The sequence below is a fragment of the Falco cherrug genome, chromosome Z (assembly GCF_023634085.1).
Source record: "Falco cherrug isolate bFalChe1 chromosome Z, bFalChe1.pri, whole genome shotgun sequence".
In the NCBI taxonomy this organism is placed as follows: domain Eukaryota; kingdom Metazoa; phylum Chordata; class Aves; order Falconiformes; family Falconidae; genus Falco; species Falco cherrug.
The window spans coordinates 19969179-20041267 of NC_073720.1; the positions used below are offsets into that span (position 1 = coordinate 19969179).

Consider the following 72089-nt stretch of genomic DNA (forward strand, 5'->3'; position numbering starts at 1 on the left):
TCTGTGTGAGAATGGCTGCATCTCTCCTATGTGGATAACAATCATTGTTCAGTGACTGTAGGTATTATAGGATGACTGTAGGAAAAACATGCTGTAGGTATTATAGGATGAGTTCAGTTAGAATTCACAAAACCTGTCAGGAGAGCAGCTGGAACATGGTCTTTATATAGTAGCTTGTTTCATCTTTTCTGTTATTTGGGATGACTGAGTGGTACTGTGACTCCAAAATCTCTGCCTGTTCTCCTCCATCCTTGAAGAAGATTGAGGAGATCAGAGGACAAGGAATCAAGAAGACAAGGGAAGAGCTAATCGCAGCTGGCAGATAATTTATCCAATGTAGCTTTATGCCTTTCCTAGCCCAGACAGTAGTCACACAAGGTAATTGCCATGAAGAACTTTGCCACTTATCATTCCTGAAGATAAAGGGTCTTTCTCACTCTTGCACTACTGCTCTGGGGCTGTGGTTCCTGGCCAAGATCTCCAGCATCCTGTGTGAACTGTCCACAGCTGTGGGTAATGTTGGTTTTCAGACTATCAGTGATAGCACTGTGACTACTACACACTCTCCAGCAGTAGCTTTGCAGCTGAGCTGGCCAAGGTGGCTTTTGGCCAAGAATAAGCGTAGGCCAGTGGCCAGGATCTGCTGTCAGACTTTGAGTTTCTGTACAATGCCCTGAGGAGAGCCATTTATAATCTTTACTTTTCAGCCCTTCATTTGCTTTCTGCATTTCTCCACCAGATTTTCACACATACTGACCAGTCCACAAGCAAGTTCCTGTAAGGAGGGAAAACAGAAGCCAGATTTTGGAGGGTTAACACCTGAGCACTGAAGATAGCCCTCCAGCCCCCAGTTCTAAGAAGCCACTATTGAAAATATAGTGTCTAATCTTTCTGCCTTAGTTTCTTCATATGTGACATTGGGATAATATTATTTACTAGCCTACTGGGAAGGTTTCAGTGATGGAGCGATTACCTTTTGTTGAGTGCTAAATTTCATTAGAACATATAAAAATATCCTCCAGTTTGGTAGAAGATCTCCGTGGATTTTCGTAACCAGGTGCTGTCCTCACATAAAAGCTGAGAGGAGAATAAAACCTCTGTGAAAACAGACTATCTTCCTGTTTACCACCTTACCAGAGAGCCCAAGAAGTGTGCAAAAACAGGTGCTGGGTTTTTTCCATTTAGATAAAGAGCTTACCCTGGTTCTTGCCCAAAATTTACAATCTGTTTTTGGCACTTGTCTGACATTTTGACAACTTGCTGATCTTAGGTTTATAAAAATAACATTGAAAACTGATGTTGATAGATCTGACAGTATTGATGTAAAATGAAATTTTCTTTGTGAAAAGAATTTGGAAAAGTATTTTCTGCTGTTTTGAATCAAAAGAATTAGAACCTCATAATTACCACAGTTAAGAAGGTGGTGTCTGAATTCCTAATGACTGCTCTAAGGAAAGGAGTAATATAACTGAAAGTCCTCACACACTGATTTTTGCATTTCTGAAACTAAGTAGTACGAGCTCTGCATCAAGACTTTAAAGTGCCTGTAAATGCAGCATTTGATTAACTGTATGGTAGGCATGTATGTAAGAGTGAAAACAATAAAATCCTGATGTAAATTCATTTGGCATGAAAAACCCAACAGAACAGGAGGAAGCAAAAGGACAGCAAGGGCACAAATTGCTCCTCATGGCCTATGCTGCTGGCAAGTCACTACATCTCTGAGTGGAGATTTCTATGCATATTAGTTGTCTTGAACCCTTTTAGTGGGCATGTTTTTAAGTTTCATGAAGAAATCTAAGCTATGGCAAATCAGAAGCAGCTTTCCCAAGATACATCTTGGAACCCACAATGAGAATAAGATGGCAAATTTATTTACAGGAAAACCAATCTTTTAAAAATATTTAGCTGAGAGAGAAAAACCTCAGGGACAATGAAAAACTTCAACTGGCTTCAGTCTGTAGTTTACAGGACATACTGAAAAAAAATGCCCAAATCAACAATTTGAGGAAAATCTCTGTAAGTTCACAACACAGTGAACTGTGGAAAAAGCACTAGACACTATAACAGGAGAGGCCAAAGCACAAAAATAGTTTGGGTTTCAAGTATTAGAATTTTCAAAAGCATCTGACCCCCCCTTTCTGATAAATTCCCTGCAGAGGATTGTCTCTGCATCAGCAGCTGAAGGGTGAATGAACCTTTAAGAACCTTCAGACCTCCAGATCAGAAAAAAATACCTCTCTGGTGCTTGGAGTTGAACAGAATGGTAGGCAGAGCCTCCCTCTGGGTTAACTTATCATTTAGCAGTTTGTTTTAGCTATTCTTAGTAATAAATCTCTGCCTTATTTCCAAGAGTCTACTAGAAACAGTCACTTCAGAAACAGGACAGGATTGGCAAATTTTAGAAACTGAAAATGCAGTCTTTACAATTGTGTATTTAGTATATCCTTTCTGGTTAGACCTTATATTTCTTCCTTGGATGATACTTACCATTAACTTCTGTGTATGAAAGGTACAGTCCCATTTCTTTTCAATCATTTTAGTGCAGCTAACTTATTCATGCACTGTGGGAAGGTCTTCATAGTTTTCAGTATATGTGCAAAGCTACTTTCAACTAAGTTGACAAGCTGAAATTATAGCGGAAGTTTGTGGCACTGTATGTAAGCAGGGGATCTGGCTCTCCTGTTTCTTGACCTCTTACCAAACTAATCTTCCTGATGTAATCTTGATAGGGAAGTCGGTGACTGTGGGGTTGATTGTAGTGGTGGTGATGGCTGCAGAGATACATTGGGAGGGCTGGACTGAGCTTTTTCTTAGTACATGGATGTATTCAGACAGTTTCAGTCTGCTCCTGTGAGTTACAAGGAACTCCACCACATCCTTCTTCCTAAGGATGGGATCCCACATGCTGAGCACAGAAACATGCACAAAGGTGCAGGAAGGCACATGTGCATAGACTCAAGTACTCCTCCTGGGGCAGGTATGAATACCCCCTTGACCCTGCAGGTTCTCCCTGGTGTTTGCAGAGCAGCCGAAGGTCACAGCGTGATGCCAAGTATCCTAGAGCACCACAAACAGTGAGATGGGAAATAGAAAGTTACTGCAGGAGGCTGTACCATGTTGCAGTCTGCAGACCTTAGTAGGCTCAGTAGCAGCTGCAGAAGGCAGGCCCTTGACAGTGTTGACTGGCAGGGAGGGAACACTTGCTTGGCTTTGTGTCAACTGCTTCACATCAATTATTACTCACTGCCCTTGGTGAGAGGTGGCTTTGGTGTGGACACCTGACAACCTCTGGTCTAAACTGCTTCTGTTGTAATGCTGAGATTTTCTACCAATAGGAACAGCAGAAGAAAATCTTTGCGTTTTGTGAAACTAAGAGGCATAGGAAACCCCCACGAAAATAATGAGAGAAAATTTCCACTTTTAAAACACAAAGGCAAATAGTGTATACTTTCAGTACCTCTGTTTTCTTCTAAATCGTTATTACAATGCAGATGCAGAGTAACAGGTCTGATAACTCATGATGACAGTACGATCAGATGAGCTCTGTTAGAATTGTTTGAAAAGTTGCTATGCTTTTATGTTCTGAAGTTTTAACTACAACACTTCTGGTGTTTTTTGCAATAGAAAAACATATGGATTATGCAGAGTCTTCTTTGGTGACGTAGAAGAATGCAGTGTATTTGGGGTGAAGGGTCAGAGAACTCCACCTTTGTTGGTGATAGGGATTTTAAAATTCTTTATTAGGACTGAATTTAAGAGGATATGTCTTCCTTTTTAGGTATTTATACAAAAGAATTAGCCAGCTCATCAATAAAATAGCTTTTGGAATATCCCTGTAATACTGGATGATACTTTGTTTTACAAATGAATATTTTTCTTTTAAATAATGGACTAATGTTAACCTCCTGCAGAGTTTACTGGAAGAGTGGATCACTCCAGTAACAATGTGTAAGTAAATGGTCCACTGGAATAAAAGCTACACTATTTTAAAAAGCATTTTCAAATTCTGTTCATAAGAATTATATATGGAATGTAGAGTGTGTTTCAGAGAGGAATTGTATTGTGTTTTGGTCAGAAAATGTATCCTGCATGTATATATATTGTCTTAGCTTTCTGTGCCAAGCCAAACTCCCCAGACACCTGAGTACTGCAACACTCTATGAGTTAACACTCAGCTGGTGCCACAGAAGAATGTGCCAGAGATATTTAACCACTAGACAGAGGAAAAAAAATAATCTCTGTCATGACCTACTGACCAGACATTTCTTGGCAATTGCTAATCAACTGTGCTAGCCTTTTATTGTCTCTCCTGCCATTATGTTCCAGGAAAGGTCTGAGCAAGAGGTCAGGGTACCTTAGGTAGGTATTGGTTCATTTGTTATCTTTCATGCGGAATGCTGCAGTCAGTAGTCTGTTCTCTGAAGGTGAAAGACTTCAACTTAACTTGGCTTATTTATTTGCTGTAGAATTTGGTTATCAAACCTGAAAGATAAGAACAGTTCCTGGTGGGAACATTTCTGAGAATAATTTTAGTGCCGTATGAGCATTAATTTTTTAAAGATCTATTTTTGATAAATTGTGAACTACTTCTTTATTGACAGTGTACAGAAGAAACACATTAGAAAAGTGACCTGGATCTTAGTTCAGACTACCATGCATTTAAGACTGTCTGTTCAGCTAAGTACTGTGTTCTGTTCTATCCTTACCTTTGAACAGGCAAGTAGATTTGCATTTCTTTCCTGAAAAAGTCTTATTTCCTGGGTTGAAGACCCAGGAAAATAAACATTCCTTCCTAGGAAAAGATGAGGAAAAAAGGGGGAAATGATAGGAAAATATCAGCTAGCTGATGTCGCCTGTTATGCAAACTGATTGTATAGAGAGGAGGCGGTGGTAATGTGTGTTTGTAGCTTCAAGTTATGGCACCTGAAATTCTGTGTTTTTGAAGGAATTTCTTCTGAAAGGCAGTGTTATCTTTGATCAAAAATTGTTCATTAATCAGCTTTGTCTGCCCTTGCTGCATTAACAAAGCAATGCTGAATAGGAAAACCAGAAAGCTGATTACTTCTGTTCTGGGAATGGAAGTGTATAGCTTAAGGCATGGGGGAATGTCTCTCCCTTTCTCTCTTGCTGTAATACTGGAAACAAATGTGTTCAAGCTTCTATGGCAAACCAGCACAGACTGCTCCTGTATCATGTCTTCAGCTTGGAATCACAGATGGCAAATGAATGAGCACCACCATAGGTCTTATATGATTGCCATTTAGGCAGCCCAGGACTCTCCTGGTCCCTGGACAGTCAGGGTAACAGAAGAGGTGAGAGAGATTCACCCCCTCTCTTAAAGCCAATAATAACAATGAGGATCCCCTTCTACTCAGGAAAAATGAGTTGCAACATGTGACCTGCCTCTTTTGAGGCATTGCAGTTAATAGCAAAAAGCTCATTTTTCTTACCCACTCAAAATTACTAGAGTGGTGAAAAAGTTACAAACATCTGAATTCATTGGGATTTCCTTGCTGTGCTGTTTGGTCTTCCTTCCACACACTGTACCCGTTCCCAAGCAGTGTGTTAAACTAAAGATAATTTCTGCCAGACCGGTTACTTTGGGCTCTCACTCTGCAAAGACAAATCTCATTCTCCAAATGTCTACTTAGGGTTAACATAGAGGTTATTTGCTGCCAGCCAGAGCTGTATGAATTAATTTTTCCTTCTCCTTTGTGCAGTCTGCACTAAAACCATCTGGTCTGTACTGTTTGATAGTGGCTTAGGGTCTGCAATGAAGCTTGAATGTTTCTAGGAACTGACTTATGAACCACTTGCCTCTTGTGTGAGGCCACAGGGAGACGTACAAAAAGGCTGGGGTCAGAACAGAGAATCTGGGGGTTGCAAGTGGTGGAGTTCTAGGGCAGAGAAGCTTAGGGGCTCTGGAAAGCAGAGCAGCTCAGTGACCCTGTAGAGCAAATGCCAATCTGCGGCACTGTAGGAGGGACTCTGGACTCTTCAGCGAGGCTGAACTAAACAAGACTGGTCAGGTGCAAAGTCAGCATGCCAGAATTGAGTTTTCCTTTAACAGAACATGCTTCTGTCATGCAGTATTTTTTCCATGTAGCCTTAGAAACTAGGTTGCCTGTCAGAGCCAAAGCACATGAACTTTTTACTCTCATGGATTTCAGCAAGAAGCTAGAGATTGACATCACTTGTTGAATTTGGACATTTGGATTTGATGTTTAAAAATAAAACATCCTTTTATTTGTGTGCAAAACTTTCCTCTTCCCTGTGTTGCATCAGAGCAGCTGTTGTGCTCTGCTTTTTTCTTTCTGGGACTGTCTGTGACAGCTACCAGCCATCCTTCTATTTACAGTCATTACCGCAAAGAAATTGGAAACTGCAGCAACTGGGACATGATTATCTTCTCTTTCATGTCAGGTTTGTCTTTTACTGTGACACAGCAAAAGAAATATTTGTACAGCTATCTAGAGATAACCAGAAATGCCATGTCCTAGTCGGAATGAGCTGCTGATGTAGAACTAATTAGGACAGGTTTACTATCAATAGTGACCAAAGGGGACTATCCCCCCCCACCCCTGCCCACAGTAATGCCCACAGCTCCTCTGTAATCAGAAGTGGGGAAGCCTCCAGAGTAATAGCAGCAAGATTTAGATAGGAATCTTTAAGCAAGCAGAGGCTGGCGTGTTTGTTGGCCTCTAGGAAACAGTCTTGTGAAATGTTTAGTTGGAGGCTTATAGCACTTGCCAAGGCTCTTGACTGAACAGCAGTCTGGCTAGATTTCCTTCTTCAGTTCAATGTTCAAAATGGTAAAATAATGTCTAATAACTCAGAACTGGGCAGTCCTTTTTTTAATGAAAATAACAATGCGCAATTACATTTTTGTCACTGAGGACTATGAAGAACTAAATGGAAGAGACTTAAATCTGTCAGTGCAATGAACAGTTTTGAATAGTGAGTGCTATAGCACTGCCTGTCCCACAGGGATTAGTGTTTCATTGTGCTTTTTTAGCTTGTTGAATTCACAAATGCCACAAACTTACAGTGTAGAAAGTATGTGAAAAACAAAGAGCCAAACCCCCTCATTTGCTAAAACTGCCTTTTATTTCGAACTTATCATTTTAATCTTAAAAAGATATTTTGGACGGCACACAGCCTCAGAATCAGCACCTTTGCATTTACAAACTACAGAGAATCCCTGTCAATTTATGTTTCCCTAACTGCAACTTTTAAATCACGCAGAAAATCTTACTCTTTGTTCCTGTTTTCTATGAAAGGCATAACAGCACATTGCTGCAACAAGATTGCATGTTATGAAGATTCCATTCACAAAATAGATTTAAAGCAAGTTAGATACTAATTTAGTAATTTCATCATAACTGCAAACTATAATGCAAATGCCTATATAAATACACAGTTCAGCTTTGGTGATATGCTACCTTTTCCTCTTTTTTGTTCATTTACACTCCAGTTCACAAGAGCATCATTAGTGCAAATTAATGAGGTTTTACTGTACAGTTATCTTGTAACAAGCTCTTAGATACATTTCAACTGATTGATGCAATTATTGAATTAATTTCCAGTGTCTGGTTTGGTGAGAGAGTTCTCAAGCTCTTCTGCAGGATTAGATTTCTTCTGGCTTGGGATAGCAGGTAGGACACGGCTTGGTTTCAGAGGCTCTCCTGATAGACCAGGCAAGAGAGAATAGAGCAAATGACTCTGAGAATGTCCCCTTTTCTGGGACCTGGAGGTTGGGGCTGGTGGGAGAATAACTGCACCAGTCCTTAGGGAATTTAAAGGCAGGGACTTAAACTTCTTAGCACCCTGAGATGGTAGCTGAACTAGAAGAAAAAAAAAAGACAAAAAGAGTGCACAGAAAGTGAAAAGCATGACATTTTTACAAATGAGTTTGCTACTTTCTTTGAACTGTTATTAGTTTGTCTTGTGTTGTGTGTACTCAAACCTGCATTTGGAAAATGTGATCAAAATTGAGTAAAAAGATCGCTAAAGCCTGGGAAGACTAATCTTCAGCTGAAGAAAACAACTCCAGTATTAAGCAATTTACATTGTGTTTGGTGATCAATAAGACCTGAGAAGTTCAAAAGTTTACTTTTGATAAGCAGAGAATCTATAATTTGTCTGAAGGAGACTTGTTCTGTTTGGAGAGATTTCCACAAGACATTTTTTCATCAAAAACCACAGGCTAAGTGAAATGGAAATGTTCCAAGGGATTGTATTATTTTTAACAAAACCTTTGGGGGAGGATGCTCTAGTACCCAGGGTAAATTCTCATCAAATTCTTAGGAAGATGAAATGGAAGAATGTGGAACACTGTGAGTTGCTCTAGGCACAGGCCATCATGAAGACAATTCAACTTGTGCTCTGCAAGTCACAGGCCACAAAAGTAGCCCGTTACCCTGGAGCGCACAGAGACCTGCACTGAAACACAAGAGCCACAGCTGTTGTATGTCTTGTGCATCAGCAGTCTTGTAAGAAACTGTGAATTTAGATCATCCTTAATCTCCTGTGCACACTCTGCAGTGTAACATGGTTTGTGCTTTAAAGTTAATGTAGTTTTATATCTTCTTTAGATTGAAATCCTCATGCTCCTTCATTCAGGCAACTCACTAAATCCTGATTTTTAAAAAAGAGAATTTGAAAACTTCATTGTAGACCTATTTTCCTCTACCTTGGAATTTAATGTGAATTGCATTAACTTTTTTTCATTTAGTTCTTCATTTCATTCACAAGCAATTTGTATGGAAACAGTTTGGGTTTTTTATCTTAATTATATGAAGAGTTCCTTACTGGAGCTAATACCGTCTGTGTTTTGGCTACAGAATCTTCCTTGCAATTTCTCACATTAATTTTTCCTTGCTTGCATCCTCATCCCATCTGTGATTTCCTTCCATGTGCATCTGTTGTGATGAATATATGAGAGGCTATTAATGTTTTCCTTTGAGAATTTATAGTTTGAGTTTCTTCTCTACTGTTCATGACAGCCTACAGAAGGTTATTTGGATTCTTTGTCTATTTGACTGTCTTCATCCTTTGAAACTAATCACAAATGCTTCCTTGTGATCAAGTATTAAAAACCCTTCTCACTCGTCTTCAGAATGGTATCATGCTTGTGTCCTGGTTCTTTACATATAGGAAGAACCCTGCTATAAAGCACTCTGCTCAAAAGGTGACCATCTCAGTCTGTCATTATCTTTCCATTTCCTAGTCAACTCCAATGAAAATATGAGTGTTTATGTTTGCATTTTTCCTGGCAGCTCCCTTGATTATTACCCTTTCATAATCTCTGACAGAAATTTTCCTGGTGCAGATTCAGTGAAATTCTACATAAATAAGAAATGGAGAATATTCTTTCTTAACCCAATGAAAATCTTTTGTAATTCCAGAGAAATATCCAAAGTTAATCTAGATTGGGACCATTTTAATAGAGGATAAATTGATAAGTGAACTGATTTCTTTTAGAAATAACAGACTACATAATCAATTTACATGAACACTTGTGATAAGCTGGACCTTACAAGTTAATGTTGACCATAAAAAAAATTGCCAAACCAAACTAAAAATTCAGCACACTTGAGGACCTCATAAATAGAATAATGGATGAAGTTTCTTGAGGGCTGAAGTGAGGAATTATGTAGTTTTCGTATAGAAGGATTACTAACTTTGTCACAATTTTTCATAAAAAATAAGGTAGATCCATTACTATAATGTGGACACACACCTGATGAAAAAAATGCACTCAAGATGTCATTTTCTGGAGGGCAGGTTTACAGTGCAAAATCTTAGAATCATAGAATGGTTTAGGTTGGAAGGGACCCTAAAGATCACCTTTCTATCCTTGCCATGGGCAGGGATGGCTTCCACTAGACCGGGTTGCTCAAAGTCCCATCCAACCTGGCCTTCAACACTTCCAGGGATGGGGCATCCACAGCTTCTCTGGACAACCTGTTCCAGTGTCTCGCCACCCTCACAGTAAAGAATTTCTTCCCAATATCTCATCTAAATCTATCCCATTTCAGTTTAAAGCCTTTACCCCCTGTTCTGTCACTATATGTCCTTGTAAAAAGTCCTTTTCTGGTTTTATTGTAGTCCCCCTTTAGGTACTTGTCCTAGTTGCTGGCTGGGGTTAAACCACAACAGTCCTGGAGGGCCGCTATAAGGTCTCCCTGGAGCCTTCTCTTCTCCAGGCTGAACAACCCCAGCCCTCTCAGCCTGTCTTTATAGCAGAAGTTCTCCATCCCTCTGATAATCAGTAAGAAATTCAGATAATAAAACTCAGTAAAGGCAAATGCAAACCACTACCCTTAGGGAATACAAACAGAGAAATCCCAAACCACCAAAAGTCCAAATGTAGGGTGGGTAGTAACTGGCTAGGCGAGTAACAGTCCTGCAGGTAACTGGGTTCACAGACTGTGCCTGAGTCAGACATACACTGAAGAAATTCAGGCAGAAACCCTGCAGCTTCTGTGCCTTGGCAAAGCAGAAGCACATCAGTCATGTCACGGAAGCCCTTCTGTGTCTGTAGATTCACTATTACATAATTAGTAAGTCAGAAATTTGCCCTGTTGAAAAAAATGTTACCTCTAACGTCTGCAGTGGGCACTGAAAAAACTTTGCAACTATGGGGTTTTTTTACTGTATACATTGCACAAAAGAGGCTAAAGTTTTTGCCATATTCCCCCGTACCATATGCCATATACTCACTTTATCTTTCATTATTTATTTATCAGGAGCATTAAATCTCTTAAGACTCACCAGGTATCTATTTGGGGCAAAGCAGAATCTTTATGGAGAGGATTTAAAAAATCGGTAATTTTTCTTTTCATGTAAATTTCAGTATAATTCAAATTGTGATGGCCTGAGCAGCCAGGGTTTACTACATCTGCCTCCCTTTTGGCAATGCAGTGTAATTCGTGGGTCACATTCAAGATCACTCATGTTCAGATGTTCAGGAAATTGCTTAGTTCTGCTTTCCATAAAAAAAATTATACCATTAATACTTTATTTTGTGTTGAACTTGTGTGAATCAGGCAGGGCTAAATACAATAAATGAGCCCATCTGTTTTCTGGCACATGACAAAATGCTCTGAGTTTATTGACATTTTGGTGTGTAAACAAATGCATATTGAGAGTCTCACTTGTTTCCCTTTCTGGAGCATAGGCATGTGTTCATGCATTCAAAGATCACACCGCTGTAAGGTAACTTGAGAACACTTTACATATTAGACAAGGCCTTAGCGATGGGTTTAAGTAGGGCAACAGCAGCCATAGTTTAACTTCACCGCCATGACTGGGTAGCTATCACAAACCCATGCTCATGGACCTGAAAGTTCTGGTGGACAGCAAGGTGCCCATGAGCCAGCAGTGTGCCCTTGTGGCCAAGGCGGCCAGTGAGATCCTGGGGGGCATTAGGAGGAACGTGGCCAGCAGGTCGAGGGAGGTGGTTGTCCCCCTTGGCTCTGACCCGGTGAGGCTGCATCTGGAGTGCTGTGTCCAGTTGTGGGCTTCCAGTTCAACAGAGGCAGAGGGTCCAGTAGCGGGCTACAAAGATGATGAGGGGATTGGATCATCTCCCTTCTGAGGAAAGGCTGAGAGAGCTGGGCCTTTTTAGCCTGGAGAAGACTGAGGGTATCTTATCAATGCATACAAATACCTTAAGGGTGGGTGTCAGGAGGACAGGGCCAGGCTCTTTTCAGCCATGCCAAGTGACAGGACAAGTTTGTGGCAACAGCCACAAACTGCAACACAGGAATTTCCATCTGAATAGGAGAAAAAAATCCTTTACTTTGAGAGTGACAGAGCACTGGAACAGGCTGCCCAGACAGGCTGTGGAATCTCCTTCTCTGGAGACGTTGAAACCTGCCTGGACACAGTTCTGTGCAACCTGCTCCAGGTGAACCTGCTTTAGCAGGGAGTTGGACTAGATGATCTCCAGAGGTCCCTTCCAACACCAATCATTCTGTCATTCAAAGAAGTAAAAAACAGCACCCAAACATCAGTGCTTTCCACCTAGTCCTACATACTGTACTCAGTTTCAGATATTTCATAAGGATTTTGGGACTGGTACATGTATGGTTGAAATAATACACATAATGAAATAATACATATAATGACTGGTATTAGTGTATGTATTGAAACACACAAGCCTGGACCCAGCACTGGGGTCTGTGAGAGACAGAACTCCAAAGGCTGGCTGCCATACATTCAGAAGCTATGTACAGCAAAAGCACCAGTAATTGTTCACATTCAGAGGGCAGAGTCAGCTACAGAAGACCTAGTGATACAATAAGAGCTACTAATTCAGGGAGCCTTTTCCACTCAGTAGTAACTTTCAAGTGGCTGCTATTACAAACTGCAGAGGCAAGAATAAGGCTGTCAGTGAGGCATTGCCCAAGGAGTACGTACTCCAGCAGAAGGGATGGCTCTTAGATTCTCTTCCTTTTGCAAGCATTGGATATAGTGGCCCTCTGCAGAGAGGAGAGTGCTTTGTGGAATCCTTTGCTGTTAACTTGGGAAAGAAGGAATTTCAAAACATGATGAATAACAGCAAAAACAACCACTGATCCACAGAAAATACTGTGAAATGACCTGCAGCCGTAGATAATTCCCACCCCCTCCAGCAAGTAATAACCTCACTATGGCTTCAGACCTTTTAAGCCACATGAAGAAGTGAGAGCAGTGGAGAGTTCTCTAGTAGTATTTGCTTGGGAAATTATTCTAGCACTGTGTGTGCAGTGTGTGATAGCTGTAAGCCTGTTTTCCAGGGCTCACTGGGAGAGTTGTGTGATGAGATAGAAAGGGTGTGCTAGGGGTAGAGCAACAGCATGCAGAATAACAGAGATGCCAGGCTGTGCTGAGGCTACAAAAGAAGCCATGTGAGGGACCTCTCTGGCACTGGAAATATCTGGAGGGTGGGAGTTTATAAACCATGGTTTAAAGTCACTCAAGTACTCTTTTCCTAGGCTACTGTTCCATTCCTATTATCCTCTTTCTAATCTGTATTTTTAAATATTTTTGCTTAGAGATTAAAGCATCTCTTCCTTTTTTTCATTGCCCTTCCTTTTTTGGGAAATTCTTCTTCTTTCTGTTAACCTCTGAGTAGTTTCAGTTCTCTTTCTAATTTATGCTTATTTTATTGTTCTAGCACCCTGGTTGCCTTCCCCCCCGGCTGCCCCGCACTGGCTTTGTGGCATGTTTTTAACACACATTTTGTGTAACAAAATTATTACACACAAATCTTTATATTCAAACTGTCGAGGAAGACATTTGCCTGGATAAAGGCTGTGTCCAGAACAGCAGTATTTTTAGGGCTGGATAGAGGATGAGTGAAATCTTTGCTCTGAATCAGTTACTTGGAAAGCTCTAGGGTCAAATTTGTATTAACAGAAGAAATGTGATCTGTTTAGCAAATAACTTCAGTTTTCTGTTCTTGGCTTGAAGCAAGAACAGAAAAATTCAAGCAGTAAAGGCACCTGGATAAATGTGCTGTGTTAGTTAATTAAACCATGACTATTAACTGTGATAATTGTATCTTATTTGTAAAACACAGGTTTTGGAATTAGACTAGAACGAAAACCCTGGCTGTTTGTCTCAATTACTGCAAAAACATCAGTGATGATGAAATCATTTTTTACGATTTTGCTTACAACTATGTTTATAAGACACTGAGAACATTAGTAGAAAGCTTAAAAACAGAAGACTTGGAGCTGGGGTTTTGAAAGCACTTTTCTTTCCTCTGAGAGCAGAGGAGACCACCTCAGTATTGCACATATCTCTGCTTTTCTTCTTCCTCTCTTCTTCCACTTAGCAGCAGTGCTGGATTCTGTATTCCCCCTACCTAACCTGATGTTCCCTATAAAGCTACCTCAGCTGTTTCGTTTTTAGTGATATTGTTATAGCTGCAGAATTGCTTCTGAAACTGAGATCATAAGAGGCAATTAATCTTAAATTTAGCTCTGAAATGTGAATGCTTTAGGACCTGGCTGACCTGCAGGATGACATATAGTAAGCTGCAAATCCTCATCCAAAATACACTGGGGGATTTGCACTTAGTGGAGCACAAGAATGTGAGGGCAGGACACTGCTGGGAGTAGGGCTAGTGTTTGGATGTGAAGAACATTTCCCAGCCACTGGCTGAATCCTGCCTGGACACTCACTAAGTCTTGAAATTCTGCTGGGGCTGTGGGAGCAGGGTGAGACTTTCCCTGCTCTTTGGGACCTTGCTTGTTACTGCTTTGGGAATGAGGAGCTGGCTGAAAGTGCAGAGGAAAAAAAGGCTGCTGCTTTCTCCAGCCTGTTCTTTTAGCTCCTATGTTATAGAAACTACCCAAACCAGTTGCTGTTAGAATGAGTGACACCCATCCTCATGTGAAATCTAGTCTATGTGCTGTGCTTAAGAGAGAGAGATAGGACATCTCTTCACCTATCTAACATTTAGAAAATTACAAAGTTTTTGGAAACCTGATGATTTTGTTCTAATCCTCTTCCCCCTAATTTTTGCTAGCAAAAGGACACAAAAATCAGTGTCATGGTATTTTTCGTGCTGTCTGCAGAAAAGTCATTCCTTATCCTGGCTTTCATCTCACATATCCAACCTTTCTCTGCCAGGCAGTCATTAGGGTGTAGTCATCCATCTCTTTACAACTTGTAAGTCACCATGTTATATCATGTCTTGCCCCCTGTGAAAAGCTGCTGGATCCTACAAGCATATGCAATCAAGAGTGAAACAGAGTGTGAAAAATCCTATGTCTATGAGAATTCCAGTCACCACTGCTCTGGGAAAGAAGTGTAGAACCAAACTCTCCTCTGTATTGATGTGCATTGCTTTTACTAGGCCAACTCTTTGGAACTCATTGGAGTAAACAGGTTGTGATCCATAGCACAGTCCAGCTGGAGGTGGGCCAGTCAGTAGTGTAATACCCCAGGAACTGGTAGAGGGCTAGTACTATTTAATGTCTTCATTAGTGACTTGGATGATGGGGCACAGTGCACCTTCTGCAAGTCTGCAAATTACATGAAACTGGGGCAGATGACTGATAGAGCAGATGGGTGTGTTGCCATTCAGAGAGACCTTGACAGGCTGGAGAAATGGACAGACGAGACTCTCACAAAGGGAAATGTAAAGTCCTGCACCTGGGGAGGAATAACTGCTTGCACCAATACATGCTGAGGATCAAACAGCTGAAAAGGAGCTTCTCAGAAAGGGACCTGGGACCCACCGACAGGCAGCAAGCTGAGCATGAGCCAGCAATGTGCCCATATAGCAAAGAGAGCCAACATCACCTGGGGCTGCATTAGGAAGAGCATTGCCAGTAGATTGTGGGAGGTGATCCTTCCCCTCTACTCACTACTGGTGAGACACATATGGAATACTGTGTCCAGTATTGGGGCCTCTAGTAAAAGAGAGACATGGTCATACTGGATAGGATTTAAGGGATTGGAGTGTCCAAACTTAAAGGGGAGGGTAAAAGAGCTGGGACTGTTCAGCCTTGAGAAGGCAACTCAGGGGATCTTGTTAATATGTATTGGGGGGAGTAATGAAGGAGTCAGACTTTTCTCCGTGGTGTCCTATGAAGGAAAAAAAGAGTCAATGGGCACAAATAGGATGAGGAAAAAGCCTGAGGTACTTAATGCTTTCTTTGCCTCAGTCTTTAATTGTAAGACCAGTTGTTTTCTGGTTACGCAGTCCCCTGAGCTGGAAGACAGAGACAGGGAGCAGAGTGAAAACCGCATAATCCAAGGGAAAATAGTCACCTATGTGCTATACCACTTAGACACACATGAATCTATGGAGCTGGATGGGATCCATCCAAGGGTACTGAGGGAGCTGGCAGAAGAGCTCGCCAAGCCACTTTCCATCATTTATTAGCAGTTCTGGCCAACCAGGAGACTAGAGGTCAGCCAGTGTGATGCCCACCTACAAGAAGGGCAGGAAGGAGGATCTGGGGAACTACAGGCCTGTCAGCCTGACCTCGGTGCTGGGGAAGGTCATGGAGCAGATCATCCTGAGTGCCATCACGTGGCATGTGTGGGACAGCCAGGGGATCAGGCCCAGCCAGCACGCGTTTAAGAAGGGTAGGCCCTGCTGGACCAGCCTCATCTCCTTCTATGACAAGGTGACCCCCCTAGGGGATGAGAGAAAAGCTGTGGATGTTGTGTACCTGGACCTTCGTAAAGCCTTTGACATTGTCTCCCACAGCATTCTCCCGGAGAAACGCTGCTCATGGCCTGGATGGGTGTGCTCTGTGCTGGGTGAACAGCTGGCTGGACGGCTGAGCCCAAAGAGTGGTGGTGAGTGGAGTTAAATTGAGTTGGCAGCCAGTAACACGTGGTGTTCCCCAGGGCTCAGTATGGGGCCAGTTTTGTTTCATATCTTTATTGATGATGTGGATGAAGGGATTGAGTGCATCCTCAGTAAGTTTGCAGACAACACCAAGACGGGGGGAGTGTTGATCTGCTGGAGGGCAGGAGGATCTGCAGAGGGGTCTGGGCAGGCAGGACTGACTGGCTGAGACCAGCTGGGTCACAACAACCCCTTGCAATGTTACAGGCCTGGGGAAAAGTGGCTGGAAAGCCGCTTGGTGGTAAAGAACCTGGGGATGCTGGCTGGTGGCTAGCTGAATGTGAGCCAGCAGTGTGCCCAGGTGGCCAAGAAGGCCAGCAGCATCCTGGCTTGTATCCAAAACAGCATGGCCAGCAGGACTAAGGAATTGATTGTCCCACTGTACTCACTGGGGTGAGGCCACACCTCGAATACTGTGTTCAGTTTTGAGCCCCTCACTACAAGAGGGACGTTGAGGTGCTGAAGTGTGTCCAAAGGGCAGCAAAGCTGGTGAAGGGCCTAGAGAACAAGTCCTGTGAGGAGCAGCTGAGGGTACTGGAGCTGTTTAGCCTGGAGAAAATTAGTTTCAGAGGAGACCTCATCACTCTCTATAGCTACCCGACAGGATGTTGTAGACAGGTGGAGGTAGTCTCTTCCCCCAGATAACAAGTGATAGGACAAGAGAGAATGGCCTCAAGTTGCACCAGGGGAGGTTTAGATTGGGTATTAGGAAAAAATGATTCACCAAAAGGGTGGTCAAGTATTGGTACAGGCTGCCCAGGAAGTGGTTGAGTTATCTATCTGGAGATATTTAAAAGACGTGTAGATGTAGCACCTGGGGACATGGTTTAGTGGTGGACTTGGTAGTGTTAGGTTAATGGTTGGACTTCCATCTCAAAGGTCTTTTCCAACCTAAATGATTCTATGGTTCTATGAAAGGGTTGTTAGACACTGGAACAGTTGCCCAGAGAAGTTGTATAATCCCCATCCTTAGAGACATTTAAAAACTAATTGGATATGATCCTGAGGAATCTTCTGTAGGTGACCCCTCTATGGGCAGGGGGATTATACTAGACAATCTCCAAAGGAGCATTCCAACATCAGCCTTTCTATGATGTTGTGAAAAAGGAACATGAAACCTCCCTCAAGCCCTCAGATGCAGTGGTGGTGGCACAGTTTGATCCTGTAACTGAGACTTGCCTGTACTTACTTTTGTGAACACAGTGGTTGGGTATGGGAGCTAGGCTGTTCCGTACAGGAGTAAGGTTTTTTGTTTTGGGTTGGTCTATGGGCATCTGTTGAAATTTTTTACCTGTGAAAGACAAAGATAATCTGTTACCCTAAGAAAATAATTGTAAATAATACAGTGCACTGTAGATCTCTGGCTTCTAGAAAAAAAGGAAAACATAGCAATTCTCAGAAATAAGTAATAACAACAGACTGACTATTGCTTTGTTCTCTTCATGTTCACTAAGAAGAGTGATTGATTTAATATAGCTTTCACATGTACCCTTATCACTTCCTCTCATATAATATAGTAACTGGTCTTAAAACAGGCACAGTCCAGTAACCAGGTCCATGTAAGAATATTTGGACAATAAATTTACAGAAAGATTCAACCAGATGGATTTGATTTCAGAATCAAAGCTTTAGTTTACAAGCTTTTCTAATAGGGTCTCAGCCCTTCTAAGTACTAGAACACAAACGGAGTTCAACTGCTGGCTGGAAAATGAGACTGGCAGAAGTCTATCAGGCAGAAAAGACGAGCTTTGAGAGTGTTTTGCTGCAGAGAAAACATAGCAGAACTGATATAAACTGATACTGATTCTTACTAAACTCTGTTCATGGCAATTTCGTTATTACCAAGAAGAATAGATACTGGAAAATGGCAGATTAATTGACTAACTGTGGCATTCCACTGGCTAAGATTAAAGTTAACTTTGGTCTAGTACTATTATAAAGATGGTATGTTCGAAGATGTAATGCAATTCACTACATAAATGACACACCAGAAATTATTAAAAAAGTAGAAACTCAAGCACAAAATCAACATTTTACTCAGATACTTTGCCTGAGTTGATCTTATTCTGTGATGTTTGAGTCCCTCAGATTTTCCTTTTTTGTTATTTGCAGCTCTGAGATGAGCCTTGTAAGGAGTCTTGAGTGGTCTTGCACTGTGGCATTGCAACATAGGTCATTGCAGAGCAGGCACAGGCTCTGTTGGCCCACAGAGACGAGGGGACACTCAGGCTGGATGTAGCAGGACATCTTAAGCAATAGGAAGAAACGGAATAGTATAAATTGCCTTTGTGGCTTTGTAGTTGGTACTTGAAAACACCGATGTTTTGCTGGGCTGTGCAAGATAAAGCTATAGGAAAACAGTTGTACGAAGTTTCCTAGAGGTGCACTGAAGCAGTTGTCAAGACTGCTGTGACTATGTTACTGACTAAATGGATTCTGTGTGAAAGGAGCCGAAGAGGTGTTTATCAGACAAACCCTCATGTTATAGTGCACCCTTCAGCTCAGTGTGGAGCAAGATTCTGGTCCAAAGACCACGGCAGTTGGTAGACAATGGACAAATTTACTGGATCCTGTGGGTAAAGCTGATGTGTATTGGGCTAAAGCAAGAAGAACATCTTATGCGTGAGTTGTGTCTAATAGAAATGGACTTTGGTTTCCTTTTCCCATATTTTACTCTTCATTTAGTCTTGAACACTTCTCCAGTGTGATCAAAGAGTGAGTGCAAAAGGTCGTGCATTTCTTCATAGATATTGCATCCACTGTGCAGAAAAAAAATAACTATTCCAAAATAGCAGAGTATCAAGCTTGCTGCTCCCAATAGTGCAATTTGAGTTACATTGGTTTCACTGATGCTTATACTGAGAACTAATGGCTTATTATGTATGTACCATTATGGCCATGATGATGGGAGATATGTTTTTCTATCAAGAGATATGTTTATTTTGTAAAGGGGAGTATCTGGTAGCAAAAACAACAGTACAAACATTTGTAAGACTGATATGAATGCTTTGGAAAAGAACCCTTGTCTAAAAGTTCTGGCATTGAGTGGAAGTATTTATTCTTCTGCTCTTCCTTTTTACCCGCACCATATAATATCAAAGAAGAAAAGTTTTTCTTTCTTAAAGATACTAACTTTGTCATCCTCAAGAGCATTTTTATGGTGGCATTTGTTTTTGAAAAGTGGAAAGAAGGCATTTTCATTATTGTAAAATGCAAGACTGTTCTGCATTTGTTTACTGACATTTTTTACAAGTTGTTCTTTGATTTTCCTTTGCATTTATGTAGGTGAACCACCACATTGTGGTGTGTTTTGTGGAAAGGTTGTAAATGTTATAATGAATGTCTGATGTAAATCAGTCCTTCAGTTTCAGAAAGAAACAGCCACACTGATCAGCTTTGCTCTGCTTTTTCCTGGCCAAGAAGTGCTTCATATTGGACTATACCATACTGCTAATGCCAACATAAGCTTAATAATATTTTCTACATTACTTGTTTAAGAAAATAGAAGGTACTGGGTTGCTGTAATAAAATCTTTAATAAAATACCACCTTAGACTTGGAATGATAGTAATCTAGAAGATGAGTGGGTCATAGGAGGAGGTTCCAGCTGATTAGAGGTTGCTAAGAGCTGCCTTATCTTTGAGACAGGCTTCCTTCTACCCAAACACTTGGATTTTCTCTGTTTACAAAATTTTCCCTGTGGAAAGTAGATGGCAGTACATTTTGCAAAAAGGAATGATTGCAAAGCTCATAAATACAAAATGCTTCAGATTGTGGATGCCAGCTCAGCACTGTGGCTGGCAAGCACTCTTACAATATTGACAGTAGTTTTTGGTATAGTTCTTTCTTCTCCCCAGTGGAGGGCAAGACAAAGTAGTTATTGTGTGAGAAACCAGTGGCATGATAGTAAAGTAAGTCTCACTGCTACCCACAGCAACCTCTCCACTTTCTGTAGGTGCTAAGGCTCAGCTAGTAAATTGACTCATCTTTCATTTCCAGAAGCACAGAAAACAGAACAAAAAACCTCCAAGAAAATCCCCACTTATATGCCAGCTGCCTTAGTAGCAGTAGGCACAAAAATTAGCTCTGACTTTAATAAAAGGCATGGTCATGCAAGACAATCAATACTGTGTGTCGGCTGAGAAAAAATTTTTTAAATTGAGCTCCACTGGATTATTGATACCTATAATCCTGCCCTGGGTATTCGGTGATTAGGAAATTATATGTAGCCCGCACAGTCATGACTTGAGAAATGAAGTATTAACACTTCAGTGCTCTTCAAAGACCAGATGTTGTTTCCCTCAGCTAGGCCTCCTGCAGAAAAAAAACCCTGAAATATCTTTCTTCAGAGACAGCTGCCTGCACGGCACTGCTGGCTGGGCTGGAGCCAGGCTTACTTTGCTTCTGATCCCTTTAAGTCCTGCAGGCACAGTGCACTGGAGACGTGGAAACCCTGGAGTCAAAGCGTAAACACCGTTCTAATTCACAGCAAGTCAGGTGGCTTTAATTACAGGGACAGACAGATTTAAACCACACATATAGGCATGAAGAGGGATAAGCAGATCTTTTTAGCGTGAAGAAATGTGAGACAGTATCTGGGTTGTGCAGTGTATTCCTGTCAGACACTCTCTGCCTCCTTACAAGCTTTTAATTCACATACTTCAGTGGAATCCCTTTTTGCTAGCTGCAGGAATCTTTTTATTGTTGGAGAGACTTGTTAAAGGGAGCTGGTACACAGAGAACTGGACTTAAAGCAGACTCAGGCTTTTTTTTCTTTGAGGGAGATAATAAATGGTCAGAGATAAACTTACTTAGTCTTCCTTTGGACATGTAAAGACAGCTCCCACTGTAACAATTGAATTTCCCATAATTGATGTGATTTTGCTCTCATTCTGCTTGTAGACTGCTGGTGCTATAGTGAGCTCTTGTGCAGATCATGGAGCACTGAATAGATGCACAGGGTCCATCCTGATTCAGCTAGTTGCAGCTTTTTGTCATAGGATGTTCATAGAAAACCACCTGTCCTTCTGTCCAGAGCAAACAAGGATTTAATGGTACAGTATTCTACAGTCTTAAGAAAAATCTGTAATCACATTTTAAATAACACGGTAGTTACTTCTACATCAAATGTATTAATAGTCTAGCTAATTCCCCTAAGAAATGTTTCTCCATAGTTGTTCTCAGGTTTGGTTTATCCAGTTTGAGTTCATTTCTCCTACTACTGTACAGCAACATGAATGATCTCAAATATCTCAGCCTCACTACCTTATTATATTTAGGTTGTAAAGAAGCCCTGCAAGTTTCCTTCTCTTCCACATGTGAGCACAATCTTGCAGAGTTTGTTATAGAAAGTGTTGTGCAGGAGCAATCTTTGCTAGCTGTGTGGAGTATGGGGTTTGTATGGTCGAGTGAATAGCTGAAGAGTGCATAGTAAATAAGTAGTGACAACTATAGGCGAGTCTATCAAGCTTTCAGAAACATGGCGTGATATTCAGGAAGCAGAACTTTTTGAATAGCTCCTTTTTTACCCTGAAAAACTGTTTCCAGCCTTTATTTGCACAATGTAGGATGACCTGTCATTCTGAAATTGCCATCTTTACCTTTACTATTAGAGATGTGAACAAAGATTTGCTATTTTATAGATCCCTTTGCTTAGAAGTCAGTACAGCTTGCACTATCATGCAAGCTCAGACAATGACCTGACCTAACAGAGTTCTTCTCAGGCAGGGTTTCTGTTCACTTCTCTTTCCACAGAAGGATAACAACTCATGTTTGTTGGGGTGAGGGTAGATTAACTTACTGTGTAATGTTTACTCCATGTAATGGTGTCCTGGTAAGTTTGGGGATTGCTTTTGCTTGCTTCATTTTCAGTTGGATATTGCAGTGGTTGAAAGGCATGCTAGATGTGTTTAATTTTGGCATGGGACTAATCCCAAAGGAGATGAACTTGGAGACACTGATATAGTGAAGTAAACTCCAGCATGCAGATTAGCCAGCCAGATTCATTTAAACATGGATGTGAGTCAGAGTACTAGATCCCATATCCTGCCAAACCCTGGTTTCAAGTTTACTTCAGAATTCTGATGCTCTGCTTCATTATTTTTGCACTGTAGTTTCCAAACCGCAGCATAAAAGCATTTACTCCATCTCTGTAAATTTAGCAACCTGTATTTAGCTGTGGAGAAACCATAAGAACAGCACATTAGACCAAAGAGCTGGCACTCAGGGTGAGAAAAGTGGGAAGGGGTCACAATACAGCCTGGAATCAGAGTATGTCTGTAAAGGGAAAGTGGCACCTTGTAGAGCTGTCCAGCATGGCACACATGGATTTACCTGGTTGGATCTGGAAGCAGCTCTCAGCACAGTTAGAGGTTTGAGTGCGGTACTGTCCCCTTGCACATCTAGTTCCAGGACTAAATGCAGACAGAAGGCAGTAGGCATGGCAGCGGGTGTTAATGTGCAATTCATAAAACTTACATAATCTGGATGCACTTACCTCAATCAGATACCTTACATGCTTCCTAACTACCTGCATTTTTGCTTGCTCATCAGAGCTATCTCAGTCTTTCATTTCCCACACCTAAGCACATTGCTTCAGCTGTCAGCTGATGCCCAGTCCATGTGCTAGTTGTGATTGCTACTACATACAGGGAGAAGAAATTGAAAAAGATATTAAAGAAATAGTAATGTCATGGGTCAGATTTACTACTTTTTCTGACTCAGCTTGCCACATCAGTAAAGATTACAGGAGTTGGAAGATAGAGAAGAAAGAAATTACCTGATTGAGAACTGGGAAGTGAGGGAAGGCGGGGAGGGCACAAAAGCACATGGTGAGATCTGTCAGAGTTGAAGCCATTTATCAGTTTGTCTGAAGGAGTCCTAGTACAGACTTTGTAGGAGAGTAAGTGATTAGAGTCTGTGTTCCAGGGATCATCCAACAACGCCTGGCAGCTGCTTCTGTGGTCCAGCAAGTTGTGTTCACTCCTACTCTTTTGAGACTTGTGTGCAAAATGGTGGGTGCTGGTGCTGGAGGAGAAGCTTGACATTGTGCTCTGCGAAGCAGTTAGGAAGGCATTGCCTGCAGTAATTGGAGGGAGGCTCTGGGTTCTGATGGGCAGAAGTTGACGCTCTGGTTGCTCCTTTTCTGGTATGAAGTACTTTGTGTCTTTGCTCTTTCTTTTAAAGTCACTGGTGGTTACACGCTCATCTGGAATGTCTTTGCAGTTTGTGTCCATAACGCAATCAAAAGTGGTGATAATGTCATCTACTTCTGAGGTCTCTTCTCTAGCATATCGGTCACTGCTCCTCTCCTTTTGATTGATTTTCTGATCATCTTTCTTCTTTTTGCAAGAGAAGATATGGTTCAGCATACTGAACCTTCCTTCCTTCTTTAGGAGTCTGTTGTTCTGGGAGGGAAACTGATGAACTGGCTCAGATCTACTGGAAGTAGAAATCAAAATATGATGGCATTATTGCCAAATAATGAAAAAACACTGCCTGTGTTAGCCCATGAAATGGGGTATATACTGTTCAGATACATTTGCAGGGGTGATTCAAGGAGGCAGAAAATTAGGACTCCAAATTTGTAATTAACAAAGACTGAAAGTGATACCGTGTTACTTCAGTCTTTCTTACGGGGTTCATTGCCTTACACTCATCTTAATGTAAGCTCAGTGCAGCTATCAGGAAAAAAAAAAAAAGCAACTTTTTCTGGCTTCAGTGTCTACCAGCTGCAGAATCATTATTCTTATTGGCGGGGCAAGAGCCAATAATAACAAGAAGAACATGTGAGATCTTTACAACCAAGTGGTCTTTGTATTATGTCTTATTTGGAAAATGGTCAACAGCATTTCCAACAGCACAGTCATTGCTAATGGTGTAACAAAGACATTAGTTCATCATTCCTTCCATCCCCTTCCCTTTCCCTTTCCCTTTCCCTTTCCCTTACCACTTACCCCTTAACCCTGCCCCCTCCCTCCCCCTCTCCCTCCTCCTCCCCCTCTCCCTCTCCCTCTCCCTCTCCCTCTCCCTCTCCCTCTCCCTCTCCCTCTCCCTCTCCCTCTCCCTCTCCCTCTCCCTCTCCCTCTCCCTCTCCCTCTCCCTCTCCCTCTCCTTCTCCCTCTCCCTCTCCCTCCCCTTTCCCCTTTCCCTTTTGCCTTGCCTGTACTTAAGAGGCCTGGCACAGTTTCAGATTTAGCAAGATATCTACCTGCAGTGGTGTTGCTGTTGTGAATTTTAGATGAGATTTTGACTAATCAGTATTTCAGACCTACTCTGACAGACAGAGTGCAGGAGGAGGAGAAGTAACGTTACCCATGTCTCACAATTTGTAACACAGGAAATAATACTAGCTGCTGACTGGAAAGGAGGGGAAGGCACAAAGAAATGTTTTTGTAAATGCATGCATATTTACCAAAGTTAAAGAACTGAAATGAATTAAATGACAGTTGCTGAAACATGAGAAATATAAGCAGAGAGAAAGATCATAAGCAATGGTAAAAGAATTACACTTTTTAACAGAACAAAACCTCAGAATGAGAAGAGGCAGTCAAGGTAGAGAGCTAAAGAAGTCTGGGCCAACACTCCCAAACACTTACCCTGAGGATGAAAGCTTGACATTATTTTATTATCTATGTGGCAAAGCTGCTTTTGTGTTCAGTCTGTCCCTCTGTCTGATTACATGAACATGCAGCTAGTGCATAGAGATTTCAAAAAAGTGGAAGGCATAGAAATTGTTCTGTAAGATAAATTTCCTGCACAAAGGTGACTGAGCAAAAGCTATCATCTTGGAAAAAGCTATCATCTGAATATCTTGGTTCAGAGCCTAGTCAGAGTCTGATTGGCAGACTAGCACTGTGATCGCAGTGATGAGTTTTGAGTAGATGTCTAATTCTAACATTGCTATTTTGGTGGAAAACTTGAACATTCGTATTGCATATGAATCAAGGAGATATCACCCAGGGCTCAAACCCTTCAGTTGCATACAAAAAGCAATACATTTATTTTCTAGTCAGTGGCAACAATGTGAACAATGTGAGCAAGATGTGAACTTTTGCTTTACCTGCTCTCCTGAGACAGCAGCTTGATGCATGCTGTGTGCCCACAGTACATTGCATATGTCAGAGGAGTGTTTTCATTGATGTCTCGAGGGCTGCTCTCTATCCCCAGCTCTAGCAGTGTCTGCACACAGTCAGCTTTCCCTGCTGCTGCAGCCCAGTGCAAAGGTGTCCTGTAGAAAAGGAGGAGTGTCATTAAAAGAGATGAACAAATTTACTATCAAAACTATTAATGACATAATAAGGTGTGTTCCTATGCTACTCATGCAGATTTATGACATCCATTTTAAGGAATTCTCCAGCAACTCATCCCACATGAGGTAGCTGCCAGTGGTGGTAATATTGGCATTGACTGGCATCTATCCATGTGCATCTATTTAGCTGTAGAGAAAGTAGATGTGAGGCTGCAAAATGCCTATACATGCTATATAATAGCATTTCTACTGCTGCCGAGTTGCAGAATGGGAGGACTGCCAAAGTTTGCAGAGCAGAATTTGAAAAAAATCTTTGTAGTGTCCACTGCATAGGTGCAGCCTCTTCTCATCTTTACACCAAACACAATTAGTTGGCTCAGGGCTTTCCATTAATAGAAGAAGCCTCTTCCAGATGAATGAGAATGACTAGACACATCTACCAGACTGTTATTGCCCCTATGTCAGTTTCTGTGTTCTTTGATGGACACAGACAGGAGCAGATATAATTGTCTTGAATCTGTGTGGAAGACTCAGACGGGTTTTCTGCTTGGCAGAAGATTTGCGTCTTGTGTTTGGGAACTTTTGTCCAGTTTCCAAATTGTAATATTTTGTTCTTGTGAAAAATCTGAAGGCACAGAAAATACCGTAAGAAAACTGTGCAAGAATAAAAAAATAAAATTTACTTTTCTCTGCTTGTTTCTTTGCAGTCCCAATGATTTCAGATAGGTGCAGTCAGAAACACAATAGAATGGAAATTGACTGTGTGTTTATAGTGAACAGCTTTTTTCCTCTCTTGGAGTATAATACCTTCTATGGAAGTATCTGAGAATGTGTAATAGGAGGCCACTTCTTAATGAGCTTTTAAGTATAGTTTAACTCCTCCCTTCACCCTTCTTTCCACAGAAACACAGCCTTCTCAGCTGCATTTTCCTGATGTTTAGAAACTTCTCCAGAATCCTATTCATTTTATTTCTGTTCCATTTTATTGCACTTTTCATGAAGAATGCTATTATTTTAAGTACCTGAGGGCCTAAGCTAAGAAAACCTTGGCTTTTGCTTCACTAAGCGGGGTAATCAATGTGAACAGTCAGTTGGTTCTGTTCACATTAAATAAATTTATGAGCACAGTTCCAAGGGAGGTAGGTATGGGGTGAAAAAGAGGAAAAAAAAGTTGATTCCTTTGCACTTATGTTGTAGGGATTTAATCCTGGAAGGAATCAAATGCCTTGTCAGAATGGAAGGTGGAAGTTCCCTGGTCCTATAGGAATACTGTGTTCGCATCTTAAATGCAACAAGGGAGCGTTGCCATTTCTTAAACACAAATAGCAGGATCCCACCTTGAAGTTGTAGTATCCTGTTCTATTGTTTTGAAAAGAATGTTCACTTTTGATTGAAAGAAGTGGTGACAAAGTTCTTTCACACATACTCTTTTATCATTTCCTATCAGAAACACAGAGTTAAATAACATTCCTAATAGTCAGTTACTATAGTAGATACGATACATATGAGCTAGACTACTTTGCAGTGTTTCTGAGCAAGCATGGTTCTCTGTAAGTGCAGGTCATTGACTGTGCCATGGCCAGTGAAACAGGAAACATGATTATAGAAGAAACAGAGGTAGTCTCAGGTTAATAGAAAGGAAACGGCAATTTCAGTTTCAGAGTTTCCATGGTTACCTGTCGTCCACATCAAGGGCTTGCAGGTTGCACTCTGGGACTTTAGCCAGCTCACTGATAATATCACTGTAGCCTGCAGCAGCAGCAATGTGCATACATGTTTTGCCATTCTCATCATCATAGTTTATTATTGATGGTCCCTGGTAGTGGTCCAAAATGATGGAACACAGAATCTTGTTGCCACTCTGGAAGTTCAGAGAAGACAAGCTTTTTACAACGGAGCTCTCACCAGACTGTATTTTCTCTGCTAGAGAAGGCTAAATACAACAATGGTATTTTATTTTGTGTATAGCAGACTCCCCAGGTATGAAAGCCAGAAGCTTCCAATCTCCTGCTGGGAACTGGGTTTGCTTTATGAATTTCCTAGAACACTATTGACACTGGAAAAATAATAAATAACGTATGACTGCAAATACCTCCAAAAGTTACAGGGTGTAAATTACTCAACAGCTTCCTCAGAAATAACTTCGGGTTTTTTGCTGTTTTGCTAAGCCAGAATCCAGAAAGATACAAACCTATATTTTCTCATAGAAATTTAAGGTTGGAAAGGATCTCAAAAGACCACTTCTGTAAGCTTGTCCAAGTACACCTAGAAAAGCCATGTCAAATATTTGCTTGAGTGGTTCTTGAAAACTTTCTTAGCTAGTTTGCTCCAGTGCTTCAGTGTCTTAATAGAAAGTTGACATTGTTCTCTAACCTGCAAATGGAACTGAACATTTTTACCCTAACCTGGTGGAGAGAAAAATAATTCATGATTTCTTTATAACAACATAGAAACACAAGGCCGAAAATGTGTTTCTAGATCATTAATTTCAATGCCTGCAATCACTTGCAGCTATGTTCCATCATCACTTGCAGCTATATTACATCAGCCCTTTTAAAGTAAATTTACTGGTCCTTTAAAAGCAATTTTTTTGTGTGCCCCTATTACTCTGAAAAGAAGGTAGCTCAAGAATTTGTTTGCTTTAATCATCAGTATCTCTCATTTCTATTCATACTCATGCCTGATTTATGTCCCTCTGTTTCTGTGCCAGCATTATTATTTAGATTAAATACTTCTTTCCTCTAACTAGTATTTATTCTTCAGATGTATTTGTAGACAACCGTCATGTCCCTTCTGAGCTGTTCCCTTGCTGCTCTAGTCAACCAAGGTCTTTTAAGTCTTCCTTGTAAAATATGCTTTCTATTTCTCTCATCAACTTACTAACCCTTCTCCTTTTGCATTTTAAGTGTGTATCCATGGAGAGGGATGATTAAAATTGTACCTAGTCATACACAGACATTTTTGCCAGGTCTTTGTACAGTGACTCTTCCCTGTTTGTGTTAGAAACTCTTCTGGTGTGTCACGGAACAGCATTTGCCTTATTCACAGCTGTGTCCCATTAGAAGCTCCTAGTCGTTTTGGAATAACCTTTTACACCCTGGTACTTCTTTTACATAGTTATTTCCAAACATAGAATTTCTAGTTTCTGGCAGGACCTTCTGCTATTAGCACCCAAGTGCATGACTTAAACTTTTTACCCTATTCAATTTTGTCCCATTTGTATTACTCTAGACTTGAAGATGATCTAGCTTTCCCTGTATGATATCCCTATTCTTTTCTGTTAATGTCTTCCAGTTTTTTGTAATTGGTAGATTTCATAAAAAAGCCCCTGTATTTTGTGCCAAGCTCTCATCAAAATACTAAGCAAGATTGATTTCAGGCCTTGTCCATGAATGTAATTTCCTACCACCCTCTATTCAACATTTAATTATTATTCTTCACTTCTTGATTTTGAGATACAACTTCTTCTGCTCCTCCATACTTCTGCCTAGTTTGTAAGATGTCTACTTATTCTAAATATATCTTTTAAAGATGGATAGTCATCTGTTATATCTCAAGCCTCTTCTCACACTTTTTGTCTCTGCTCTTGAGATAGAAATTCCTGCTACATTTTGCACCATTGACAGGATACATTCCAGGTCCCTGGAACCTGCTGATCCCAGAGCTTCTCAGTCCAGCTAGGAATTCCCTTAATTTACTAAAATGTGTCACTCTGAAATTAGGAATTTTGTTTGGTATGTACTTTGTTTACTCGCCTGTTTAATTTAGAATCTACTTATGATCATGCCATCCAAGCTCATTTTCTATGACCAGGCATTTGATAATGTCCTCATTAACCATGTTACTAATTGTAACTAAATGTAAACTAAATTGTTAATAATTTATAGTTGTCTGAATGACAACTATATGAAATGAGAAAAGAATGTTGATCTTCAGGAATACTGAGGTACTATGAATAATTGTTTTTATTCTCCAGTCCCTATGCCAAATGTCAATGTTCTCCACACTAGCATAATTCTCAGTTACATTTTTGGTCACTGGTGTCAGAGAGATCTCTAGTCACATTCAGGGCTAACTGAATCTAGAAGTCTATTATATACTTCTAGTACTACTACCATGAACATCTATTATCATCCTTCTCCAAGTTAGTTTTGATTAAAAAAAAAATAATATGCAGTATCTTACTATTTCTGTATTCATGTTCTATAGTGTCATGACTGTTCCTCTAATTTTCTACTGTCTTGCTAAGTCCAAATTTCACATCCTGCACTTACAGTTTCCATCCCTCAGGGTTCTTACACAGCTCTTAGAATTTGCATAAGAAATTTCCCGGTGTTCCTACTGGCACTTCATACATTTACAGACTGTTCTCTCTCCCACCTGTCTTCCATTTTTTAGACTAAACAAACCATTTCAGCCTCTCTTCAAGAGTCAAGTTGTTCAACCCATTTATCATACTTGGTGCATGCTTTTGGTCTGTCTCCAGTTTGTCTACATCTTTCTTCAACCATGACACCCCAAATGACTTAATTATCCAGCTGAGACTTCTCTCCTGATATTGAAAACCACATTGCTACTTCCTATAGCCCACATGTATCACACTTCTGTTAGTATGTCCCAGAATGATGTTTGTTTGGTTTGTGTCAACACCATAATTTAAACTACTACTCACTTTGTAATCCACTAGTCTACTACTCTTCATTTCATGTAAACAGCTCTAATATTTCACAGTTCTGTAGACAGTACTATTTGACTAATTTCAATTAATTCCTATAATTTATCAAAATAATTTTGAATTTCATCCTGACCCATGAAGTCCTTCGTGTCCCTCAGTTTGGTTCTAGCTGTGGGTTGTAAATGTGTTTTATATTTTGTCACCTCATTATGGAACAAATAAAAACATCATGATAAATCTCTGGTTGGACTCTCTGTGAGATGTCCACCTCGAAAGATTATTTGAACTATACTGAATGTGGCCGATAAGAGAATATATATGATGTATGATGTATGCCCCTGGATTGATTTTGATTGCATTACTCCTTATTCTTCTCCACTGGGACATCCTGTCTTTGGACTGAATTCTGGGTCCATTATAGCAGGTTGCGCTTATACAAATTGTGCTATTGATGTAATTAAATGTGATTAAAATTGCATGTACTGCTCAAACCAGAAACAGACAAAGATTTGGACTTCTTATGATCACTCTATTCACCATCTGCTTAACAAGCTTTCTGTTCTGTGTGATGAACATTATCTTGTTGGCACTTCTGTATTTCTGTGGTTTACTACATGGTATTAAACTGATTAATTCACATTCAAACGTACTGTATCCAATAGCTTCTTACCTGAGGAAACAATAATTGCTTTGAAGATGGCAATGAAGTTTCTGTGCTGTTTTAACAATTCAATCAAATTGCTAATTACATTTTCCAAATAATCAAAAGATATTTCCTAATATTTTGAACCTAATGCTGAAAGAGATCTCTGGCCAACTGCTTTATGGCTTTCCAGATCTCTCTTCTTAGGAATGCCTTCTTATCTTTACATTCATCTTGGCTTTTCAAAGTTGCATACAAACTTCTAAAACACACTGCCCTTATTTCAGACTGATAGCTCTGAGCTGAGGTCACCGAAAATGTAGTCTTCCTGTGGTAAATTTACCATGAATCACAGTACTATTGTTAGACTAGGATGTGCAGTGGTATATTTACCATAGGAAAATTACATGGTTTTGTAACCTTACTGTATGTATTGCTACATTTTGTTTTCCCATTTTGCATGCACATTTTTTTCAGCAACTTTCTGGGATTATTAGTTATTTTTGCTATGTGTTTCTGTATAATTCTGCAGGGCTTCCCTCAGTTTTCTTTACACTTCCGTCCCATCTCACACCTTTATCTGCTTCCATCCATTATTCATTTTCCTCAGTGAACTTTTCTTTCTTAATCACTCACCTAAATTAAACTTACTAAATGAAGAAGAAATGTCCTGAAGCCTCAATCCAGGAGCCCCTGCAAGGTAAACTCTCCTTGTGCTTTATGCAATTTTTTGTCTGAATTTGTGTCATCTCCAGACAGCAGCAACCAACAAATTCACTAACAGGGTCATTAGCTCTCACTTTCACTCGATTACAGCTCCGTTTTCTTCATGTTGGTTAATAAAAAGTCCAACTTTTTATAGTTTACATCTCTCAGTGCTTTCAAAATAAGAAAACAGCTCTTCAGGAAGTATCCACTGAATCGAGTACCATGAGTAGAATCCTGCAAGTTGGGGACATTTTTCTGGTTTTGACACTTTTTTCACCTACCTCAGCTCAGTTTATCCTCATTGTTACAACAGCCATTGTTGTATACTTCAGCCCTTTGTATGTCCAACTGATACGCAGAATGATAATTTTACTTAGGAGGTTTATTGCCACTTAGGTAATATTCTACCATAACATTGCATTTTAGTCTGCCAGGTCTTCGTTGTACATAGTACAATGTTTTCCTTGTTCACTGCACTGTATAGAGGGTTACTTTTTTCCCCTGATCAGAATACTCTAGGGAACTAGATATTTCAATGCCAAAGAGAAGAACCATGTGAAGGGGGTATGCTAATCTGGCTTGTGGCTACCAGTAACGTAGAGGTGGGAGGGGGAGAGAGACAAGCCGCTAACTATTTTCAGGATACCCTAGTATTTTTCTTCCAAGTGAATGCCTCTAGAGATTATGTGGTCATCTTGTATTAGTTCTCTTATATTTTCTGTCTCTTTGTATTAGTATGCAGTTTAAAGCCTTCCTATATCTATAGATAGCTTTGCTGGATGGAAATTCCACACTAGCAGCTCTTGGTGTTGCTTCTTATCATTAGCGTTGCACTTTAGGGATGTCTGTGCTTTTTCTTCTACATTCCCTTCTCTTTCAATTCCACACCTGTGAATCCAAAGCTTTGACTTCATCTTTGATGTCCTTCCGCTCTGACCCTGAATGACTTGACATTTTAACCATTATTTCACTCCTTTCTGCAGCAGCAAGCAAATACTATTCCCATTGCACTACTCTGGGAGGTAACTTACCTTTATAAAGAAGCACTACAAATTACTGTAGGTTAAATAAAATTTGCACCAATACTTATGTCTTCCTCCTGGAAAACATCTTTGTGCATCATTGGGTGCTGTTTGAAGTTTTATGTTACAGAATGCTGACTTGTCTCCCAACCCTTTTATCTTTCCTCTTATCCTTCACAGACAGACACACATTGCATGTTTTAATATGAAATTGACTGTAATACCAACAGGGCCATTGAAAAAAACCAAAAAAACCAAATGATCTTTTTCTCCTTTGCTGAAATATAGAAACATGAGCCATTTCAAGTATTTGTTGAGCAACCCATAGCTCAGCTCCAGTTGAGGTAATTACATTTCTAATAACAATGTGATGTTATTAATTATTAATTAATTATTAAAACCATCTTTCCTTTCAAAGCATAGTTATTAAGTAATAATTAATTAATTATTAATAAACATATTTCCTTTCAAAGTCACCTTTTTTTCCTTTTTTATTCTGAAATTCATTATTTAATGAAAGCAAAAGCCGTTCCACAGACTTTTCACACATGGGTCTGTTGGTTGAGGCTTGAAAAATCTTGGTCTTTCACTCAAGGCTTTGCTGGCAGAAGCCCTGCCTTCAGTTACAGCTATACTGGCAAAAACAATCAGTTCCTCCAGTACAATTCTTTCCCTTACGGGATTCATTTCACTGAAGAGCAATCTTCCTCATGTTCATGTTCAGAGCACAAGGGCAGTCTATTATGTCTTTACCTTTACTGTAACACGAGTTCAGAATTTCATCCTAGAATCAGAGCAAGACAAACATAATGTTGCATTAACAGTGAGGATATGTCTGGTTGGAAATAAGGCTGTGTCAAAACAATGCATCCCTGTCTTGTAGGTGCAGTGTCTACATGGAGAACGCCAAGCTCAAGAGCAGAGACATAATGTGGCTCCTTCTAGTTTGCAGCAAACATAGTGCAGACAGGAATGTCCGTGAAGTTGGCAGCTTGGGTTGCTGGAGAGTTTTGCACGCATGGGACCTTTCTCCCAGTGTTAAGGACTTCCAGCATCCTCCCTCTGAACCCCAGGCTAAGGAAAGCTGAGGAATGGAAGCATGTCCACTCTGCCTCCACTGCTGCCATGCTGCGACTGCCAGATAGCTGTGTTGGCAGTGGAGAACCAGTGCAAAAATTCAGAGCACCCTGTGGTTTCTCTGCCCTCAGGGGACAGAGACAACTGGGCCCTGCGCTAAGGAAAGGAACAATCTGTAATACCATCTTCAGCTGTCCTTCTGCCAGGGAAACTTTGCCAGAAGTGGCCTGGATGCAACCCAGGCACTTCACAGGGTGTGTTTCTGATGGCAAACCAATATAAATTAACAACAACTCTACTGACGCCGCTGTAGTTACATTGGTGAGACTCAGCCAGCTCAGAGAGAAGATCATTTGTCTTCTTCTAACCCTAGCGCTTCAGCCTCAGACACCTACTGAGACAGTGTCTCTTGCAGACTCAAGAGTGACCCAGCTTGGCTTGACTTTGTGGTACTCTGGGAAAGAGAATGTGTTGTTGTTGTTGTACAGGATACTTTGTCCTGTGGTCCTCAAAGCACTGTTGCCTCTGGTACATCTAGGGGACATAGTGTTTTAAAAATATTTATCCCCTCAGCATCTTTAGTGGCTGTTGGAAAAAGCTACTAAATGACAAAGGCAGTCATGGAGGCATAGCTTTATGGCTATCATATGTCCATGTCTCTTTTACCCTGTCTTTGCTCAAACAAAAAACTGCATGAAGTACTGGCCAAGTCTCTCTGAGAATTTGGTTTCACTTGGAGTCTTCTATAATAAGTGTGCGTGATTTACTGTGTAAATGACTATGCTTATGACTAAAATTACTTGGCAGCTTTCGCCTGCTAGTATGTTGTTGCGAGGACCAATTTCTCTAGATGAGCTGTTTACGTGCTTTGAAAAAGAGGTCATCAGTAGAATAAGGATTTATTCCTTACTACTAGCAGAGAAATGGAAACATTTTTCTTCCAGTGCCTTTTTGTGAGGCATGGGACATTTATAGATATGCAAAAAGTGTGGTGCATGTACATTACTCATATTCTGGCATCCACTTGCGGAATTATGCATAGACTGTGTGCCGGGAAGAGGTCTGGCAATTATCCTGTACTTACCTACAGATTTTGCCTGAGACAAATTCCTACTAAGCTCAGTGGGAGTTCTGCAATTGATTTCCTTGGAAATTTGATTGGCATGCATAATTTTACATTGTCAGTGGCATGTTCATACTTGAAGGACTTACTGTTTAACAGTCAGTTATTTCAGGTAAAGGCGTTATTTCAGGCGAAGGAAAACTAGCAGTTTTTCTGATGATCTGGTTGTACTGGTGAGTTTGTATATCAGTACTGCTGTACCATGTACAAGTCACAAAAGGGGCTTTGGCTTATGAACTGACATAAATGAAAGTGTAGAAATAGGTTACAGTTATACAAAAAACTAAGTAGCACTAGGGAACATCCCTGAGCATCGGAAGTTGGTTGTCTGTACCACAAAATTTTTCAGATCATCCTTGACATTGTTTTGGCTTGGGTCAAATAACACTTTGCCCACCAGTTCCTGGACATAGTTCAGGAGCTAGCATGGGCCACAGACTATTCCCAGTAAGTGGTCTTCATATGACCATCCTGTTTTAGAGCATAAAGGGAGTTTAGCAGTAGGGACACAGGCTGTCCTGTGATAGTTGGCTAGTGCCAGAGCCAAGACTCAAGCACATTTAGTTTACTATTGCAGACTTCGTCACAAATGTTTAGTGTACTTTTTGGAAAAAGCTTCTGATGGTATCGGAGCAAGTTTATTTCCTACTCAAAACTATTTGCAAACTCTTTTCCTCCTTGTTTTGCAACTTGACAGCTCACTCTGTAGAGCCCTGCTGCTATGCAGAGGGTCCAGCCTCCATGAGCAACAGCTGTACCTCTGCTGGAATGACAATATTTACACAAGAAACAGATTTCTTAAGGGTATGCTCAAAATATGCAGATGAAATCTGTTTTTCATTTGTTTGCCTGACAGGCAAAATTGTCTTTAAAGTTTAGTAACATGAAAAAAAGAAATCACTACTTTTTAGCTGTCTCTAGAAAACTGCATAGAACAAGGAAAAATGAGGTACAATTTCGCAGTGAAACAAGTCTGCCTGAAACCAACCAGACTGCAAACAATGCTAGCAAATGCACCTTTTCTGGCCTAATGCAACAACAAACATGTCTGCCATGGAGAAACACCAAGTTTTCAGAAGCCTTTGGAAGTCTCTCTGAGTTCTTCCACCACAGGCAACCCACAGTAAAAAAAAAAAAATGGTGCTAGGCAGAGAGAAGGAGCGCAGTGATCTCTCAGGAGAAACCCTGGCCCTGAGCCACTGCTGCCTTCCCTGGCTCCTTCCTTTGCCTTGGGTGGGTGGCCACTCTGTCCTTGAGATGCCCTGCAGCAACAGAGAGATTTCTTTCCTAGAGATCCTGAAACTTAAGCATGCTCTCACCTTCCAAGTAATTACAGAGAGGCTGCTGTGCTTGCTTAGCCAAACATAAATGGATAATTGCCTATGCTTTTCTTTTACAACGTGTTTAAGATATTAAGATACAGGTATTTCACTCTGCTTGCAGGAAATGGGGGAATGAAATAATTGCATTGTTGCTATGGAGCAAATATGCAGGCTTGTAATTTTTTAAAGCTTTGCACTCCAAATCAACATACAAAAAAGCCATAAGCGCAGATCCATGTGGCAAAATATTATTTTTAATGGTTTCTTTTTAGTTGCCTTCTTTTTATCCCTAGAGGTCTGCATTTCTTCACTTTAGAAGAAATCTTTGTTTGATTAATTTTTTATTCTTTAAATGAAAGCTGGTATTTTACATAACCATATGACTTTGGGAGCCAGAGTTTTAAGAAAGATACAAAGAAACTTCTGGTAAAAATCATTACAACTGGTAAGGCAATGCAGGAGGACTCCAAATCTTCCCAGGCTATTCCCAAGGTACTAATACTACTATGATATGATAGTATGTAAGTATGATAGTGTATACTGTACAGTACATACTATATTTTACTAGGATTTTAACGATACCATTATTTAGAAGTATTAGAATGACTTTATACTTTGTTCCAGTATCAGGTAACAGTTTTTTGTTACAAAGATGTGTTTCCTTTTCTTTACAGCAATTACTGCTGGCTGCAATGAAAGAAGAGAAATACCTCCTGAGGCACTTTTAATATAGTCCTGTCTGCACCAGCTCTTAAAAATACTGCATGTGTAAAAAATGTGACACGAGATATTCTCACTTCAAACCAGAATGATCTGTGGTTTTGACACCAATGTAACACATTTGCGCTGAAGGCATGAACTCAAGTGGCAGGAGGTTTGAGCTTTACAGTCGATCAGAGCTTGGTGCAGGCAAGGTCTGTTGAGTTACATAGCTGGGACTCCACAGCCACCATTTGTGTGATGGGAGATCAAGTGCCAAAGTTGCACTCAGAAACAGTAAGCATGGAACAATCATTCCATATGAAACATGCCTGAGAATTTGGTTTCAAATGGTGGGCAATGGTTTGTAAGTGGTCCTGCTCTGTTTCAGCGCAGTGTGCACAAACTCTTTCCTGCAAAGTTTCCTTCTGAAACTTTCTGTGCAGTGCCTGGTCTTCCCCTTGCTGCATTTTTTATAAATGAAATTAAACACAGGGCCCTATTCAGCTGAAAACAACCCCTGCAGCTGGTACTGTCTGAGCTCTGTGAGTCTCTTGTTCTCTGAGGATATTAATACAATTCTTAAAGGAAAAAATATCCCCTCTCCAGCAGCCACAGAGAAGGCTGTTAGACATAATGATGATCCCACCCAGAAGAGCTGTTGTTCTGCTCTCTGTCATAGCAAAGAAAGTCATGTTTGCCCACAGTATCTATTTCTCTTTCCTGAGCCTAACAGGGTGGCAGAAAATGAGTAAGAGAATTACTAACAGATCTGTTGCATGCTCTTGTATTTCAGATACACTTTCTGGACCTAGAATATGGAGAAGTATGTGGATGGAAGAAGCAATTTATAAGGTTTCATAGTAGAAAACTCTCAAGGAAAAAAAAAAAAAGGGAGGGTCATTCTGCACATTTCCTCTGATTTTTGGGAGCACCTTAAAGGAACAAAGAAGAGGGATTTGTGATTTAGTGCCACCAGAGCCCAGCTGAGTTTTGTGCATTTTTAATTTCCCCCTTTCTCAAGGTTGTTCCGCATGTTTGTGAGAAAAAGGGGCCGTGGGAGTTAATGGTGAAATTAAACAATAAAATTTACAAAATACAGAATCAGGGAAAGATTAAGGTATGAGGGGGAGCTCTGGGGGTCACGATATGAAGGGGATTCCCTTTTGTCTTTCTGTTCGAGAGACAGCTTGTTCCCCAAGCTATGATGCAGACTTCTGCCTGGCCTGCAGGAGCTTGCCTGAGTTTCAGAAATTTCCCACTGAAAGCAGCCTGCACTGGGGTAAGCCTAGTAAAAAGGCACAACAGTTTTAAAGTAGATACCTTTAGGCCCCCTAAGGCAAAACAGCAAAGGATGTAGCCCAATTTCTAACTGATTAGGATTAAAGAGGAATAAAACTGTTGTTGAAATATTAGCAGTTGCAGAGGCCAAAATACACCTTTACTTCAGGAAAACTAAAATTGAGCCTATTGTATGTGAACCATCTGTGGGAGGCTGTGGTTGGAAGAAAAGAGATTATTTGTCCTAGGTGTCCTTACTCATTTACAAATACAGTATGTGGCAGTTCAGAGCTTTTAAATTTCTTTGCTGACAGATTTTTTAAGATGAGTGAACTTAGACCAAAAGGTGAAGATGCAAATACTTAGTCATTGTAGGAAAATGTTACTGGATTTTCATACAAGTTCTATTTCTGCCTATCTGTTGTGCAGGTGTTTTGAACATTGATACTGGAACTTGCTATGGCAAGTGAGCAAGTTATAATTTCATCTGGGATGTTTTCTGCAGTAAATTTTAGGCGTAACTTAGTAAATTATACTAAATTTTAGACCACTTACTACCAATTGCATAATACAGTGTTTAATGCCACTTTAAATCTGGGTGTTTTCCTTCTCTAATGATGGCCTGAGTAATTTTTAGCAATGTGATTTTTTTTTTTTCTGCATAGGAGATAGGAACATACAGCTGAGCAGGAAATGTGTTTGGCTCCTTCTCTTCACTAATCGCCAGAGAAGTAAGGCCTCAATGCTTCATCTAATTATTCCACAACTATAGCTGTTTAAATATGTTTTTACTTGTGTTTATATTATTTTATTCCCAAAGGCCTTTGGCAAGACTATTTAAGCTGCTGATTTTTGCAACCCTGATTCAGTGAAAAAATTTAAGTATGAGTTCAACATGAAGCATATACATAGTCCCAGTGAGATAAATGGTAAGTTTGTTTAGGGCGACAGCACTGAGTTTATATTAAGTACGCCTTGCTCTACAAAGATACTAGATCGTTGATCCATGTCCACTGGCAAAATGCTGGGGCTGTTGGCAGGCATTCCTAACATCTGTTTTCCTCATTTCACAGCCAAAACAATTGCCTGTTGAAACCATGGCTGTGGCTCACCTGTACTGCCCAGTGCAGAGCTGTTTTGAAGTCTTTGTCCACCAGAGTCAGGTCTGCTCCCTTGTGCAGCAGAGTCTGTGTGTGCTGGGGCCTGTTGTGGAAAGCAGCCCAGTGGAGTGAAGTCATTCCCTGAAAGCCACAAACCCAGAGAGCAAATAATTGTCACTCACAGGAGCATCCTTCAAGTCTCTGTAGATAACCTAGACAGTTCTAAAACCATTTGGGACTGACAGGTTCTTCCCTATCTTGATTTGGAATAATTAGTAACAGCTTCTGAATTAGTGGATAAGGGGGAACCAAACAACTTTTTGAGTTACTACAGAAAATGGATACAAATACAAACACTTCTTTTGTACGTGACTATAGCGTATTATAAATAATGCGTGGTTAGGGTCACTGTGGCTTGGGGATGGTTCCTCTCTGCTCAGTTTGGATCCTGTGAGAAAAGCCTGGTTTAGACAGGTTCTTTGACATGACACAGTGTGATGTTTATTTTAGGTCTTGTCTTTGATCCAAAATAAATACTATAAGCTAGTATTCTAGCTGGCACTAATCAGCAAGCTAAGTTACTGGCTCAGTGATCTCAATAAAAAAGTCACAATATAAACATCTCATATTGACCGTTTAGGGAGAAAACAAAGCAAATGGTAAGCTATTGACCTGTATTTTCATTTCCATCTTAGCTGTGTTCAGTCAGTCTTGGTAGATCAGAGAATTAATGGCCTCTATTTGCACTTTCTTCAGCATTGTTATACACACCTGTATTTTACTCTACATCCATAATATTAAAGATTTTCTGTATAAAGTTACTCATTCAATGTGTTTCTTAAAAATTGGTAGTGTTGTTCAGGTGTGGTAACAGTTTACTTTGGCAGGCGTTACTACCTCTTATCAGGGAAAATGCATTTCAAGAGTCTTTCCTGGTTTCCAAAATGATAAAAAGCAAAAATTGTGGAGTGGAAAAGAAATTAAAACTTGACAAAAACACCATAAATCCAATTAGCAACAACTCAGATACATGAGCTATAAAACATTGATGCAAACAGCTTATCAATGCATTAATACTGGATGTTGTTAGCAGTGATCTTCCATCTAGAAGTCTGAATGCCCTAACATGAATTTCTGTCACTCATCATGTATCTTATAAGGCTTTTCACATCCCCAGGTGGCTTAAGCACAGGTGATGGCAAAACAGAGCAGCTGAACAAGCAGTTTTGGTTTTAGTTAGGATTTGCAAAGCTTAATCATGGGAGTTTTGGCTTTCTAAAACCAAAAATGAGGGTAAAATCCTGCCTTAACTGAAATTAATGGGAGCTCTGCCATTGACAGCGGTGGACCAAGGTTTTGGCACAAAGGACTTGATACTGTTAATGAACACTCAGTATCTGTGAGTGCTGTGAAGTGATGCTTCAGTGAAGTGATTTCCACCTGGCAAATGGGTCCTCATCTCTAGTCCTGAAAAGCAGGAAAAATCACTGAAAGAAGAGCTACAGTGTACCAGGCTAGCTTTCCATCATCTACTCTCAGTCTGTTGATATGGACAAAAAAATCCTTGAAGAACAATTTTCTCTCTTTCTACTCTGGTAACCAGCAAAGTCAGCTGTAATATAAGAGTGTGGAAACGGTAGGTAGAGATCAAAGATATCTCTAGCACAGGGATGCAGCTCAGAGAGATCAGTAGCAGATGCTTAGTGAGAAAACAAGAAACAAAGCTTGATGATATACAGTCACCTAACATTTGGTAATCAGATCAAAGACTTCCTATGACATCCAGAGCTCCACTGGATAATGATGCACTTTCTGAAAAAGTAATTGTTTAAATTTCTGTAGGTGTCCCCATCATTTTAGATGTAAAAGCCAGTTAATAATAATTCTCTTTTCATCTTCTCCATGCAATTTATTATGTGATGGACTTGTATTACATCATCTCTCTGACATAGTTGCCTAGCTGAAAGTCCTACTGTAATAAGTTTGTTCTAGTTGTTAGTCTGCCCATGAAAGGAAGCTACTCTCTAACTATTGCCATCTTGGTAGTCCTTTTCTGTTCCTTTTCTTGTATATCCTTTTTCAGATTACTCTTACAGCCAGCATTCAAGATGCGGGTGCACCAAGGATTCAGAGTATAAGGCTGCTGTTTTGTTCTTTATTTCTTTTCTAGTAATTCATACATTCCACATGTCCTGTTTGAGCACCCAACTGAGCAAAGAGCATTTAGCTGGTTGTAATGGCAGCTCACACGTGCAGGCCTGCTGCAGTGGGCAATGACTGTGTAGCTTGCACCCATCTGATTTGTGCATGGTGATACTGTCTTTGAGTGGCATCTGTAGATAGAGTCCTGTTTGTGAGAGGAAGCATGAGGGTGATACCGGAACTGTCAAAGCTGAAGATCCAGCAGAAGATAATATTAAAGGTGAAACTGTCAAACAATTGCACATGTATGAAAAATAAGGAGCAATAGGGGATGTAAAAGGAGAAAAAACAAGAAATGATTGTGAGACATATAGTGTGACACTTTTCTTGCCTGGCTTCGAGGCTTTTTCAGGGAATGTTTCTTCACGTTGTTATCTTACAGGCTTCATAAGTAAACCCACAGAAAGCCACTGTTGTGGAAACTATGAAACCTCCAGATGTATTTCTTACTGTTTACGTGTGCATGCATTCATTGGGGTGTTTTTCTCAAGTGTAAGATGGGAAAACTGAAGTGTTTTAGTTATGCCAAGAGAACAGCTCTATTAGCTGCAATCATTTCTGAGGATCCACATTTTCCAGAGAACATGAATATTCAGGCATTAGTACTTACACTTGAACAAATATCTTCTCAGTGCCAAATGACAGAGATGGACTAAAAGTTCCAAATTGCATGTAGCAATGCATTACAGCAAAACATTACAGCTTGAAATTTTGATCCGTGGTTCCATGCAATTCATCAGCAACATAATTATACACCAAGACAAAGCATACATCTGTTTTAGGCTGTTGTGAGCAGGGTCTGCAAACCATCCAGTGGATAAGGAAGGTTCATGGGAAGAAGGAAAATTAACAACCCTGTGGCGATTCTGGCACCATGGAGAAGAGATGCATCCTTGAGCAATTGTTAGAGTGAAAAGAAACATATGAAGAGACATGCAGAGTCTCTCTTGTGTCTTGGCTTCTCTATTTGGAGAAAAAAAACATTTGGGAAGTTAATACTCTCCTCTGTACACTATGTGTATATATATATATATATGCAGGGCACAATTCTTTAACAATCAGAGGACAGCATAAATTTGTGTAGCTTCATGGCTGTTTTGTGTAACACTCGTTTTCTGAATTTTTTCTTGAGAACAGTACTTTAATGATGGGATGGTTGGTAAAGGTGAAGATTTAGTCCGATGTCTAACTTTAGAAGAATCAAAAGCAATTAATGTCTTGGCAAGTGAGTTAAGAGACTGACTCAAAGTACTCCCTAGTTGGCAGCATATGGAGAAGGTTTATTAGCCTAAAGGTGCATCATGTATAGTATGAAAAATGAGATAATGCTTTTCAGATTTCAGCAAAAGTGTTACAGAAATTTTTGACTAGTGCATGGTCTCATCATAAAATTGATGAATTACAGTGGACTCTTTCTGAACAGCAAGACTTATATGCTTTCAGAGCCTGGGACTGTAAAATGCACAAGCTCACTCACCTCATTGTCCTGATGATTAATTTCACCAAGATTTGACTGCTGCAGAAGCACATTCAGAAGCCTGCAGAAGCAATGACATAATCAGTGTCGTGTACTCCTGACTAAACCTGAAAATCTGACATTTTTTGAGAAACATAACATGCAATTTCAAGACAATTCAGTATTAGTGATGGGCACAGGTCAGAATCTTAGGTCTGAGCTTTGTCGTACTAGAAAAGCAAACAGGACTTTATAGCTTACTGTAACAACAAAAGTTTAGTTCTGTGAATTAAAAGCATACCCACTAGGAAGAATTTTTGTGCTGATTGCCAGGCTAGAATCAGAGTGTGTAATACTATACATGTGTGCAGTTTTTGGTAGCTTAGCAATTCATTGTAATCCTATTTGATAAAGTTTTAAACAAACAGAAATGATAATGACCATTTTCTGAAAGGATTTTCCACTCTCCTTAGCTCTTGGACTAATGTGATGATGTGTACGTGTTTGTGTGTGTGTGTATGCATGCATGCATACTATATATCTACACACACACAAACCAATAGTATTCTAGAAGGCCTTGTATATAAAATACCAATAGCATTTTACAAGTGTCTGCTGCTATAGGGCCATTGTCATGGTATAAAGTACAGCAATGCTTTGGTTCATGTTTTTATAGAATATCAGACTACAAACACTCCCCTCTGGTGGAGGGAACAGTTACAATAAAATAGTTACATGAAATATTATTATTCAAGTGCAATAATATTTTTAACACTGCATGAATTTTGCTTTTCTTTTCTTTTTGGTATCCTATGAAGATGTTCCAAAATCACTATGGGTTTGGTGAAGATGGTTGTGTTTTATAGTAGGAAGCTAAGTGTTTGGATCATGTACACAGGTGGACCATGGAAATGAAAAGGACCATCCTGTCACAGGCTATAACAAAGCCAAATAACATAGATCCTAACATGGGTGTACAGTTCTTATGATTCTAGCAAAAGGAAAGATATATCCTCAGTGTACCCCTGGATAAGATCATAATGCAAATCTGTGGCTCATCTGAAGGTGTGAATTTGCTAGAAACATTCAAAACATGATTATTTAAAAGACGGGCTGTTTTGCAAGGAAATTAAAAGATGATGAAGTGTCAAGGAGGGGACTCTGATAAATATACATATAATGCACAGGTAAGTGTACACAACCATGTATTTATTCCCATGCATAGGAGACTGAATGAAAATCTTTTGCTGCTTTTCATCAGGACAATCTTCAACAACTTCCAGTATGTTTTCTGGATTGAACTGTGCTCAGGTGCGGGGATCAGGTCAAGCTGAGGATGTTGCACGACAAACTCATTCCTCCACCTGCTGCCCCCCGCCCCCAGTAATAAACAACTACATAATGTAAATTATTCAGAAGAAAGACATTTCCAGTGGTCGTTGTGCTGCCTCTAGCACACGGGGTTGTAGCAGCGGGCTGCCAGCTTTCAAACTTGGCTGAAAAAGCTTTTCATAGCTGGCCACTGCATATACCCTCTTGGCAATGACCGGGGTGAAAGAGCCTCCACCTCAGTGTTCAGGCATGTCTTCTGAGCATAGAGCAAACCCAGTGAGAAGAGAGGGAAAGGAACTGAGCAACTGGTAAGCTCCTGTGCAGAGCAAAGTTCTGCCCATATCCATGGAGAATGTGAAAAACGTTCAGGCAACCCTGTGTAATGCTGGTGAAATAGATTACTGTTTCCTTTCAAGTAGAGCACATGCAGTGTCGAACAAACATCGTCTTCCTTCTGTGGAGGTTTTGTTTAATGATAGTGACCCGTACTTTTGCAGAAACCTCAAGCTATTCTCTCCAAGTGATGCATGAAAAGCAATGATAATAAGGAAAATGAATAAAGCTGTTAAAAAAGGCTGGAGCGCAAAATCAGTGGAAACACACAAGAGGTCTGGTCTGGTCTGATACGCCAACAGCAGCAAAACCGTAGACTGAGTGATTAAGTTACATGAACATTTTGTATATCTCTAATATCTTCTTATCCCTCCAAGCACTGTTTACTTAGAGGTTTTTAAGTGAATTTATTCAGATGTACAAATCGAAATTTGTTGAACCTTCTTATTATCACAGACTGGAATGATACAAAGGGGATCTTTCTTAAGACTTCTTGTGAAGACACTCTGTAGTTGTTACTCCACCTTCAGTAAAAGTAGTTAAAAATGAGCCAGTACACCAAAACTCAGCTTCCCCTTTAAGCAGAGGCTCTCAAAGAAGTTGCCATGTGAAAAACTTCCCTCACATTTGCTGTGCTACTCAGAGGACAAGTCCAGAGAAGGAGCTTCTTGTATTTCTTGTGGGGAGGTGGAAGAAAGGTGATTAATTAGGGGAGACGGAGGTTTTCAACCTCTATTATAAGTTTTTTTCCCCCCTTCTGCTATTGTGATCTTAAAGCAGGCTCCTCACCTTGCTTGGCCATATATCTCTGTTACACAAGTGTTGTACAATGCTTTTCCTCCTCTCTACCTTTTTTTATGATAACCAGTAAACAAAGGAGGAGGTCACAAATGTAACTCACAGCTAACCTTCCTGACTGGGGCTCCCCTTTGGGCTCGGTACCTTGTGTTGGTGACTGTCTGTTGAGAATTGACCAACAAATACTGTTGGAGCCTGGGACATACCTCACATCAGGCTCTGCAGTAGCAGCGTGTAGTGGCAGCCTCCCATTTTTGTCAGGTATGTTCTGCTTAGCACCGTTTCTGAGCAGGCTGACACAGCCTTCCAGCCAGCCCTAAAAAAGAAATCAGAACATGTCAAAGACGAAAGTGAAATGCATCAGGCCAGATCTTTCCTGGTGGTCTGGCACCTGTGTACGCCTTTAACTGTTTCCGCAGTATGAGGAACTGGTTTTTTGTTTCCCCAATAGAGGTCTCTCAGCACTGACAGCAGTTCCCCTTTGGAGTCCAAGTTTCAGACTAGCACAGTCATTTATTTCTCTGATAAAGCGTTTTCTTTACATTGCATTTTGTTTTTTCTGCTGCTGTGGCAGGTACTGACAGAGTAAACAGCAGACAGTAAACAGCCAATCCCTGTATCACTAGCAAATGGTACACGTACTCCTGCATGTGGATTTAATTATACTAGGTTAAACTGAGAGCATGAGCACTTAATCTCATTTCCTTTATGAAATTTTAGCAGGGATGGCAAATCAATAGTAAAAAGCCTTAGAGTGTGGTTTTGCAAACATTGTTGCAGAAGTTTGAATTAAAAACGTCAGACTGAAAATGGCACCAAAAGAGATGGGATTAATCAGTTCTTGGACTAAAACCTTCTATTGATCACCTCAACAAAGAAGCAAGTAAACAATCTGGTTCTGACTGCATAAATCTTTCAGTGTATACTTAAGTCCCAGAGAAATTGAGCATGGGTTTAAGTGTTTTGTTCAAACCTCCATAGGCAATCAATAAAGACCATTCTCTCCTGTATGAGCTATGTTGGATCGCCTTTACCAGCATTTATAGGGAAAAGGTGTGCAATGATGGAATCAGAACATCTCTGGTGCAGCTCCTGGTGGAAGTGCAAGACCGCTGAATTCTGCATGCAATTCTCTGCTGAATTCAGGACAGACATCACAGCCAAATGCTCTCTAGACCCCTGATTATATCCTTCATAGAAATAGAAATGGAAACTTCGAAGCCTGGGTGGTTTAAATCTTTTCCAGTCATTTCTTTTTTTCCAAAAAATATTTTCTCCCCTCTGGGAAAAGAGGAAGGAAAAAAAGGAGCATGACACCAATTATGGGATTTTTTGAAAATAGCTGGCAGAGGAAATGTTTATTCTGAAGTAAGCAGGGCATGTTCCTTGCACTGAATGAGGCTGCCTGTTTTGCTGTTTTCTACACTTATTTTCTGGCTGAATGTTGCAAAGGTGAGTAGGAGCTTTGTTTTTGTCCTGAATTTGCAGGAAGAGACTATATGCAAGGGATATAGTTTAATTAGGCTGCCACGGTATCTGTTTAAATGAACTGGTGGTCATCCAGCCGTAACTCATACTATGCAGCATGGGTGAACATTTCTTCCTCCTTTCTGTCCAACTAATAATGGAAGCCCATTGTCAATGCCTCTGCCAGCTAACTTGGTCCCCAGCCTTTCTCTGAATCCTGAATTACCTCCAGCAAGGAGTAGAAGACTAAGGAGAAGAGGGTAATCCTTGTGTACTTCAGACAGAGAGCACTGCATCTCCCTTCCCAAACTTCTTAATGGGATATCTGCCCCTGCTGTCACTGGCATGTGGTTTGATTGGGGGATTGGATTGCTCACAGTCTGAAAGTCTGCACTGGCACCTGCAGCACTAAGTTCTTAACCTGGCCATCCAAGGTCCAGAACTGTAGTGAAAAAAAGGCAATGCTCTGGCTTATGTGGTGTGCAGGAAAACATGCCTGCTGACCACCAGAATTTGAGATAGGAATGCCCTCTCTGGAGCATAAATATCTGATCCTGTCAGTGGGAGTGAAGAAGTTCATCTGCACATTAAGAACAAAAGGGGACTTTTGAGCTCCCAGAAACAAGTGGCTTTCTTGAAATCACACAGAGGACGCTGGACCTAGTAAGATCCCCATACCATGCAATGATTTCACAAGTCAAAAGAGAAGGGACACTCTGAGAAGAGTCCTGATCCTTTTCTAATAATCATTGCTCCATTTGCATTACGGTAAAGTTTACCATTTCACTATTGTCTAGAACCAAATGTTTTGTACTTTTTTTCTTTCTGTAGTGTAAGCAGAAATCTTATTTGGTCTGCACATTTACTCCCTTCACTCCATGTATCTTTATATCCTTTGCCCTCATGTCTTGGTACCAGATAAGTTGCCAGAGATAAACTGGTACGTCCACAAGCATCTTGAGTATTAATATTGGCTCCCATCTTCAACAGAAGCTTCACTGTGTCAACCTGGCGTCCTGACACAGCATGCATCAAAGGTGTGCAACCTGGGGAAGAAAGTCAAACATTCTTTTACAATTTTTATTTTGTCAAAGCCATAAGAGAGAGATATTTTCTTATTTGCTAATGTTAGCACTGGCAAATTAACAAATCCTTTCTCTGACAACTGTCCAACAGTTGTATTCAGCTTTTTATAGGCAGGAAGTAACTGCTATGCCAGTTACTGACCACTGAATTTAAAAAGAGCATGACTTCATTAGCAAAAAAACCTTGCCTCATTAACTGTACTTCTGGAAGGAAAAGTGTTTTTCTGTTGACAAGCTCCCAGTATGAACTGTTGGCTTTGTACACCATTTTGGAGGCTGATATTCTTCAGTGTCTAGTAGCCTGGTGGTGCTTGGCTAATTTTCTCAAATCAACTTCATTCTGTCTCTGTATATTCAAAAGATTTATGAAATCAAGCTGTGTCCTGTGCAAAGGTGCATGTGTGTGACTTGATGCTTTATGTAGATTACTTATTTTAAAGACTGGATTTGCTCTAGAATATTCTCTGTTGTCATAACCACTTTAAAAAAATATTCTGCAAACAATTTATGTGCTGGAAAAAACCAGATATCTATATCCAAACCTAATACTAAACATAACGAAGGGTTATATCTTTTAATTGCTTGCTCTTCCTTCCATTCTGTTAGCTGCTGAATAACAGCAAGAGGTTCTCCTGCAGAATCTGACAAAGCAATTTAAAATGACTAAACTGGGAATAAACATGAATATTAGAAATAATAAGGCTACTAGAAACTTCAGACAACTGAAGAATATTTATTCTTACTGGATTCAATGAGACTGCTGAGCAAACACATACTACCCAACCTGAGATTGTGCAGGCTCTGCTATATGTGCAGGACATAAGCTGTTTGTTTTGTCTCACAAGACTGGTCTTTAGTTCCATTTGTATGTACAATCTAGTAAACAAGTTCATTCTGGAGCTGAAAGAGTCTGTCTCCACTCACTGCCCTTCATACCTAGTCCCTCTCCCAGTAAAATCTGGACGGAGAGCATTTTAGCTTGATTAAGCATTTTCCCTACTGACCAACAGACATTTTAAAGGTAACAGTTAGGATGTTTGCTTTCAAATGTAGGGAAAACTGGTAACTTTATGAAAACAGCTAAAGATAAGAATAGACAGCGTTCATATGGACCTTTTAAGAGAATCATAGAAGCATTTAGGTTGGAAAAGACCTTTAAGACCATAAAGTCCCACTGTTAACCCAGGACTGCCAAATCCAACAGCAAATCTTGTTCCTAAGCACCACATCTATACATTTTTTAAATACCTCCAGAGATGTGATTCCACCAGTTCCCTGGGCAGCCTGTTCCAATGCTTGACCACACTTTCGGTGAAGGAATTTTTCCTAATACCCAATCTAAACCTCCCCAGCACAACCTGAGGCTGTTTCCTCTTGCCCTATCTCTTGTTATCTGGGAGGAGAGACCTGCCCCCACCTGCCTACAATCTCCTTTCAGGTAGCTGTGGGGAGTGATGAGGTCTCCTCTGAGCCACCTCTTCTCCAGGCCAAACACCCCCAGTTCCCTCAGCCGCTCCTCATGAGACTTGTGCTCCAGACCCTTCACCAGCCCCACTGCCCGTCTCTGGACACGCTCCAGCACCTCAGTGTCCCTCTTGCAGTGAGGGGCCCAACACTGAACACAGGGTTCGAGGGGCGGCCTCACCAGTGCCCAGTGCAGGGGGACTTGGCCTAGTCCTGCTGGCCACACCGTTTCTGATACAAGCCAGGTGTCTTTGGCTTTCTTGGCCACCTGGCCACACACTGCTGGCTCAAGTTCAGCTGGCCACCAACCAGCACCCCCAGGCCCTTTATTGCCAGGTTGTGGTAAACTGCAACAAAAATACTTTTGAATAAACAGTCTTCCTTCAGAGAAGCTTCCAGAGATCTGTGGCTCTACTTCACTTGGGAAATAGATGTATATAAAAGCCAGCCAATGGACAGCGCTTCGTAAAACCATTAAATAGTAACCTGAACACAAAATCAAAAAGCCCAGAGTCTCACAGATGAAACAGATTATTTAGATCATTGCACATTGTATAACCAACACTTTGGCAAATAATTGCATGACAAAATCATTCAAACTGTGTCTGTACACATGCTTCTTAAGTGCAAAAGACTGGAAACCCTACTCTAGAAATGTGCAGAATGTATAGAATTTGGCTTTGATAAAAAATAGGGGGTTTCTTTCCCTGAAACGACAACAATTTCTTAGCATCTCCCTAAAGAAGAGAAAATAGATTCATGATAAAGTACTGTGATTATAGCAAAACAACTTATTTGTACCCATAGAAAAAAACCTTACAGTTACAGGGGGAAAGAAGTATCCAAACTGAGCATTTCCAGTGGATGTTCCAAAGAATAACTCACATTTCCTATATTCTGCTACTAAATATAAATTGCCGAATGTAAATATCAGGATAAAAAATGGAAAATCTAATTGCAAGCTGAATCAACTAATCCCCGGAGAACAGGCTTGGCCTTCATTTACCCTCACTGTCGCAGCACTCCAGGATGGAAGGATCTTCTCGAATCACTGCAGTTAGTGTGTTCACATCACCATTAGCTGCTGCTTGGTAAACCACAGTCAAGTCAACCTCTTCTGCTGCATCACCTACAGGTATGTCCATGAGTAAGCAGAGAGCAAGTACAAATGATTAACAGTGAAAATAATGACACTTATTTCACTGAGGTTTTATGACTATATAACTCAAGGTGGAATAAAATGTATCTAAACAGCACTGTTTTTTGTGTTAGTCATCTGAAACATTTTTCATCGTAACTTCTTCCAAAAACTGTCAAACATAGACACTGAGAGGATGTAAGGAAACTTCTGGAAAGTTTCACCTCTTATAAGAAATCATACTAACATTAATATAACATGACTTGAGAAACAACGAAGTAATAACTGAAATGGTTCATGATATTGCTGGCCACACTTTTAAGAGATAGGATGAAACCAGGACACAGGTGTTTTCAGTTTCAGTGTTATCCTTGCACCAGTCAGAAGACAGGTTTTTCACCTCCTTTCCCTGCAGTATCCAGGGGAATTCTCTTCTCAGGAGAGTGAACTTGTGGCAGCAATAACTTGTGTTAATGATTCCTGCAAAAAGGAAAGATGGACTATTGCTTGGAACCCAGGGGAGGTTTATTTTGTTTGGCAATTACAGTATGAGGTATTATTTAAAGAGATGCCTTGCAGGACCTGTTCCTGAACACTCCTCAGTTTTTTCTTTCTAGAGAAATCAATTTCATTATTCTGTCTTTTGTTTTTTTGTCTGTAACTTCCTTCCAGACTGGTCATCCCATGTTCCATATGCCTACACCTTCTTTGCCTTCAAGTGGACTATTAATTTGTTAACTCCAGGAGTCAAAGCAGTTGATCTTTTGGTGCAGGGTCAAATCTGATGTAATGGTCAAATGATGCAGATAAGTTTTGTTGGTCAGCCACAGTCTCATGTTTAATTTTTAAGAGTTTCTGATCTCTATTAACTCAAAAATAAGTATAGCTGCAGTGAGCTGCGCTGTTCATTGTGGCTGAGGGTTAGAGCTACAGAGTGCAGCATTTGTCCAGCTGCTGCACTACCTTGTTAGCAGAAGAATGTAAAACTGATGCCTAAATCACACTAGCGAGTTGATCAAAGGAAAGACGGATGAAGTGATGGTCACTGTCATGTCTTCTGGAGATAGCATAACTATGTAAGCTGTGCACAAAAAAGGGAGATGGTTTAAAGAGAATTTGAAAAGTTAGTAAAAAAAGAAAAGTAAAAAAAAGGTCTTTTTCATAACCAATGTATTATTATTAACACACTGAAACAAATCATATTTTAAACATTGTCATATATATTTTTGAGTGATACAAGATCTTTTACGATAATTTTAAAGTATTAGCCATGCTATGCACATTGTGACCAGATGTTGTCACAGATGAACCTGCATGAGCTCCACAGGGTTTACAGCCAGCGTAATTCCTCACATGTGATCTTCTCTCCCCAGGATGCAACTGTCACTCTCAGCTTCAAAACTTGGCTGCCATGGAAACGCAATCAGCTCTCACCCTGGGGAAGATTAGTCTGTCAAAGCTGGAGCTCCGGTTGTGCAATTGGGAAGACTAGAAAACTGATGTTAAATCTGCCTTCACCAGTGCACAGATTCCCTCTCCATCACTACTCAACTGAAAATAATTTATTTTCTTTCTTCCAGTCTTTTAAATTACACATTTGATAAAATTTGTGAATTAAAAATGTTAACTTGATTTTTATTTTATTGGGGAGTCTGTTGCTGAGGGAGCTGTTCATTTGCCTGAGAAGCTTTGACCTGTGTGCTTGGGAGATCAGGAGAGACCAAGAGGCATTGCTTCTGCAGAGTCATCATCAGTGACTAGCACATGAAAAAAGAAGTGACTTGACCACAGGGCTCATTAATCAGATTTCCTTATCGTGCCAGATCTGCAGGCTGCTCTCACAATCAGTAAAGTCAGCAAGGGCATGTTAATAACAAGCTCAGGTCTGAGCTAGTCCCTTACGCAAAGAGGGGTGTAATATGGGCTGGGTGGAAAGCAAGGAGACAAGCCAGTGGTTCCTTGCTTGTGTTGCTCCTCTTGGCCACTCCCTGCAGGCACACAGGAGGTGCCAGCCGTGAGCACCAACATAGCTCCTCTCACAACTGCATGCGGTGGTTACTATATGGGAATGGTACAGAGAAGATGCTGCTGGCACTGGGAAAGAAACTATTAGATGTACTGAGACAGACAGTGGACCAAGGGGGCTCTCACCTCCTTTTATGCATTACACATGTAAATTGTGTACTTTTTGCTGTTTACCTTACATGGAGGGCAGTATGGTGGGAAGGCAAGGACATGGATGCATGCCTGCACATGGGTCCCTGTCTCCCTCTGCCCTTTTTCATCTAACTAAAACCAAAACACGTTTTCTCCTGCACCTTTGCTTGTTCCAGGCTGAATCTGCTTTGCCCAGAGCAATTATCCTCCTGTATGAGAGGAAGCAAACCTCTGAATGAGTCAATGGGTGAATGAACAAAGAGGTTTTCCCCATGCCTGCTTTTGCAGAACACAAGCTCCACTCCTGTTAAGGGATGGCAGCACGAAGCCACATCAAGATTCACACTTCCCCACCCATGAGTCCTACTAGCTGTCAGTGCAAGGAGAGGCAGTTGGACTACACTGTCACCCTGCTGGCAAAGGAGACTGGGCCAGGAGGAACTGACACACACCCGTATTGTGCATCTGACATAAAGGAGACTGACATTAATTCCATATCTGTAGGGTGACATGATTTCAAGTGGGGTGTCTTTGACATGACCTGTGTAGCTTTGGGTGGGGTGTGAGGAAGAAGACAGTTGTGTGGTCTCCTGATGCTTCACATGACAGGGAGCAGGAAATGCCAGGAGGGCTTTGGATTGTCACAGCACTATCAAAACTAGCCGGCTGCAACAAGGTGTTAACTTCAGTAAGTAGTTCCTGCGCCTTGCCCTGGCACAGGCGCCAATCCCCCACAAGGTTTCAAAAGTTCATCTACCGTCCGTGATGTTTCTTCATCCTCTTCAGGCCAGCCCACCCTGCTCTTTGCCTCTGCTGCATCTGGAGTCTTCCTTCTCTGGGCTCCTCTTCCGGCCAGCCTCTCCTCATCTGGGGCCTCTCCTTGTCTCTCCTCCCTCTGCTTCTTCCAAGTCTCTCTTCATCCAGAACTCCTCTTCCATCCCCCTTAGAGCTATTTAACTACTTAGCAGGAACCAGCCACAGCTGCACATTATCCACATCAGCCGACCCACCGCCCCTGAAGCCAGCCCACTGCTGTATGTTATCAATGTTAATTAACCCAGCTTCATTCCTCTGTAATTCCTCTACATTGGATGTCATTTGTGCTGGATGGACTTTGCTCCAGGTGACATCTCCCACTTCATGTTCCTCCAGCTTACCCTGTCAAGGAATGAGGGGTCATGGGCACAAAGCTTGTAGGCCATTACTTTTTGCAGACGCCTTCCTGGGCAGAAGAGGAATGGTTTTCAGGGTGGGTGTTTTGCAGAGAGTGACAGTGACATACTGAACATTTGTGTCCCCCTCTGTAAGCCTACCCTGCTGGGGAGCTTGACTGTGGCTGAGGCATCAGCACCACGTGGGATATAGGGATTATGAACAGCCAAATGCCTGACCCTCCATTTTACATTTCATTTTGGAAAATTGCTGTGCTACTGGTAAGTCAGCTTCAGGAAGGCAGAAGGTCCAGCTAGGAGCCTGTGCATGGAGCACAGACAGGGAGAAACTACAGGCTTCCATGACAGTGGTGTAGAAAGGTCTGGAAGGATCTCAGTGAGCAAAGAAAAAATGGCATAAAGGGTTGTGACATCTTAATTTGTGCCTAAAATCCTCAGAATCAGAGTTAAAAGCCACTGTATCTGAAATGAGCTACAGTGTTTTAAAAGCATGTCATTTCTTCAAGACAAAGTAATTGTCTTTGGTTGGAAAAGGGAGTATATAATGAAACGTGCAGAATGATTATAGGATTCAGAGCGATGAAATAATACTGCTTGTGACATTAATTCTCCTCCAACTCTCCTATGAAGAATGCATGTTTTACGTGATTTTCTGTGTCAGCTGATGTGCTGCTTTATAAAGTGCCTGTTGAGATACACGTAAGTGCATGCTCCTGCACTGGATTTTTAAGGCCTAAATAGATTTGCTGCAGCTTAGTGTGTGTGATCTTGACAATGACTGATTCAGACCTTGCTAAAACACTAGGTCTTGAAAACTAAAGGCTGGATAACAGGATAATTTATGCTCATTGTAAAGAAGAAATATTTATGTATATAATTAACTCCCGTCTTTGCTATAGACCCTCTTGTCTCCACCAGTAGCCAAAGGCCTTATGTAATTTCCCACGGCTTGTTGGCAGGACACGTTACTGGGCAGTTTACTTGATTTCAGCTTGCCAAGGGTCAGTGGGCGGTGGATGAGTGCAGTTCTTGGAAATTGTAACTCACTCTCTAATATTATGGATTTATTGATTGCTTAACAAAGCGGTAATCCTTGTGTGTGTCTGGCTGTGAATGTACCAGTCCAGGCCTTTGTTTAGCTTCTCTGTTTAAATGGCAAAACATTTGAAGCCAGGTACTGCACACAATGTCACCAAGCAATATTAAGAAAGGTGAGGTTTCTGATGTTGGTTGGCTTCAAGTCCCATATTGCTGCTGCTGTTAATATTGATAAGTATTATAAAATATTAATAAGAAGTACTATAGGAAGTGTCACAAAGAGACAGTATTTCAAGCCTGAAATGCTGTTTTTTTTGATCTGTAGCTGGGATAGTTTTCTGATGTGTAGGGTGGAGAACAGGTTTCTAGGGAGGGTTGGACTGTTTTATTGGACCAACAGATATTGATCTGGTGTGCTTGAAAGCTAGTCTGTATTCCTCCGCTGTTATAAATTGCTCCAATGGAAGATATTCCCTTTCTCCCTGCTACAAAAATTATGCCTGCTTAAATCATTAATATGCCAAGACATTAACAAGCTATTTAGATGAAATCCACTGTACACAGTAAATTTTGAACAGAGCTTTTTGCATGATAACCAATGAGTTTACTGTCCCATTACTGTGTGTTGTCTGCTCCTACTCCCCATCCACCTACCACGCAGCTACCAGGGAAGGCAAACAGTAAGCCACAAATCATCTAATGAGCCAGCATCCCTGCAGTGGTGGTGGAGGGGCAAACTTATCTGGAGGGGACCGTCTTGCTGGGGAGATGCTCTGAGTGTGACATGGGGCCAGAGATGCTGCTGCATGGGAATAAGGGTGGGCCAGTGTGTAAAGTGACCTGGCAGGATAAGTTTCTGCAGGTCAGGAGCTAGGGGAGGTGCAGGCACATGTTGCCTCCCAACTCTTTTACTTCTACACAGGTAAGGTGGTTTAGGTCAGTGGTCTTCTGCATTGCTATCTGCCCCCTTATCCATCTTGTAGACTTGACTTCTCCTTCCCCAGACCTGGTCATATTCCAGCCTCGCTCCTGGCACTACTCCCCTTGGCTCCCTGGCAGCCATCCCCATGGCACTGAGTGTGCAGTGTTTCCCCACTCCGTCCCCAGTCTGAGCACTGCTGGGATGGCGTGTGGCACAGAGCGTAGTTGTAGTGCCTGCAGAAGGAGAGCTCAAGACGGCTGTTTGGAGTTGCAGAAGCTCAGTCAGCCCCACACTTCTGTCCTGTTGTGGAAAACGCTCCTTACATCATTCACACATCACCTAGGGGCACCTGTCTCTATTCCTGCAGTACAGATCCCCCTTCACCTGTTGCACTTCCTTGCTGGTAGTATTTTTTTGTCTCTTGTGAATCAGTTTTGCTTGATGGCATCCCACTCCTCCCCTCTACTCAGGGTGGGGTCCCAGGTGGGCTGTTGGTGACCAGTACTCTCAAGACTTGCTTCAGGCTTTGGGTGCTACTGTGGCCGTGAGTCCACTGCTTTACATGGAGTGCATTTACTTTGGGTTCACCAAAGAAGCACAGGCAAGCACAAAACTACAACCTGTGAGACCCGACCACCCAAAAGTCACTGCAGCCTCTGTCTTCCTCCTGTCCTCCATCTTCTTTCAACAGTCAGCACTTTCACTGTGGGGCCAGCACAGCCATGTCAGCTTGGACACTATGCAGGTGTGCCCTGGAAACTGTGGCCACTGCACACAAATTATTTGGCAATCTGACTTAAAGAGAAATTTATTGCAATGCAGATGATCAAACAATGACAGTGTCCTGCTTTGGGAACATGAAAGGATTGCCACTACATTCCTGATCGTGGATTAAGTTGTAAGACATAGAAGCTTGTATTGACAGATAAAGACATGAAATTCAATTTCACTTAAAAACAGACATCAAAGAGACATTTGTATTTCCATAGCAACCTTACCATGTAGGAAATCTTCATTTTGGGGCTTTTAAAGATATTTAAATTCACCATTATGACAACACTTAGCTATACAGCTAAGATATGCTGAAGCAAAGTCAATCACTTGTCAGCATCTAGTCCTTTTAATGTGTACAGATTAGCAGACAGGAAAATAATCTTTTCTTAAATTTTTACTCCATTTTAAGCTTCTCTGTTTGCTAATATTGCAATTTTTTATATATATCCCTGAGGACCAATATATAAACAATAAATATACTTGTACATCTGTCACTGCTAAGAACAGTCAGATCCTGTTGCTATTCTGCTGAAAAAAATTATTTTTAAAAAACTCTGTAGCACTAGGCTGAAATATCCATGTCTAAAACTGATGGAAGGAATTCCTTCATGTGTACAAAAACGTCTATGTGACCTGTTTGGTCGTGTCCCCCCCCCCCCCCAAAAAAAAAAAAAAAAAAAACAACCAAAACCGTCTTATTTATTCTGTCAAGTAATCGTAGTACATCTGTGTGGGAGACATGGGAGGACCAGAAGATTTTCAAATTAGTAGCAGGTGACTTACCTTTATGCTGATCAAACACGGATGAGGAACTGAAATCCATCGTGGTCTATCTCATATTTTACAACCAGACCAGACAAATGCCATCTCCAGGGTTTTCAGGGAGGAAGCCCATATGTAACAGTAAACGATGCAACAACAGCAGTCGCCAATCTTCTTGTCAGAGATTTAAACTCACCGCACAGCTGCAGGCGAGGACATTATCGCTAGCCTGATGGGAACGGTGTATTCCCTTTTGTTATGGACCCTCTTAAAATGACATCCCTGGGAGCTTAACCGAGCCTCTGGAAAATGTCTCGTCCCCAGCGAGCGAAGCCGCCGCCGCAGCGCACCCGCCTCAGCCGCCCGGCGCCGCCCGCGGGCCGGCAGCGCATGTGCGAGCTGCGGGCGCAGGCTGCGGGGGAACCGGCTCCTGCTGTCAGCCCCGCACGGAGAACACACATCAGCAAGCCCTTTGTGCCTTGGTTTAGTGCTGCCCAGTCACAGTTAGCTGCAGCACGGTGTTGAACGAAGGCGCAGTCACGGAGGGCAGGCTGCCGTGGCTGGAGCGCATCGCGACCGCCCCAGCAGCGCAGCGCGGCAGGTGCAGCAGCTCGCGGTGGACGCTCCGAACCCCGCGTCTGCACAGCCGGCGGCGGACCCAGGTCTTCATGCTAAGTTTTTGCCCGGGCCTCTGCCTCCCGAAGTTGGGGAAACAGGCTCCGTACTGAAAGGGGAGGGGACCCCCGTGAGCTTTGCTTTTAGATAGGTTGTGTCTATGGAGGGAATAATAAATGGACTGACTTGGAATTTTACCTGGATCACGAGCAGTGCCTAGGGGCTGGTGGGCTGGAGGGATATGACAAGTTTACTTAGCTCTGGTGTGCTGGAAGAGACACATCACTACTGCTGAATAAGGTGAGCTAAGAATTAAAAATCAGGAAAACAAGACACTTTTTTTCTGAAAAGTGCAGACAGGACCTACGCTAAAGCTATGCCTAAAGTTGGTCAGCCTAAACATCCCCTAGACCAGGGGTCCTCAAACTAGGGCCTGTGGGCCAGATACAGCCCCCCAGGGTCCTCAATCCGCCCCCGGTATTTACAGACACCCCCCCGCTCCCCCCCTGCCGGGGGCTGGGGGGGGAACCAAGCAGCCGCAGATGACTGCCTGCCACTTCATCTGCACGCCGGCCCCCTGGTTAAAAAGTTTGAGGACCCCTGCCCCAGACTTTATTCACTGTATTTATGCTATTCTGGAGTTTTGACTGGTTCCCGTGACTACAACGGACGCTACAGATATAATGTACATGTGGACATTGTAGGGCTTTGTCTGGAGCTGATTCACATCCCAAGCATCTGCTTCTGAACCAAAAACCAACTATGTGTTTGAGAAAACATAGCATGGTCCAGGAAGCCGTACAGCCTCAACAGTTTGAAAAGAAAGACCCCAGCTGAATTTGTCTAAAATGTATGGCTCAAGGGTCCTTATTCGAGGAGAGGCATGTAGTGGGACTCTGGAGCCAGAGATCAGCTGTTTCTTTGCTGCTGACTGCTTTGTGCGTTAGCTTCTCAGGCTTTTTTTAATTTTTTGCATTAAGGAGGGATCCACCGTGTGGCAAGTGCTGTCGGTGCAGTCTGGGAGTAGAGTATTAGTTATGCAGGTGGTCAGCTCCTAACTGGCATCTCCTTGCCACGAGGATAGCTCAGGGGGTGGCACCGGCAGGTGACAGTCCAGTCTGTCCAGTCTAGCACTGAGTCCAGTGCTGGAAGAGCTGCCATGGCTGCTGACTTCATGGAGGGGGCACTGGAACTGGAGATGTGCCTGTGGTCAGGCGTTTTGAACTGCAAATTATCATGCGTGGTGATCTTCAGAAGACCCCAAAAGTGGCCTTTGCTTCCTGCATGTGACAAGAAGCCCTCTGTCCTCTATGTACATAGGATTTCTGACCTCGGGCACTGCTGCAGTGCAGGTTATGCAGTTAGGTGGCCGCTCCACCATCCTCCGCCTAATCTGATCAATTAAACACTCAGTTTCACCTGCCCATCTAGCATTACTGGGTGTCTATCCTTTGATTCTACTCCTGAGATGGAGGCAATGGGCTTTGGAGATCAGTGACCCAGTCTCACTCTTGCAGTGCATTAGCCTGGGAATGAGGTGCGTTGCAAATATGCAGCCAGGGAATTTGGGGAAACTGATTCCTTGTGGGTCCCATGTGGGGCACAATATTCCCTATGACACTGTACAGTTGCCAGGGGCTCAGCTTGCCTTCAGCTATGGGGAAGCGAGGCACCTCCTCTGAGATAGGTATCCACAGCCCACAGGGACAGAGTGTGTTTTGAGAGCTGGCAACTCCTGTCCTCTACATCTGTCAGAAGAGAAACAAAGCCAATGCTTCAGAACACCTTTCCCCATGTAGACACAAGCACCAGGTGATCACATTTCTGTGTCTCAGCTATGACAGACATATCATAGCTTGGAGGCTGCCAGAAGAGCTGAGACTGAGGAGCTGGGCTCAAGTCACTGACTTTTCTGTAAGTCTTTTTAGAAGACTTGAAGGAAATTCCTCAGGGCCTCCTGTGCTCAGTGGCTATGACAGCAACTCTGGCTAAAGACGGCAAAGCCACCAAAGAGGTAGAGCCTGGTCTAGGCAGCAGATAAAGATGATAGTTTTAATATTGTTAATTTACATTATTTTTTAATTTAAGCAAAGTGTTTTTGATGTTTTATGCTTTCACTTGGTAGTTAGCGTTTCTTGGGATGTTCTGTACCCCTGGTACAGAAAAGTGATGAAAAGAGCTTTTTTTTTGCCTGTTTGCCCACATTTGTCTGTGTATCAGTGTTTGGCTGAATGTAGGGTAGTTGACTTTCCCTCTCCTTCTAACTGTTGCTCATTAGGTGAATGCAAAAGTTGTGGTGAGACCACAGAGAATGGTCAAAACATATTCAAATGCTATGTAATTGTTATTTACTGGGGTGCAGAGCAGGGCTGAAGACTAGCAGCATTGCAGAAACCGAGATCAGTGCTTACATCTGCTGACAACACCTGCTCTATGCCACATTGCCATCACGAGCATAGACCCAGCTTACACACCTGCTCTCTTACACACCTGCTCTTCTGCTTCCCTGCAGAGAACATTGTTAAGTGAGCAAGGGATCGACATCGTTTTTCACCTTGACAGTGCTTTGGAGGAAGGATCATCTTCTGCCTTTGCAAAGCACCTGGAACAGCAGTGCCCCCATCAGTAACGAGCACTGCCAGCAGCCAGCACTGCAGAGACAGCAGCACCAGGGGTGAATGAAATGTTGCCCTGCTTTCTGCACGGGTGTATAGCAAGCCTGAATGTTTACACCCTCAATGTAGCTTGGTAAGCATGTAATCTAGCGAATGGAAGTCAAAATGAAAACAAAATGGACAAGGGGATACCATCAACCTTCACTTCCTGTTCGTAATGAAATCCAGCAATAATAATTTGATTATAAAGTATTTAAAATATCATGCTCTATATAAAGTAACTCCTCATTGGATTTGGAGCTACATCCTCAATGTTGGGAGTATTGCCACCAAGCTCAGATGCATGTGGAGAAGTCAGACCCCTAGAAGGCAGAAGGATTCAGCTGTGCTCTCTGGTGGGGACTGATCTAGAGTCCACCCAAATGAGCAAAAATCTCTGTTAAAATGTCAGCAGATAAACAGTGACTAGAGAAAGGATAAAGTTACAGCTACATTTTAGAGGTTCTGACGTTAAATGTAAGACAGAATGAGGATCTGTTTTGCTCTGCTCCCTGCTTTATAAGGCCAAATATATCCTCTGCTAAGTCAGTATGACTTTCTGCCCTGACTTCAATGGGATCAGGGCATCTCCAATGGTACAATTTATTGGGATATCGCTAGCATCCTGTGAGACAAATTTAATAACAAGAGAATGACACCTGAGAGTCCACTCTATAATTAGAGCAGGGCTATTAAATGGTAACTGGGTTTATGGGTGTTGTTTTCCCAAATGATGATCTGTTTGTAATTAACTGAACCAAATTTACATTTTTTCTCAGACTGATTGTTGTGCCCGCTTCAGGAGGAGTGGGGAGCCTCCCACTGAGTTTGTCACCCTTACTCTGCTGTAGCTTTCTCTTGTAACACTCCAAAAAATTCCTCATGATATTTTCAGGTATAAAACTGCATTCAGTACTTCTGGCATAGTGTGAGGATGGTTTGAAGAGCCTGATGGAGTGGGCAGGCCAGATGTGTGTGTGTAGGACTAGATGGGGTGGGTGTGGAGATCTGCGGAGTCAGGAGAGCCAAGGTGTAGGTGTGTCTGTCCTGGGTACACACCCCTGTTTGCAACACCAGGGAGCTGGAGCTGGGACATGTCACATTCATGGTATTACAGTGGTAAGGGGAAGTTGATGTTCAAACCCTCACTTCTAACATTTATATTATTATTATTATTACTATGCTGATGTTTGTTCTACAAGATAACATAAGGAAAAAAAAAGTGCTTGTTCCAGGTCAGATCGAAAGTTCACTTAGCCTGGTAACCACAGTGTCTAATTAGCACTTACCAGCAGCTGTCTGGTGAGCTGCAGGACAAGTGTGCAGTGATATTTCCTCTGATCCTCTACTCTTCAGCCTTTTTTCAGATAGTGGCCTGCAGAGCGAAGAGGCTCCTGTCATTCTGCAGAGTTCCAGTAGATGGGGGGGTGGGATCAGCGCTTGGCTCTTTGAATCAGGAGAAGCAGCTCTTAAATCGAGATACTTGCATTGTTTTTCTGTTAAATCCTTTTAAGTGGAGGAAGAAGAGCTCATCTGTGGGAAACTGGTAATCTCTGACATTAAGCAGTGCACTAAGAATGTCTGCAAATTAACGAAGTCCCATTCTAGTTATCAAATAACAATACAGAGCATGACTAATCATCTGTGAATGGTAAGCTTTGAAAGCCTTGCTATAAACCTTTGTGATAGTAAATTTGTGTTGGTAAAATACAGAAAAAGCTTAACATCTGTTTTTACCTCTTCAGCTCCAAAATACTCTATTTTAAACAAGAAAAGCTTGTCATTTAAAGGTAGATAGCAAATTACAGGTGGGCTGAAAACTATCAAGGAGAGTGGGTGAAAAAGACGAAACAGGACTGACTGGTGTATTTACATATGGTTAAAAGGCAAAGGGAGAAAGTCACCTCTTGCAGCACTGAATCAGGAGAGGGTGTCTGCCTCTTCCCAGCAGATGGGGATGTATACATTGGGAATCCCAGTCTTGCTGTGCTACTGACTTGCTGGGACAGCTAGGTCAGCTCATCTTTGTACTGGATTTGGTGAATGCCTTTTCAAGGCTATTTGCACCATTCTGCTGTTGCGTGTTTGCTGGACCAGTTTTCCTATGAGACACACAAAACTGGGCTAGTGAGGGAGTGTCAGCTGCTCTGGAACCACTGCCTGCCATAGCAGTGGCTGTGTCCAGACTCTGCAATGGGATATGTGGATGCCACTGGCAATGAAACAAGTCCAAACAGGCACAACTAAACAGAAAGCAGGAAATCTGAGTGAGAAGTCAATTCTTAGAGGAACTGCTTAAAAAAGAAACTTGTTCATCCCCTGCTTCTGAGCACTTTTATATTATATGAGAAGCAAATATAAAGCATCCAGACCAATTAGCTTTGGTTGTAGAAAAAACAGGCATCTATTTATTGTGTTATAGGATTATTATATCTCCTGTGTTCCTCATTAGTGCTTACAATACACTGATACCAGCCACCCATGCTTCGGAAGCACATGCCTTCTTTCTAGTTCTGTTTCTTTGAATGTCTTTCTCTGCCTCTTAATGCAGAAACCAGAGGACAATAATAAGGCTACATCCCACACACACATCTTTACATCGTGTTCTTTTTAATGATTTCAGTTTCATATTAAGTGGGTGTTTCTGTGCCAGAGTAAGTGCATGTCTTTGGGCTGGCCTCTCCTGTCTGACCTGTGAAAACCTAGAATTGCTTACAGCCCTTACCCTGACATCTTGTCACCTAGCTGGGGAAGTAGGATGCTTCAGGGAAGCTGTTTGGCACAGTGAGGAAGTTGTCAAGGCACGGCTACAGTCAGTGACAAATCAGATTTATAAGTAAGAAAAGTAAAGTGGTTGTTGGAAAAAATAGTAACATTAACAAAAGTGTTTTGATGGGGCCACATTGCAATGGAAGATGTCATTACGAAGTCAAGCATCAGAATTTCCACAGTGCGTTCCTCAGTGAGAGTAACTTTTTGCTTCCTCCATTCATGTCTTGTTATTGTCTTATGCAATTTTTCTATTGACAACTACAACCTGAAACCAGCTTACTTTTCAGCTGTTCATCATTTTGCTACTGTACACTAACTCAAGCATGTACAAGCAAAACTAAGTACAACGCAGTGACACATCCCGGATTGTTACTTGTGCAGCTTCAGCAATGACCAGGGTAGCCCAGATATAAATAAGAGGTAAATAATGCAGCTGCATAATATTGCATCAAAAGTTACTCCCCTGACTCTTCATTGTGATTAAAGTGATGTGTATAATATGGAGTAAAGGAGCTGATGACTTCTGTCCTTTTTGTGTTTGGGGCAATTAAAGTTAAGTGTCCATTGAAGTCTTTCATTAGCAATATTTTACATTTCATTGCCAAGGCATGTCATAGCCTTATATGAGAATATAAGAAAATAAGAATATCAGAGTAGGGGCGGGAGGGGGGGGGGGGGGGCAGGCAGGGGAAAAGGTGTCTGTAACATGCAAACTGCAAATTGCAGCACAAAGGGTTTAGTACTGCATTCCTTGCATATCTGGGACTCCTGTGCATCACAAAATGTTTAGTAGTGCATTCCTTGCATACCTGGGACTCCTGTCGATGTCTTATCCCAGTTTATGAGTTTTACTTGAGGTTTGCAAAGTAACAAGTGCATTAGTAGTAATGGAGCACACAGGTCTGGTTATATTTACACAGAAGTGGCAATTTAACCACGTGCAAATGAAACTCAAGCGAAAATGCAAACATTTAACTGGCATCTCAATATGCTGATATGGTAAAGTCCATCATGGAGAAAACCCCTCCAAGACTAGGTCTGAAGCTTTAGAAGGCAGGCATTCTGTATTACAGTGCTGGGAGCACAGGGGAATATTTCCTGTGAGCGTGCTCACCAAGTTACTCGAGGGTACACATCATATACAGTAGAGTACTTGCACATTCATAGTGTGTTACATACTCATTTTCATTCACGTATAGGATTGGTTTCAAGTTTCTTGCTTCTAATGCAAACTAGTACACACCCTCAGTGCTACTGAAGTTTTTTTACTTACTATGCATGCTCCCCAAGTTGGGGTTTGCCCTATTCCAGGACAGCTATTTGAGTTGGAGGTCGCGATCTCCCAGTGCCAAAATTACCTTTGTTCAACCAACTTGCTGTGGGTTTCAACACTTTATCAACTTGTCTCCTCTTGTGGCTAGAACTTCCTCACTTGAAGGCTTCTTTCTGCGTAACTTCAGATAACGGTGTTCTTTTCCCCATCCATTCTTTGTTTCCTGTCCTTCCCAAGGCTGACTCCCTTGATTAGAAGTCCCTTCATTTGTCATTTTTAACAGCTTCAGAAAGTCAGCTTGGCCTAAACTTTGTGCACAGATTTCTTTAACATATAGCTAAACATTAAATCAGAATGTGAAAATTCGGGAGTTCAGACATCTCGTCCCTTTGCTGAGCAAGCAACCTTCCCTGAACAGAATACTTTGATATAAATGTATATACAGTGGTATCTATACAGTGGCATCATTCAACACCTCTCCTCTCCCTCCCACCTTTTTTTTTTTTTTTCTTGAGGCTTTGAATCTTTTCAGTAGTACCGATCGTAGGAATTTTTCCATAGCTCATATAGAGTTTTCATGAATAATCCGTAACTGGCTATGCAAAGCCAACACCTTCACATTCTGAGAAATGCTCATAATTCCTTGAGAGTTTTAGGCTCCAGGAGGTGGCAAATAGCCTCTTCCCATTCAGACCCCAATTGTCTGTGGCCTTTCAGGATTTCAAGCCCCAAATATGTAACTGACTCCTGGATAATTTGAGCCTTATCCTTTGATACTCAACATCCACTATTTCCCAAGAAATTTAGAAGGCTTATGGTTAGGGAAAGACACAGTTCCCTAGTCTCTGCCGTGATCAGAGTATCATCCACATATTGTAGTACTGTTTCCTAATCATTTTCTTTTCTCCAAATTTCTAACTCCTTTGCCAACTGATTTCCAAAGATTGTTGGGCTATTTTTAAAGCCTTGTGGTAAAATTGTCCAAGTGTATTGGATTTTCCTTCCTGTTTCTGGGTTTTCCCATTCAAAAGTAAAAAGCTCCTGACTTTCGGTGTCCAGGGGAATATAGAAAAAGGCATCCTTTAAATCCAAAACTGTAAACTATTCCTGTTCCCCTGTAAGGGTTGTTAATAATGTGTATGGATTTGCTACTACAGGATAAATATTTTGAGTTATTCCTCTTAAATCCTGCACGAATCATTAATCTTTACCATTGACCTTTTTAACTGGCAAAACAGAGGTGTTGTATTTGGACTCACACTTCACAAACAATTTGTACTTAAAGAATTTCTGAATTATTGGTACCAACCCATTCCTAGCTTCCAGCTTCAGTGGATATTGTTTAATTCTCACCAGGGATGATCCAGGCTTTAAGTCAATCCTTACCGGTTTTGCCCTTTTGGATTTTCTTGGAACCTCTCCAGTCCATACAATAGGATTTACAGCATCTTCTACCTCCATGGGTATCTTTCCTTTCAGAGGACATATCCTGTAATAACAAAGCTGCTGCCTTGTCATATTTAGTCTCCAGAAATAAATTTTTTTATTTCCCTGTTTTAAAATCAGATTTCTGCTTCCAAATCTTGAGTAGATCTCTCCCTAATCATAGTTTTGGAGAATTTGGCAAATATAAAAACTGATGAGTAACCCACTGTTTTCCCATCTTCATTGTTAAAGGTTTAAAGAATGGCTGAGTTTCACAGGTCCCTGTTGCACCAACAATGCTTATACTCTTATTGCTCAGCTCCCCCTCTGAAGTGTTCAGAACAGAGTAGGTAGTCCCAATATCTACCAAAACCTCAACTTCTTCATTTCCTACCTCTGCTTTAACTAGAGTTTCCACTGGGAGAGACTCCTCTGGTCCCCCTCATTCCTTGCTTACTGGGAGCAAGGGTGCAGAGGAGATCTGATTCTGAAGTGGACACTCTTGTTTCCAGTGTCCATCCCTTTTGCAGTGTGCACATTGTTTATTGATTCCCAACCAAGGCCCAGGCCAGAGACCCCCTGTTGGGAGTTCACCCTGTCCTCAGTCCCTTCCACTGATTCTAGTATTTTCCTCTCATACTGCCACCAATCTAATATTTACTCTTTTGTTTTGACTATCTCTATTTCTATGTACAATTCAAGCAACATCCAACAACTTTCTCCAGTCTTGAGCATGATTTCCTTGTATTTTTTTGTAATTTTCTTCTACTATCGTCTGAGGATTGGCCCACAAATAGAGGGGCTAATTGATTTTGTCCTTCTTCTTCTTCAGGGGCAATATTTGTATATTTGTGGGTTACTTTCTTCATTCTATTCAGGAAATCTGTGGGGGATTCTTTTTTATCTTGCCTAATCTCATAAAATTCAGACATGTTTATTGCCGTAGGCATAGCATTTGAACTCCAAACAAAATCCAGTTCTGATATTGAGTTAAAGGTTGCCTTGGTCAGTTAGTATTTGGGTCCCAGTTTGGACCAGCTCAGGGGAAGTGATACTCCACAGTTCCTTGTGAAGTTCCTGAGTTAACTTGAGCTTCCACATTCATTCTAGCTGTCCAACAATTCATCTCCTTCTCAGTACTATCAAACAAAACCTACATTATCACCTCTATATTCTTCCAGTCTGGATCCTGTGTTTAAACATTATTTCAATAATACTAGCCACCTTCTCAGGGTTGTCCCCATAATTTCCAGTGGTTGCTTTCCAGTTATTGAAGTTTGTTATTGAAAATGGGACCCTCACTGTAATGCATCCTTCATTTCCCACAGCCTGGTGCAGGGAAGCCTATATAACTTCCCCTTGATTGGCCCACATCTGACTTGTATTGGGCTAAAACCTTCTGCCCTACTAAATTGCTGTCCTTGTTCACAGCCACTTTCCCTGACACCAGCTTCATCAGCTCGCCTGCAACCACTTTCTCTTATGCTGCTCACGTCATTAATATCATCGTCAGAACTCTCTCAGTCTCTGCTGGGGAGCAACCATTAACTCTAAATCGTCTTCTTTCTTTGTTCATATAATTTTAAACATCTCTGTCCTATACTTCAAGCAGAGCAGCACCTTTTCAAAGACCTATTCTTATCCTTTTCCAAAGCCAAGACAAAAGTATCACTGGAAGGAAATTTTTACCACACTCTTTTTGCCATTCAGGGTGGTTCTTTAAAGTGAAAAATGTATCAGCATATAAAGCTTTGTCCTATTTCTTTTCTTGCCTGAAAAACAACATCAGCTGTAACTTTATATTATAATTCAAAGTGCTGTTCATTGGCCATTTTTCTCCATCATCCAGTTTATACAACCGCCACCACTGATTACAGTATTTAACTAGCTTTCTTTTAGTTACATTTCCCCCAGAACCACCCCCTATTTGTTTCCAGTGTCCCAAAATACATCCCAACAGATATTTCTTTACTATACGCTCTTTGGACTGACCAACGCCCATTTTCTTTTAGTGCACTTAAAGTTTTATAACAATGCACATGTATTTAAATATATTCAGATGTTCAGAGTGTAATATACCAGACAGAAATATATATATACATATATATATATATATATGTATGTCCTTGTTTTGGCTGGGATAGAGTTAATTTTCTTAGTAGCTAGCTGTGTTTTGGCTCTGTTGATAGGACACTGATGTTTTTGGTTGTTGCTGGGTGATGTTTATACTAAATCAAGGACTTTTTGGTTTCTTAGGTCCTACCAGGGAGAGGGCTGGAGGGGCACAAGAAATTGGGAGGGGACACAGCCAGGTTAGCTGTCCTGAACTAGCCCAAAGGGTACTCTATACCATGGGATGTCCCAACTGGGGGGGAGGGGGGTTGGCCAGGGCCTGCTGGTCATTGCTGTTGTGTTGTGCATCATTTGTTTTCTTTCCTCCTTTCCCTTTGGATTTCATCCCTTCCCCCCTCTCCCTCCTTTTCATTTTAACTGTTAGTGTTATTATTATTGGTTTTTTTTCATTTTTATTCTATTTCAATTATTAAATTGTTCTTATTTCAACCCTCAAGTTTCACATTCCTTTCTGATTCTTCTCCCCATCCCTCTGGGTAAGGAGTGCGTGAGTCAGCGGCTGCATGGTACTTAATTACCAGCCAGCATTAAACCATGACTCTCTCTCTATATATATATATATGTTTAAAAAACCCAACAAAACATACATACATATATATGCATATATATACACACACACACACACACTTCAGTATGTCAGACAGAAATTTTAGCAGACAAATTGTTTCCAGGAGAGCCTTCAATAACCGAACCCAGTGGGACTTTCACCTTTACTTATGGGCAGGTATCGCAGACAAGAAAGAATGCCTTATGTCTGACCAGGGGGACTTTGCTTTGGAGTCTTTGGTCCAGGGATCAGAGGTCTTCCCCGAGAATCCCTTCGTGCTGGCTGTAATTCCTGTGATCCCACAGAGCTGCTGACGCTCAATAGCAGTGTCCCACCTGGGTTGCCAGAAAGTGATATTGTGAAGTCAGTCATGGAGAAAAACCCTCTAAGACTAGATTTGAAATTTTAGAAGGCAGGCATTCTTTAGATTAGATCTGAGGCCTTAGAAGGCAGACATATTTTATTACAGCACTGTGAGCATGCTAGTCTTAGAGGGTTTTTCTCCGTGACTGACTTTACGGTATCAGTACTTAGTGCACTCACTGTCAGAATTTGAAGTTGAGCAGCTAAGCAGGCCAAAGCACCAGAGGTAGGTTCAGAAAAAAATCCAAGCGCACTGGGCAAAATAACATTACCCTTTTGAAGACTTACACTAGTACAGTTGCTGATGGTACATCAAATCTGCAACCCAGCGACTCTGGATTGCAGCAGCATTTATTGTTGCTTTGATGTAGCCAGGGTGGTTTCCAGACTTTGAAGACCTGTTTATGGATACCCGCTCCACGTGTACAATAACCACTGGAGTAACTGTGAAATTATGGTGGTCGTGGGAGGGCTAAGCAAACCCTGTGCTCCCATGGTGTCATGAAGGGCTGAAACCCAACCTGAAAGTCTTCTGAGGTCCCCTTGTTTACCTAGACAAGACATAAAAAGGTTAGGACAAGTCACCAAGGTGAAGTACATTGTAGAGGTTGCTTGGAAGGCCAGAGCAGGGCCACACAACTGGCTAGCAGTCCTGGGACTAGCAAGGGGCTTCCAAATGGCCATGGCAGGCTGTTGCTGTGTCATTCACAATCCTGGCTATGGGAGCAAGTGTGGCCTTACTGGTTAGATACCAAACTGGGACATTGCTGTGTTCTGCTGCAGTCTGCTCATGTAGGCTCTGCTATTCCAGTTTACTGGAAATAATAATATTGTGATAATATTAATCAGTTATTCATAGAACTGGTGTGGTTTTAAATCTTGAGTGGATGTTTGCAGGAGTGCTGTTGTAAAGTTTGCTCATTTCTTACTGTGATCTCCAGAATCAGTGTGTAACAGAAATGTAGAAAACGTACTTTGCTGCTGACAAGTGGCTTTTCTATGAAGCAATTTCTGAACTTAGAGGACCTTCCCTGAGATCACAAAACGATCCAAGTGGGTCAAAGTGTGGCTTTAAACTATGTGGATACTTCAACTGGCAAGAGAAACTGGAAGCCTTTTGGGACTACTTGAAAACTCTGTGTGCTTATTCTGCATATGATGGACGGGCACGAACTTGCTTAGTTTGTGCTCTGACACAAAGACAAGCCTGGTTTGTTAGCTCAAGCCCAGCATCACATGAATGCAGTCATACATTTTTCAGCTTGGAGTGTCTGTCTGCTATAGCGCACATATGTATATATCTGTGGGAAAAATAAGCACAAGGAGGAACCTTTCCCCTACAAACGTAACTGAAAACTCCAGATAAGTTGGTCAGAAGTAATTAATGGATTATGCGCATCGATGTGCAAGAATAGGAGCATGAGGGCAGAAAACAGGAGGTGCTGAGGGTGCCTCAAACAGCCGTAGCTGAGGGGGGCCGTGCTGCCTGGCCCAATGGGTGCTGTGCCATGTTCCCCGCTGCACAGTAGGTGACAGATGAAACGCCACAAATCCTCCCTGCCCTGTGGAGCCCACACTAGGCATGCTTCCCCAAAGGTTAAACAAGCAAAGACCTTCCTAGCAAAACTGCCTCACTTCGGGGTTTTTTCAGAGAGAGGGCAATGTTTTTCAGTCTGGGCAGGCATGCTTAAAGTAAAAAAAAAAAAAAATCTGGGAAAAGAGTGAAAGCAGGTATTAGCTAAGCAAAAGGAGCACACGCACAGTGCCTTTGGAGATGTGGCTGGCAGAGAAACGTCGTTTCTCTGTCTCAGCTGGCCAGGAAGGCAGCTTTCATGGCAGAAGCTGTCAGCAATGTCAACGCCATGCCTGCAGGCCCAGCCTAGCGCAGGCACACCGGGGCTGCAGGCACACGGGTGGCTGCAGGCAAGAGGCACACCGGTGGCAGCAGGCACAGTGGGGCTGCAGGCACAGCGGGGCTGCAGGCATATGAGCAGCAGCAGGCACATGGGTGGCTGCAGGCACACCAGGGCCGCAGGCACAGCGGGGCTGCAGGCACACTGGGGCAGCAGGCATATGGGTGGCAGCAGGCACAGTGGTGGCAGCAGGCACAGCGGGGCAGCAGGCACAGCATCAGCAGCAGGCACAGCGGGGCTGCAGGCACAGCGGGGTTGCAGGCACAGTGGGGTTGCAGGCACACGGGCTGCTGCAGGCACACTGGGGCAGCAGGAATATGGGTGGCAGCAGGCACAGCAGCAGCAGCAGCAGGCACACCGGGGCAGCAGGCACAGCGGAGCCACAGGCACAGCGGGGCAGTAGGCCCACTGGCGGCTGGTGGGGTCAGGGGCAGCGTGCCCTGCAGCCGGCCCATGCTCCCAGGGTGATGCTTGGGCTATGGATTTTGTACAGAGGGGCTACCACAGCATGCCTGTTTTCATGCCTGCGCACTCTTTACCTAGCAGACATGCCTGCGGCACGTTCAGGACAGAAGGGGAGTACAGAGAGGAGAGTGAGTGTTGCCCCTGCCACCATTAATTCTGTTTTTCCTGGCTGCCAGACAGTGCCCCTCTTGTTTTGGATGCTCACTTGCTTCTCCGGTCACCTGCTTGCCACTGGTTGGTGGGTGCGATATGGGGACAAGAGCATGGCCCCCGCCTGCCCATGGGCTGCATGCCACACACTGCCCTCACTGCTCTGAAGCACCTGCTGGGTGCAGCCCATGCACCCACCCCATGCTGGGGCATTGCTGTAGCATCCAGCAGCACAAGGGCAATGGCTAGAGGGGAGTGCACAAAGGCACTGAGGCACTGAAAATAAACAACTTACAGACCCGTTCCTTCGTTCCTCAGGGAGACCTTGCAATGAGGCTTGAACAACCTTGAAAGAACCATACAAGACTGCAAACGGTTTTGTGATTGGCTGTGTGACTGACTAAAGGCAGAAGC

General features: G+C 41.8%; 1 protein-coding gene across 1 annotated transcript; it reads right to left on the minus strand.

The window, feature by feature from the left end:
- Positions 1–6994: 6994 nt before the first annotated feature.
- On the minus strand, positions 6995–57755 carry ANKRD55 (ankyrin repeat domain 55). The gene is made up of 11 exons (XM_055699663.1): positions 57387–57755; positions 50409–50531; positions 47769–47899; positions 45593–45702; positions 42945–43005; positions 39278–39406; positions 27292–27476; positions 25427–25594; positions 23144–23805; positions 17556–17657; positions 6995–7847 (listed from the first exon to the last, which is right to left on the minus strand). Exons 1-11 carry the CDS (start codon positions 57424–57426, stop codon positions 7579–7581), a joined length of 1980 nt encoding a protein of 659 aa, XP_055555638.1. The 5' UTR covers positions 57427–57755; the 3' UTR covers positions 6995–7578.
- Between the last annotated feature and the right edge of the window lie 14334 nt (positions 57756–72089).

Bases quoted from the DNA above. Each gene is read 5' to 3' on its own strand.
- ANKRD55 (XM_055699663.1), bottom strand. From the start codon at position 57,426: ATGGATTTCAGTTCCTCATCCGTGTTTGATCAGCATAAAG. The intron at 23,806-25,426 runs GTAAAGCAAAAG...TTCTACTTCCAG, and splicing joins CTGCTGTCTCAGGAGAGCAG to TAGATCTGAGCCAGTTCATC. The intron at 17,658-23,143 runs GTAATTTCTTTC...TGTCTTTCACAG, and splicing joins ACTTCCCAGTTCTCAATCAG to GTAAAAAATTTCAACAGATG.